Below are 60,948 nucleotides of genomic sequence, written 5' to 3'. Positions count from 1 at the left end.
CAACCAGAGGTATGGCACTATCCTCTCTGATAGCAAATCAAGAGCACAGTGCTGGCATCTGGTGAAGACCTTCTTGCTATGTCATTACATGGTGGAGCACATCACATGGCAAGAGCAAGAGCCTGTCAGCTCAGGTGTCTCTTCCTTTTACCAGTCCCATCATAGGGGTCCACCCTGATGACTTTATCTAATCCTCATTACCTCCCAAAGGCCCCCACCTTCAAACATATTTACATATGAATTTGGGGATTGAGTTTTTAATACACGAAATTTGGTTGACACATTCAAACCATAGCAGATACCAAAGGTGGACATGGGGGAGTCAAATTCCCAAAAGCTGACTGGTGCTGTCATTGGGTTCCAGGGCTGCAGTAGAGGTTAAGTAGGAAGGATTTTTGGGGGCTGCCAGGTTCTTCAAAGGGAAACAGCTGTTAACGTTGCAGGGAGAGACAGGAAGATAACAGATGGGGAAATGGGCATGGTATCCATGTTGATTTCATCAGAGTCAAAGGCAGGCTTGGATGCCAAGTCTGAAGAGGGTCTGCTTACTATAGTGGAGGTGACTGCAGAAGCAGTGGTAGGTGGGCCAGAAAAGACAGGGCATTGAAGAGGGTGGTTTCCTGTTGAGGCCTGTCTGGAACCCTAGATTTCAGGTGATAGGTGTTTCTTGGGTCAAAAGGCAATGTTGTAAATTCAGGTAGGGCTGTTGACCATAAAAGCAGGTGGGCTGGTGGAGACTGTGTTCTTTACAAGGGATATCTGCTCCATACTGGGATGGAACTGGTCAAATGGGAGGATACTCATCCTGGATCCTATGGGAGACCAGGAAATGAAAACCTGTGAAAAGGGATTGGTATCCATGCAGTTTATACCAAAGTACAAAGTAGGCTTGAGGTTGAGTCTGCAGGTTACTGGCTGTGATAGTGAAAATGCTTGAGGCACCAGTGATGGGCCGGTCTATGAAGATGGGCATACAGGTGGAAGAGTCTGTAAGAAAAAGGGAGAAAAATCCACAATGACTCAATTCTGATTAGATGACTAGATAGATTCTGATTAGATTACTAAACTGATAGATGACTCAATTCTGCAGGAGGTAGACTTGAAGCAAAGGCCAAGGGATTAGGAGATGTGGTGAGGTCAAAAGTAGAGATCTAGGCCAGGCGTGGTGGCTCACACCTGTAATCTCAGCACTTTGGGAGGCCGAAGCAGGCAGATAACGAGGTCAGGAGATAGAGACCATCCTGGCCAACATGGTGAAGCCTCGTCTCTACTAAAAATACAAAAATTAGCTGGGCATGGTGGCACATGCCTGTAGTCCCAGCTGCTCTGGAGGCTGAGGCAGGAGAATCACTTGAACCCGGGAGGTGGAGGTTGCAGTGAGCCAAGTTCGCACCACTGCACTCCAGCCTGGTGACAGTGCGAGACTCCGTCTCAAAAAAAAAAAAAAAAAAAGTAGAGATCTGGGCTGGGTATGGTGGCTTACATCTGTAATCCCAGCACTTTTGAGAGGCTGATGCAGAAGGATCACTCAAAAGCAGGAGTTCCAGACCAGCCTGGGCAACATAGCAAGACTCCATCTCTAGAAGAAAAAAATGCCTGTAGTCCTAGCTGCTCTGGAGGCCGAGGTGGGAGGATTGCTTGAGCCCAGGAGTTTTAGGCGGCAGTGAGCCATGATTGCACCACTACGTTACAACCTGGGTGACAGAGCAGGACCCTGCCCCACCACCCCCCAAAAAAATCTGCAGATGAGGGACTGAAATGGAAATGGCTTTTATTCCCATAAAGGGGAACTCCCAAAATGATATTGAACCTAAGGGGAGAAACAACAAGAATAGGAAAAAAAAAAAAAAAAGGAGAGTTAGGATATGGGCATTTCATTTAATGATCTGTATATGGGGTGAGGACTGGTACAGGGGCAGAAGGGACTGGGGGCCTGGAAGACAGGACAGCCAAGTCAGTGGCTGGTAACATGGTAGTATCAGCAAACTACAAGGTGAAAATGGCCAAGGGTGGGGTGCCTGCCATCTCTGCAACAAGCAGGAAGAAAGAAGGGGCAGGCTGAGGGGCACTGCACTGCTCTCTGAAGGGGCCTTGGCTTTATCTTCTAAGAACATGTGGTTAGACTGGGGCTCTGCTTTCTTCTTCAAGCCTACATCTTCTCCAACGACTATACAAAAAAGCTTAGGAGAATTTGGGCAGCTCACCTTGACCTCAAAAAATAGCAGCGTCAGTGGCAGCAGCGGGCGAGTTGGAACTTTGTTTACAGAGTCTACAACTGGCAGACGTGTGGGTTGAGAGTTCCTGTTTGAAACCCTTCCTCCCTGCATCTTCTCTGTCTTCAGAGAGAACTGGACCTCCAGAGAGGTAGGAATCCCCTAGCAGCACTGCCTGAGCTGGTGATGGCATGGCCTTTGATGAATGAGCTCATACAATACCTCTTCGCTTTCTCATCTAAGGCGTCTTCTAGGGGTTGGAGTGGAGGTTTCCCTTCAATGGCCCGGGTAGGATTTCGTTGTCTTGGGGGTAGATCTGAAGACTCACTCCCACTGCGATGGGTGGGGGTAAGGGAGCTTCTCTGATCGCGCTGCGGTCGCTATTTATACTCATCCTCCACCTTCGCTATCCCTGGCTGCTGTCTCCTAGGGTCCTCATCTCAGTCTTCCTGCGCAGGGATCTAGGCAGTATGGATGGGACCGACGTCACAGAGGAGACTGCCTACCTCAGATAGCAATAGAGGAGAGTCGGTTTGGGCCCTGGATGACAGATCGTAACTGTCCTGAGTGGCTGGACATCTTAGAGTGAACAGCAGACAGCACCGGCTTCATGTGAGAGTCCTGCCTGGACATTGAGGATGGATCCGAGAGAGAAGCGCAGAGCCTGACGGATCAGACACCACCGTGAGAAGCACTTGTCTAGCTAGGCCAAGGAGAGAGGCGCAGGGAGAGCGAGGTGATCCAGACCAGACAGGGAACCCTGCGGGGCGTGGCGGGGCCGGGGGTGAAGCTTGCAGAGGTAGTTGCCCGTGAAGAGCAGCTTGTGCGCTGTTGGATCCTTGGAGTGGAGTGGGAACTCCGAGGTGAAGCGCACCGTGTTCAGCCCGATGCCGGTGAGCGGCCGTTGGAACGCGTGGCAGAGAAAGCTTGCGCGAGCCCAGGGCGCGAAGAAGTACAACAAAGGGCCAACGGGGAGGTCCAACGGTCCGACCCCAGCCGGACTCGAGCTCACTCGGTTGCAGGCGTTAGGCTCCCAGCGGCTCTCAGCCGTTAAGTGGAGAATGTTCAGGACTGTGGAGGCGCGCTCCGCACCTGGCCTGAAAGCGGGAGATTTGGCAACCAGTGCGCGTGGGTGCGCCGGCCCTTGCCGCTGGGGACTCTGGAGGCAGACCTTGCCCAAAGCCAGAGGCGGGAACTCCCCAGATCCTCCCAGGGTAGGGAGCTGGCTCACAGGGAAGGTGCCTGGGGAGGGGCCGGGCGGTGCTGTCTCCTGACTCCGCCCAGGCAGCCCCGCCGCTGCAGCCGGCCTGGGCTAAGGTGGGGAGAAGACACCAGCACAGGCAGGGAGCAAGAGCCCCCAGCTGCTTCCTTTCAGGCAGCCGCCACAGAGGACCCAGTTTCCCTTCTCTCTTCTCTATGCAGGTAGCATGGGAGGATGCCGCCTCCTCCAGGAAGCTCTCTAGCGCTTTTCCGAGTCCTGGAGCCAGGCGGGACTTCTCTGTGGTCGCCTAGAAGGGTATGAACTTAGGGCATCCCCATCTGGGCTGTGAAGGTTTCTGACTTGGGGACCAGGTGCTCAGACCTTCCTGGATGCTGCTTTCCACAATAGCTCTACCAGGCAGGCAGGTTCTCTTCATTTTGCAAATTTGGTGAAACAGCATTTGTAAAACTTTAGAAGCTTCCTTGGCTCACACAGGTGGTAGTGGCCCTGTCAGGATTTGACCCAGGCTCTCGGATTCCAGAGTTCCTGAATTTAACCACCTGTACTGTGATGCCTCCTTATCATGTGTGCATCGTGCATTACTATTTTTTATAGCCTGTAGGGTACTGAGCACCATGCACACCTACAGTGATCACAGGCACTGCCTACTGGAAGGTCTTCTTTGGCTGGGTTCCAGTTTCCTCAGACGATGTAGGGCAGGGAGTTCCACTTGTTAGCATATCCCACAGGGCCTTTCTCTTCAAATGGACCCCAGCAGCCAACCACACAGCTGCCTCAGCAAGCGTAGGAGATGGCACATTAGGTGGGTGCAAGATTCACCCAGGCTTAAAATCCTTGTGCCCCAAGGGACCAGGATCTCCTGTAATAATTCCACAGAACAGATTTCAGAGTTTGGCCAAAATGGAAAACTTAGCAATATTAACTTTTCTAATCCATCTCACGGGATATATCTCCATATATTTTAATCTTTTACTTTTTTTTTCTCAGCAATGTTTTATACCAAGGGTCAGCAAATTTCAGCCCATGGGCCAAATGTGGCCTATAGTCTGTTTTATTTTTATTTTTGAGAGGGAGTCTCGCTCTGTCACCCAGGCTGGAGTGCAGTGGCACGATCTTGGCTCACTGCAACCTCCACCCACCCCCGGGTTCAAGCGATTCTCCTGTTTCAGCTTCCTGAGTAGCTGAGATTACAGGCGCCCACCACCATGCCCGGCTAATTTTTGTATAAAGCAGAGACGGGTTTCACCATGTTGGTCAGGCTGGTCTCGAACTCCTCACCTCAAATGATCCGCCTGCTTTGGCCTCCCAAAGTGCTGGGATTATGAGTGTGAGCCACCACGCCCCACTCATAGCCTGTTTTCATAAGGCCGGTTAGCTAAGAATGATGTTAACGTCTTTAAAAGATCTTTAAAAACAACAGAAAATTCCAGAGAATATGTGACAGAGATCATACGTGACCTATAAAACCTATATTATTTACTCCCTGACCCTTTACAGAGAAAGTTTGCAGCTACTCTTTTGTAGTTTTCTGTGTATAGGTCTTACTCGGCTTTTGCTAATTTATCCCTAAGTATGTTATGGGATTTGCAAATGTTATTTTCAAATAGTTCATTGGTAGAACACAGAAAATGCATTAAATATATATGTATATATAGTACTTGTATACACACATACATATATACACACACACCTTATATTATTGGGATCTTGCTAAATTCATTGTTTATTTTTGGTAGATTTTTTTTTTTTTTTGCAGATTCCTTTGGGTTTTCTACATGTATTTTCCATGCATCATGTATGAATAAAGTCAGTTTTACTTCTCTTTCCACCTGCATGCCTTTTATTTCTCTTTCTTACCTTCTATGTTTGCAGAGACCAACAATTGTCAGCACAGCAAAACTGGGCATTTCTTTTCTTACTGAGCTTTGCAGCTACCTACACAGTTGTGTGTGGCATCTCCTCCTGGGCGCAAGGACATGAGATGACATCAGGTGGGTGCAGGATCTATCCTGGCTTAAAAGCCTATGCCCCATGGACACCAATATCTCTGGTAATAATTTCATGGACAACTTTCAGGGTCCTGGTTGAAATGGATGACTTACCTTTCTTAAATGTCATCTTAAGTGGATGACTTAACTTTTTCCAGTCCACTATCATGGTATGCATTTTGTGTATATGTGTGTGTGTACATATAAATAGACATTTATATATATATATATATGCATGTATATATATGCACATACTCACATATATGTGTATATATACATGCACATATATATCTACGTCTATCTATCTGTCTATTGGTATGTAGTAGGATACAGCAAAAATAATTGCTTCTTTATATGGCACCTCAGTAAATTCCTTTCTTATCTCTTGTAGTTTCTTTGTATATCGGGTAGTGTTTTCTACATATACAATTATGTTCTCTATGCATATTCTTTTTAATCTGTATGATTTTATTTTTCTTACCTTTTACAGTTACTGTGATCTCCAGTAAAATGTTTAATACAAGTGGAGACAATAGATAACCTTTTCCAACTCCTGATCGGGGGGTGGAAAGTGCTCAGTGTGCTATTAACTTAAGGCTTTTATAGATGTGCTTTATCATGTAAAGGCTGTTCCCTCCAATTCTTTCTATACTGAGAAATTTTTTCAAAGATGTGTTAAATTTTTTCAACCCATGTCACAAATCTGCATATGTACTCCCCTAAACCTAAAATAAAAGTTGGAAAGAAAAATAAAACTATTACTTGAAACCCATGTTGTCACAGAAAAGATGTTTTTATAAATTAAGTAATGATTGCTTGTGAACTATTGTGTCTGGAGTCAAAGGTGTATTAAAATTAATCTCAGAACTCTTGCCATAACTACAAAAACAAATGTGCCAGGCCACAAAAAAATACATGTTAAAAAGTTTTGTGCATCAAAAGACACTATCTAACAGAGTGAAAAGACAACCCAGGCAATTGGAAAAAATACTTGTAAATCATATATTTGAGAAGGGATTGATATCCAGAATTAAAATTTTTTTCAATTACTTTGTCCAAAGCTGAGATAATCATATGACTTTTTGTTTGTTCTCTTAATATGGTGAATTACATTTTAAATTTTGAGTGTTAGACCAACCTTACATATCTGAGACAAACCCTACTTGGTCATGCTAGGTCATTCTTTTCTATTTGGTTGAATTTAATTCCCAGAGATGTTGTGAAAGAATTTTATGTCAGCAGGGCGTGGTGGCTCATGCCTGTAATCCCAGCACTTTGGGAGGCTGAGGCGGGTGGATCACCTGAGGTCAGGAGTTTGAGACCAGCCTGACCAACGTGGTGAAACACTGTCTCTACTAAAAATACAAAAATTAACCGGGCATGGTGGTGCATGCCTGTAGTTCCAGCTACTCGGGAGGCTGAGACAGGAGAATCGATTGAACCTCCCAGGCAGAGGTTGCAGTGAGCCAAGATTGTGCCACTGCACTTCAGCCTGGGTGACAGAACGAGAAGAAAAAAAAAAAAAAAGAATTTTATGTCTATGTTCATGAGGTTTATTAATCTATTGTGTCCCTTTCTTGCTAGGTTTTTATATTAGGGTAATGTCAGTTACACAGAATGAGTTAGGAAAAATTGCTTTCTTTATTCTCTGAAAGAGTATGTTTAATGCTGGTAAAACATCTTTCTTATATGTTTGATAGAATTCACCATTAAAATCATTCGGACCTGCAGTTTTCTTTTTGGAAAGATATTTTTAGTTCCTTTTTGTACTTTTAATAGTCTTTCAGATCTGCATTCGTGCCTCATTTTTATTCATTATATTGGTAATTTTTGTTTTGTTTTTACACTTTATTGAGATATAGTTCACATATTCATATAATTTACTCATTCAAAGTGTATAATTCAGTGTTTTGTAGTATATTTATAGATATGTACAACCATTACCAGAGTCCATTTTAGAACCTTTTATCATCTCAAGAAAACCCTCTACTTTTCAGCTACGAGCCTATATCCTTCAACCCTTGGAAGCCACTGATCTGCTTTCTGTTTCTATGGATCCCCTGTTCTGGACATTTCATATAAATGGAACTGTATGATATATGGTCTTTTGTGTCTGGCTTTTTTCACTTGGCATAATGTTTTCAAGATTCATCCATGTTGTAGCATGGGTGTTTTTATGGCTAAATAATATGTGTTTTTATGACCAAATAACATTCTATTATATGGATGTACCGCTTTTGTTTACCCATTAATCACCTGGGCATTTGGATTGTTTCTACCTTTTAGCCATTATGAATAATGCTGCAAACACTCATATACAAGTTTTTGTGTGGGCATGGGTTGCTTTCATTTATCTTGGGTACATGCATTGAAGTAGAATTACTAGGTAATACAGTAACTCTTTTTGATAGTTTGAGAAACTGACAGATTGTTTTCCAAAGTGGCTACACCGTTCAACATTCCCACCAACAGCGTTTGAGGTTCCAGGTTCCAATTTCCCCAGGTTTTTGCCAACACTTTTTGTTATCTGACTTTTTGATTCTAGCCATCCTAGTGGGTATGAAATGGCACATCATTGTGGTTTTGATTTGCATTTCTCTAATGACTAATGTTTCTAACCATCTTTTTGTTTGCAAATTGACCATTTTTATGTCTTCTTTGGAGAAATGTCTATTCGTATCCTTTGCTTATTTTTAAATAGGTTTTTATCTTTTATTATTGAGTTGTAAGAGTTATACATTATGAGTACAAGCCTCTTACCACGTATATGATTTGCAAATATTTTTTCCCATTCTATGGGTTTTACTTTCAATTTCTTGATGCTATCTTTTGAAGCACAGAAGTTATTCATTTTGGTGTAGCAAAACATTTATCTAGTTTATCTTTTGCTTGTTATTTGCTGCCACATCTAAGAAACCATTCCCAAAATCAATGTCATGAAGCTTTTTCTATATGTTTTCTTCTAAGAGTTTTATAGTTTTAACTCTTAATTTATGTAGTCAATTCACCTTGAGTTAATTTTTGTATATGGTGCAAGGCAATGGTCCAACTTTATTCTTTTGCATGTGACTATCCAGTTGCCCCAGCACTATTTGTTGAAAGATTACTTTTCCCCCATTGAATGGTCTTAGCACCTTTGTTAAAAAATCAGTTGACCAAAGATATATGGGTTTTGTACTGGTACTAGGTCCAAAATGGTAGAGTAGAAGCAAGCTGGCTTCACTCTCACCACAGAAACAGAAACTAATATCCAGCGCAAAGATAATCACCAGCAATATCCCAGAACTCAAATGAGAGGGTCTCCTGGGCAGAAACCCCTAGTCAGCCTTCCCACCCTGCCAGGGTAGCCCCTTTGGGACCTCCCTCATTCAGGATGGGCAAAGCTCAAAATGTTCACTAGAGCAAAGACACACCTGGGCTTAAGGTGCCACCTAGCACCATAAAGGAGAGAGTGACCTAGTGAAGAAGATACTCAACAGATAAACTGCAAAGAATCTCTAAGCAAACATATCTAAGAAAAACAAAAACAAACCAGACAGAGAAAGCTGGAATAACTAACACATCCTTCAATGCAAAGACATAGATGTAGATCCATAAGAAACAACAGCAGACAGGGAACCATGACCTCCCCAAACGGACAAAGTAAGGAGCCAGTGACCAACCCTAGCAAGATGACAATAGGCAAGCTCTATGATCAGGAATTCAAAACAGCAATTTTAAGGCAACACAGTGATTTCCAAGATAATACCGAAAAGCAATTCAGAAATTTATCAGAGAAATGTAACAAAATGATTGAAATAATTAAAAAAATCAAACAAGATTTATGGGTTTATTTCATGCAATTGTAGACAATTCTATTTTATTGATCTATATGTCTATCCTTGTGCCAATACCACACAGTCTTGATTACTATTGCATTGCAATAACTCTTGTTTTCTTTTGTTTTGTTTTTGTTGTTTTTGAGACAGGGTCTTGCTGTGTCATCCAGGCTGGAGTGCAGTGATATGAGCATGGCTCACTGCAGCCTCGACCTCCCAGCTTCAAGCAATGCTCCCACCTTGGCCTCCCAAAGTGCTGGGATTACAGGCATGAGCCACCATGCCTGGCCATTGCCATTGCAGTAAGTTTTGAAATCAGTAAGTGTGAGTTCTCCTACTTTGTTTTTTCTTTCTTTCTTTCTTTTCTTTCTTTCTTTTCTTTCTCTTTCTTTCTTTCCTTCTGCTTCCTTCCTTCCTTCCTTCTTTCTTTCTTTCTTTCTTGCTTTCTTTCTTCTTCTTTTTTATTTTTTATTTTTATTTGAGATGGAGTCTCACTCTGTCACCAGGCTGGAGTGCAGTGGCATGATCTTGGCTCACTGCAACCTCCGACTCCCTGGTTCAGGCAATTCTCCTGCCTCAGTCTCTCGAGTAGCTGGGATTATAGGCATGTGCCACCACACCTGCCTAATTTTTATATTTTTAATAGAGACGGGGTTTCACCATGTTAGCCAGGATGGTCTCGATCTCTTGATCTTGTGATCCGCCCGCCTTGGCCTCCCAAAGTGCTGGGATTACAGGCATGAGCCACCATACCTGGCCTAGTTTTTGTATTTTTAGTAGAGACGGGATTTCACCATGTTGGTCAGGCTGGTCTCGAACTCCTTACCTCAGGTGATCTGCCCGCCTTGGCCTCCCAAAGTGCTAGAATCACAGGCGTGAGCCACTGCGCCCGGCTGTTTTTCTTTTTCAAAATGTTTGGCTACTTAGGATTCCTTGCAATTCCATATGAATTTTACAATCACCTTATCACTTTCTACAAAGTGGTCAGCTGGGATTCTGCTAGAGACTGCTTTGAATCTGTAGATCAGTTTGGGGAATATTGTCATCTTAAACAATATCAAGCCTTCTTATTCGTGAATGTGCATTCTTTTTCTATTCTGTAGATATTTTTGACTCTCTTTAAACAATGTTTTGTAGTTTTCAGAGTATATGTTGAAAATGTTTTTGTTAAATTTATTCGTAAATGTTTTACTCTTTATGATGTTACTGTAAATGAAATTGTTTACTTAATTTTAGTTTTGGATGATTCATTGCAAGTGTATAGAAATACAATTGATTTTTGTATATTAATTTATATCTTATAATACTGCTGAACTAGTTTATTAGTTCTAATAGATTTTTCATTGGATTCTTTTGGACATTCCCCACAAAATAACTCTAATCTGCAAATTTCCCTAGCTAAAGACTCAAGTACAATAATAAATAAAAGTGATGAGAGTAGACATTATAATCTTGTTTTTTTGTTTTGTTTTGTTTGTTTGTTTTTTTGAGACAGAGTCTCACTTTGTCACCCAGGCTGGAATGCAGTGGCACGATTACAGCTTACCACAGCCTTGACCTCCTGGGTTCAGGTGATCCTCCCACCTCAGCCTCCCAAGTAGTTGGGACTACAGGTGCCCACCACCATGCCTGGCTAATTTTTTTGTAATTTTTGTAGAGACAGGGTTTCGCCATGTTACCTAGGCTGGTCTTGAACTCCTGGGCTCAAGCGATCTGCCTGCCTCAACCTCCCAAAGTGGTAGGATTACAGACATGAGCCACTATGCCCAGCCTATAATCTTGTTTGTAAACTTAGAGGGAAAGCATCCAACTTTAATCATTATGATGTTTGCCGTGGGTTTTTTGTACTTGCTCTTATCAGGTTGAGGAAGTTCATTTTTATACTACTTTGTTGAGTTTTTAAAAAATTATTATTATGGCCAGGCATGGTGGCTCACACCTGCAATCCTAGCATTTTGGAAGGCCAAGGCCAGCAGATTGCTTGAGTTCAGCAGTTTGAGAACAGCCTGGGCAACATGGCAAAACTCCATCTCTATATTAAAAAATAAAAATAATTTAAAAATTATTATTATGAAAAGATGTTGAATTTTGTCATATGTTTCTTCTGCATGTGTTGAAATGACCATATGATTTGTTTTTTGTTCTACTGATATTATGTATTACAATAGTTTATTTTTGGATGTTAAACCAACCTTGCATTGCTAGCATACATTCTTTTTATATATTGCTGGGTTTTGTTTACTAGTATTCTGCTGAGAGTTTTGCATCCATATTCATAAGAATCATATTGGCCTGTACTTTACTCTTCTTATGATGTCTTTGTCTTGTTTTGGTATCAAGGTAATACTGGCTTCATAAAATGAGTTAACTGTCTGTAAAATGAACAGTTCACAAAGAATTGGTATTAATTCTTTGTTAAATGTTTAGCAAAATTCAGCAGTAGAGCCATCTGGACCTGGAATTTTTTTTTTTTTTCAGATGGAGTCTTGCTCTGTTGCCCAGGCCGGAGTGCAGTGCAGTGGAGTGATCTTGGATCACTGCAGTCTCCGCATCCTGGGTTCAAGCAATTCTCCTGCCTCAGCCTCCTGAGTAGCTGGGACTACAGGCATGCACCACCACACCTGGCTAATTTTTTTGTTTTTGGATTTTTAGTAGAGATGGGTTTCACCATGCTGGCCAGGTTGGTCTTGAACTCCTGACCTCAAGTGATCTGGGTGGCTTGGCCTCCCACAGTGCTGGGATTACAGGGGTGAGCCACTCCTCCTGGCCTGGACCTGGAATTTTTTGTGGGTGGTTTTTTGATTATGAATTAATTACTCCTCACTTGTTGTATGCCTATTAGATTATCCTATTTCTTCTCAAGTTAGCTTTCATAGTTTCTGTGATTCTAGGGATTTGTTCATTTCACCTAAATTATATTATTTCTAGGTATAAAATTGTTCATAGTATTCCTTTATAGTTCTTTTAATTTCTATAATGTTAATAGTAATGTTTCCTCTTTCATTTCTGATTTTGGTAATTTGAATCTTTTCTCCTTTTATCTTGGTCAGTATAGCTAAATGTTTGCCAATTTTTTATCGAATGGACTGATATTTTATTATTGAGTTGTAGCAGTCCTTTGTTAGACACATATTTTGCAAATATTTTTTCTTGTTATAGTTTACCTTTTCATTTTTTGAATTCTGCCTTTTTTGAACAGTATTTTTTTTTTTTTTTTTTTTGAGATGGAGTCTCACTCTGTCGCCCAGGCTAGGGTGCAGTGGCACGATCTCCACTCACTGCAACCTCCCCCTCCTAGGTTCAAGCGATTCTCCTGCCTCAGCCTCCTGAGTAGCTGGGACTACAGGCACACACCACCATGCCCAGCTAATTTTTTTGTACTTTTAGTAGAGACAGGATTTCACCATGTTGGCCAGGATGGTCTCGATCTTTTCACCTCGTGATCTGCCCGCCTCGGCCTCCCAAAGTGCTGGGATTACAGGGGTGAGCCGTGCCCAGCCTGTTTTGTTTTGAGACAGAGTCTTGCCCTGTCTCCCAGGCTGGAGTGCAATGGCACAATCTCGGCTCACTGCAACCTCTGCCTCCTCCCGGGTTCAAACGATTCTCCTGCCTCAGCCTCCCGAGTAGCTGGGATTACAGGCGCCTGCCACCACACCCAGCTAATTTTTGTATTTTTAGTAGAGACAGTTTCACCATGTTGGCCAGGATGGTCTCAAACTCCTGACCCCATGGTCTGCCCACCTCGGCCTTCCAAAGTGCTGGAATTACAGGCATGAGCTACCACGCCCAGGCTGAGTTCTCAGGTTTCTTATGGATTCTTTAGAATTCTCTATATGTACGATCATGTCATCTGCAAACATGGACAATTTTACATCTTTCTTTCTAATTTGGATGCCTTTTATTTATTTCACTTCCTTAATTGCTCTGGCCAGGACTTCCAGTAGTAAGTTAAGTAGAAGTAGTAAGAGCAGGAATCCTTGCCTTGTTCTTAATTTTAGAGGAAAAGCTTTCAGTTTTTCACTGTTGACTGTATGTTAGCTATGGCCTTTTCCTATTGGCCTTTACTGTGTTGAGATACATTCCATGTAACCTAATTTGTTGAGATATTTTTCCTTATGAACGGGTGTCAAATTTCATCAAATGCCTTTTCTGCATATTCCAATTTCCAAAAGCTGAGTTGTGCTGCCATTGGGTTTCAGAGCCACATAAAATGATTTTTATCCTTCATTATGTTAATGCAGTAAATCACATTAATTGATTTTCATATATTGATCCCTCCTTGCATCTCAGGGATAAATCCCACTTGATTATGGTGTCTGATTATTTTAATGTGCTGTTAAATTCAATTTGCTAATACTTTGCTAAGGATTTTCGCATCTATGTTCATCAGGGATATTGGCCAATAGTTTCTTCTTGTGCTGTCTTTGGCATTGGTGTCAGGGTAATGCTGGCCTCATAAAATGAGTTTGGAAGTGTACTCTCCTCTTCAGTGTTCAATTTCCACATATTTGTGAATTTTCCAGTTTTCCTTCTGGTGTTGACTTCTAGTTTCATTCCACTTAGCTCAGAAAAGATACTTGATATGATCTTCTTAAATTTGTTATTTGATCTTTTTCCTTAGCTTCAGCTGGCTCTCCTAAACTGTGAATTATCTTAGAAAAGACTGTATTTTCCAGGAATTAAGTCTACTGGAGACATGGCAGGACTCTATAGCCAGCCAGATCTAGATAAAATTATAATTGATCTATACCCGAGAATATTTTATGTGGGCTTGAGAATAATGTGCATTCTGTTGCTATTGGGTGAGATGTTCTGTATATGCCTGTTAGGCCTATTTGGTCTTCAGTGTTGTTTAAGTCTTGATTTTACTAATTGATCTTCTGTCTGCATGTTCTATCCATACAGAAAGTTAGGAATTGAAGTCTCCTATTATTATTATAAAGTGTCTATTTCTCCCTTTATTCCTGCCAATGTTTGCTTTATATATTTAGGTGTTCTTATGTTTGGTTCATATATATTTATAATTGTTATATTTTCCTGATGAATTAACCCATGTATCATTATATAATGTCCTTCTCTGTCTCTTACGGTAGTTTTTGACTTAAAGTCTATTTTGTCTAATATAAGTGTAGCCACCTGACTCACTTCTGGTTACTATTTACATGGAATATCTTTTTCCATTCATTCACTTTCAAACAATGTATGTCCTTAAATCTAAAGTGAGTTTCCTGTAAACAGAATATAGTTGGGTAATTCTTTTTGTCCATCCAGCTACTCTGTGTCTTTTGATTGAGAAATTTAATCTATTTATATTTAAAGTAATTATTGATAGGGAAGGATTTACTATTTTTTTTGTTCATTGCTGTTAGTCTAGTTCTGTTAGTTTCTGAAGAAATGATATTCTTAGTTTTGTGTTCCTACTACTCCCATATCCCTACTAGTAACCCCTCCGATTTTACTTTTGATATATTCACCCATCACTCCTACTATATTGTAAATTCCTTTGAGGCAATAGATGCCTTTCAGCTATATGTCACTAGGCTCAAGCACAATGTCTAGTGTAGAATCAACTCTGAATAAGTATTTAGTAAAATAATATGTCTAAGCTAAGGGAAATGCTTACATTTTTCTTTTTCCCCCAGCTTCAGCTGGTTCTCCTGAACCTTGAATTATCTTAGGAAAGATTGTATTTTCAGGAATTAAGTCTATTGGAGACACAGCAGGACTCCACAGCCAGCTAGATTTGGATAAAATGGTAAGGACTGTAATTTGCTATTTTAGGGTTTTATACTACAGCCAGACCAATTACTTTTCCAAATAGACCTTATCTAGGTATTTTCTTGAAAAAATGATCTTTTCTGAATTTTCATGGAGCATGAAAACACTTCTATATAATATGTGACATCCTAGTCTTAAAATTTCCAATAATCACAAAGGAGCCATGAGCTTTTTCTTCCTTTTTTTCTTCTAGACATAAGGGCCTCTATACCATACCCATCCTCTCTGGTCGAGGTGTGAATATGTGGGGATGATTTTCTTAAGTCTAAATGAAAGAGAAAGACACAAATGAGACATTTAATTATTTTCAACCAAATTTGTTAATTTTGTTTCCCTAACACACATCGGGGGTGGTCTGGCCTACGACCAAATCAGAGTGATGGAAGAGGAGCACAGAGGGAAAAGGCAAGGGAGGGTCACCCATCCCTTCCTCCTTTGAGCTTCCCTTCCTCATGGCTGCTATCCTTTACATCAAAACACAGAGATGTCAGATGTCAGCCTGTGCAGTTGTAAAATGTGGCTATGCCACCTCCTATTTGCTGAGCCATAGAACTTTGAAAAGTTACATCTGCCTCAACACAGCACCACTTATAGAAAGAAGTCAATTCTTCTTCCACCATTGACTAAAATAGAAAAGACATGTGAGCAGAGAGGATCAATGAACAAAAGGAAGGCATTCTCTCTCTCTCTCTCTCTATATATATATACACACACGCGATGTATATATGTATATATATACACATACATATACATTATATGTGTGTGTATATATGTATATACACATATAACGTATATGTGTGTGTATATATATATGTGTGTGTGTGTTTATCAGTCTAGGAAAGAAAGAAAAGGGCCCATTGAGGCAAATGGGCTGGACCAAAGGAGGCAGCTACAGGCAGCAAGGGGTCCTGCCAGTGTAAGACGGCAGGAAAACTGGCCCATAGCTTGGTTCTACCAGACTGAGAAGTTGAAACTGGGTATGGTGTGGTGGATACTTACTGATCTTTTTCTTCTTTCCACAGTAGACCGCCTCAAGGCCAGTGTGTTGACTTCTGACCAGTCTCATCTGAACCCACACCCTTTAACATATATACAAAACACCCTGAAGGGTTGGGCTGCCAGCTTTCTTTAGGATGATAGAGGGCAGGTTAAGTTTGTTTGACATAACTAGAAGAGGTGGAGACTCTTCCTAATGGAGCAAGGTCCATTTATGGCGAATTGTGGTCCCCCACCACTATCAGCTACTTCTGGATAGCTTTTGCTTAAAGTTGATGAGATATTGTTTCTTTCACTAGAAGAAAATGAATGAGTTGGTGATCCCAAACTTTGGTCTCCAAAGGAAGCCTGGGCAGGTGACAAAGGTGTCCTAAGCGAGACTGCTGCTTCCATGCTCATGCTGGAGGTACATTTGCCCTGAAAGATGGAGCAAAAGTGCTGAAGCTTAGCACAGAGGATTAATGAATAAGAACAAGGCTATGTTATATCATATTTGTATAGCAATCTGGAAAAGAAAGAACGGGGCTTGTTAAGGCAAATGGGCAAGACAAAACGGGATATCTATAGGCAGCAAGGGGTCCTGCCAGTCTAAGACTAATGGAAAACTGGCCCATAGCCAGGTATTTTCTCAATGGTGTTCACTACACCAAGTCAGAGGGCTACTTTGTCTAGATAGAGCCCAGGTATTGTGAGTGAGTGCAGGAATAGAAGTGTCTCCTTAAAGGTGTATGTATGGTGTTCTCCTGGGAGACTGTAACAGATGTGCCCTGGGCAAGACCACGCCAGCAGCTGTGAATGATGCTGAGCATACAAATACCCTGGAGCCCAGGAATGGGGCTGCCTCCGCCCAGTGTATCACCTGTGCTCCAGACTGTGTACCCCAGGTCCTCTGCCAGTAGCATCTCCAATCACAGGTGAAATGCCAGCCCTTCAAACAGCACAGGTGGGCCCTAGGTGTCTGATGGAAGGAATGAACAGATATATCACGTGGCATGCATTTCTTCTCAGTGGTGCAGGTATCTCCAGCAGGTTTGCTCTGGCCAGGTGGGCCCCAGTACTTAGACCATATGCAGGAAGAGAAGACTCTCTAAAAATAGGTATGATGTTGGCCCCTTCCATTGCAACACATGTGCCTTGGACAGGTGGGATTCAGGTGTTCTGGCTATAGGTAGGAACATAAAGGCATCCGAGCATAGATGCAGTGCTGGTCCCTTAGACTGCAACAGGTGTACTTTAGTTAGGTGTGCCCCAGGTGGCTTGACTGGGACAGGAAGAGAAGGATCTCAGCACAGGTATGGTGCTGGTCCCTTCCACTGGAACACAAGTGCTCTGGCCAAACAGGTCCCAGGTGATCTGAACAAAAGGGGGAACAGCCGTGTCTTCTGAAACACTCCTTCTCAGTGATCACAAATCTTCCAGTAGTAGTAGGCGTGTTTTGGCTGGGCTGGCACCAGGTGCTCTAACTACTGGTGGGAAGGAAAGTGTTTCCCAGGGCAGATTTGATTTGCTCTCAGCAGTGCCGGCTTCTCCAATTGCAGCAGGGGTGCATCAGGGCTGACAGGACCCTGGTGCTCAGGTCTAAGCCTCCCCCATCATGAGCTGTGGTACTGGCTGTCCCCCAGCCATTTTGCTCCAAAGCTAAGCGATCTAGATGTGGTGGTAGACTCTGCGTGGTAGACCCAATGACCCCAAAGCTTTTGCTATCCATAAGGGCTTCAGATCCCACAAATACAAATTGGCTTGGATTGGCATCAGCAAGAAATGAGCAACAGTCCTCAGTGTTGTGCTTTCTGGTAGCATTTCATGGCAAGAGTAAGAGTGGCCACACCAATGGGTAAAACACCCGAGGCACCACCATGGGCTGGCTGAATGCTGACATTGATGCCAAAGTGGACACGGGAGTGTTTAGTTCCCAAAAGCCAACTGAGTTGTGCTGCCATTGGGTTCTAGGGCTGCAGTAGAGGTTAAGTGTGAAGGGTTTTCAGGGGCTGGCAGGTTTCTCAAAGGGAAACAGCTGTTAACATTGCAGGGAGAGACAGGATGATAACAGATGGGGACATGGGCATGGTACCCATGTTGATTTCCTTAGAGGCAAAGTCAGGTGGAGACACCAAGTCTGAAGACGGGTTGTATACTGGAGTGGAGGTGACTGCAGAATCAGTGGTAGGTGGGCCAGAAAAGACAGGGCATTGGGGGGAGTGGTTCTCTGGCAAGGCCCTGAAACAGGACCCCCAGATTTCAGCTGGTAAGTGTTTCCTGAATCAAAAGCAAGCTTAGAAGTTCAAGTAGGGCTGCTGACCATAAAAGCAGGTGGGCTGGTGGGGATGATGGCCTTTGCAGGGGATATCTGCTCCACACTGGGATGGGCCTGGTCCAATGGGAGGAAGCTCACCCCGGATCTTGAGGGAGACCTGAAGAAGAAAGCTTGGAAGGAAGAGTACTATCCACATCAATTATAACACAGTCCAGGCAGGCTGGGAAGTCCAGTCTGCAGACAGGCTGCCTGGCATGCTAGAAGTGACTGCAGAAGCAGTGATGGGTTGGCTGGTAAAGACAGGGGTACTGGTGCAAGCAACTTGAGGAGGGGTCTGTAAGAAAAGGGGAGGAGAATCCACCTGCACAGGTGTATATGACTCCATTCTGCAGAAGGTAAGCTTTAAGGAGAGGGAGAAAGTTCTAGGACGTGTGGGTTAGGCAGAAGTAGAGGATCCCGCAAGTATGACTGAGGGACTGGAATGCAGAGGGCCCCTGTTCTCATTATTAAGTGGAATAGCAAATATAGGTTGGAATCCAAAGTGAGAAATAGCAGGAAGAGCAAAAGGAGAGTCAGGAACTGTGCATCTCATTTCATGATCAGTATCTGATGTGTGTGTAGGTACAGGGGCAGAGAGTATGAGTGGCCTAACAGGCCAGCCAAGTCAGTGACTGCTAATTTGGTAGTTTCTGGAATCTGCAAGGAAAAGGTGACCAATGGCAAAGGATCTGTGGCCTCCACAGCAGGTAGGGAGAACAGGCAGGCTGAGCTGCTATGCTGTCTGAAGGGGCCTGAGAATTATTCTCCCACCCTGAGGTTCCCTTCGTGTTCAGGGTTCTCCAAGCTAAGGTCTTCTGCTGTAACTATGCAGGGAAGGTAGGAGATGGGGGCAGCTCTCCTCACTCTCACAACAGTGGCAATGGGGGCAGCAATGGCAGCAGCAGGGGCATTGACAATTTCTGTTTACAGAGCCTACAACTGGCAGATGTGAGTGGAGAATTTCTCATTGACAGAGTATCTGAAAGCTTTCCTCTGTGAGTTGTTGTCTTTGACTTCAATGTGGCTGGAGAGCTGAGTTGATAATGGCCTTCATCAAGCTCTTCCTTTCTCTGGCAGCAGGAAGGAGAATGTGGCTGGCCATACAGCGCTGCTGCACCTCCTTCACTGCCATGAAGAGGCAGGAAGCCTCTAGCAGGCAGGACTATCTGGGCTGGTGATGGCATGATCTTTTGTGAATGAACTCATAGAAGACATCTGTAAAATCTAACCTCAGCTGTCTTCTGAGTGATTGGAATAGAGGCTTATCTTCAGGGGTTCAGGACTGCTCCCAAATATGTGATGCTTCTGCTGGTTGCTAGGGACCTAGATGCTGATGGTACTCTCCCACTGCTATAGGGGCCCCTTTTCTCTAACTGTGTCTTCTCCCACACTGAGGATCTTCCTCCTTCAGTATCCATTTCCTTCATGCCCCTGGTATCTTCTTCTTGGTCTCCTTTAAGCAAGGATCTGGGGGGAGGTGTGAGTGGCTGTCCCAGGTCTTAGAGGTGACGAGGGAGGAGAGTCCATTTGTGCCTTGGAGGAGGGATCTTTGTCATTCTGGAGTGGCCACTTTGTGGTACAAGCAGACAGCAATGTCATTTTCAGAGAGTCCCCTTAGGATCGCCAGAGAGGAACACTGAGGTTTCCTGATGGGATACTGTCCTTTAGGGGTATATGACACCAGGATCCTGGTAGAACTACCAGGGAAAAAGCCAAAGTGGAGTGATCCCAGCCAGAAGGGGGAGCACGCTGGGTCAGGTTGAACGAGTGCATGATAGCATGGCCAGGCATGCGAGCAGGATGGGGGCAAACCTTGCTAAGCAAGTTGCCTGTGAAGGGCAGTTTGTGCGCTGCCGGGTCCTTGGAGGATATGACATTTGGAGAGGTCTCCTCACTACCTGCTACCTCCATGGCAAACCAGGTACTGTTCAGCTTGATGCATGTGACACATGGGACATGCGACAGAGAAAAAGTGCCCCAGCTAAGGGCATATTGCCAGCAAAATGCATGAGGAAAAGCACCGAAGGGCAAGAGGTCCAGAGGCTGAACCTCAGCAGGACTCTCTAGTACTTCTTGGCATTCCTATCCTGGGTTGCAGGTGTTTGGCACCAGACAGTCTCGGTGGCAAGGTGGGACTCTCCAAGACTGAACTCCAGGAGCCTACATAACTGTCACTTCCATGTCTGCAGGCACCTCAGTGCCACAGGGCGAATTTACCTCAGCCTGTTCCTTTCAGACAACTGCTGTAGATGACACCAGTTCACCCTCACCACCTATCCCCACTCCTCCAGGCTCGTAGGTCAAGGCTCCAACACCAGCTCCTCCAGGGGCCTCCCTAGCTCTTCTTCAGTTCCAGGAGCTGGGTGCACCTTTTCTGTGGCCACCCGGGACAGGCGAGTATCCCAAGCATCTCCAGGGGGCTGCTAGGCTTTCTGAGGTGGCAACAAGGATACCACAACACATTCTTTCCTGGCAGGCAGTTTATCTTCACTTATTTTTACAAATTTAGTAAGACAGCATTTAAGCCATAAAACCTTCCTTGTGTCACATGTGTACTAGTGGCCCACATTCCACACTGGGTGGAATTTGAACCCTGATTGTCTGATTCCAGAGCTCATACATTTAACCACCAGACTATGGTGGCTTCCCATCATGTAGACATCACATATTACCAGTTTTGACAGTCTGTAGGGTACTTAGTACAATTACACCTCCATAATGAACACAGGCACTGCCTATGGCTTTTCTCCTTTATTCTCTTAATATGGTGGATTACATTTATTTTTTAAATGTTAAACCAACCTTGCATTCTGGGAAAAACCCCAACCAAAAGTGGTCATGTTAGATCATACATATTTATAATTGTTATATCTTCTTGATAAGCTGACCCTTTTATCAGTATATAATGTCTCTCCTTTTAATAGTATTTTTTTTTTTCTTGAGACAGAGTCTCACTCTGTCACCAGGCCGGAGTACAACGGCGTGATCTCGGTTCACTGCAACCTCTGACTCCCTGGTTCAAGTGATTCTCCTGCCTCAGCCTCCCGAGTAGCTGGGATTACAGGCACATACCACCACGCCCAGCTAATTTTTGTATTTTTGGTGGAAACAGGGTTTCACCGTGTTGGCCAAGATGGTCTCGAACTCCTGACCTCATGATCCACTCGCCTCGGCCTCCCAAAGTGCTAGGATTACAGGCATGAGCCACCACGCCTGGCCCTTTTAATAGTTTTTAACTTTAAGTCCAATATTAGTGTAGCCACTTTAGCTCTTGTTTGGTCATTATTTTTATTGGATAATATTTCCCATCCTTTCACTTTCAACCTATATGTGTCTTTGGATCTAAACAAGTCTTGTTTAGACAGCATATCATTGGGTCTTGGTTTTCATATATTATGCCAATATCCACATGTTTATTGGAGAGTTTAATTCATTTACATTTTAAGTAATTACTGATAAGGTAGAACTTCAACCATTTTATTTGTTTTCTGTATATCTTATGCCTTTTTTATTCTTTTCCTCCATTACTGCCTTTTTTGTGTTTAACTGATATTTCATAATAAATGTTTTTGATTCCCTCTTTATGACCTTATGTATATTTTTAAAGATACTTCCTTGTGGTTTCCATGGGAATTATATTTAACATCCTATAACAATGTAGTTTGAAATTATTGCAAGTTAACTTAAGTGGCATATAAAGTATCTAATCCTATACAGCTCCTCCCCCTTTATCTTGTCACAGATTACCTCCTTATATATTGTGTGTCCAGTAATATACACTTATAATTTTTATGTACTCATCTCTTAAATTATGTAAGAAAAAGTGAATTTACAAGCCAAACGCACAGCAACACTGGCTCCTATATTTGCTTGTGTAGTTATCATTACCAGACATCTTTGTTTCTTCCTATGGCCTCGTGTTACTGTCTAATGCTCTTTCTCTTCAATTTGAAAGGCCCACTTTAGAGTCTCCTGTAGGGAACAAACTCCTTCAGATTTTGTTTACCTGGGAATATCTTAATTTCTGCCTCATTTTTGAAGGACTGTTTTGCCAGATATAGAATTCTTGGTTGACAGTTCATCTTTTTCTTTTAGCAACCTAATACCTCTGGCTTTTGTGGTTTCCAATAAGAAACTGGTTGTTGGGTGGGCATGGTGGCCCATGCCTGTAATCCCAGCACTTTGAGAGGCAAAGGCAGGAGGATTGCTTGAGCTCAGGAGTTCAAGACCAGCCTGGGCAGCATACTGAAACTCATCTCTGCAGAAATAATAATAATAATTTAAAAATTAGCCAGGCATGGTGGCATGCACCTGTAGTCCCAACTACTCAGGAGGCTGAGGTTGGAGGATTGCTTGAGCCCAGGAGGTCGAGGATACAGTGAGTCATGATCATGCCACTGCACTCCAGCCTGGGCAAAAGTGAGATCGAGTATCCTTTGTACATGATAAGTTGCTTCCCTCTTGTTGCTTTTAAGAGAATTTGTGCTTGTCTTTCAACAGTTTGATTGTAATGTATTTCAATGTGTATCTCTTTCAGTTTATTCTATGTGGAGTTTGTTGATTGGTATGTCCCCACCCAAATCTCTTCTTGAATTGTAATTCCTGTTATCCCCATGTGTCATGGGAGGAACCCAGTGGGAGGTAATTGAGTTATGGGGGCGGTTACCCCTATGCTGCTGTTCTTAAAATAGTGAGCAAGTTTTCACCAGATCTGATGGTTTTATAAGGGACTTTTTCCCCTTTGCTTGACACTTCTCTCTCCTGCTGCCTTGTGAATAAGTATGTGTTTGCTTCCCCTTCCGCCATGATTGTAAGTTTCCTGAGGCCTTCCCAGCCATGCAGAACTGTGAGTCAATTAAACCTCCATCCTTTATAAATTACTCAGTGTTGGGTATTTCTTCATAGCAGCGTTAGAATGGACTAACACATTGATCGTAGATTCATGTATTTCATCAAATTTGGGAAGCTTTCAGGCATTCTTTCTTCAAATGTTATTTCTTCCTCTTTTTCTCTCTTGCTTCTGGGAATCCCTTATTGCATATGTTAACGTGCCTAATGGTGTCCTGCAGGTCTTATGTTTTTTTTCACTTCATTTTTTTTTCCTGCTCCTCAGACTAGATACTTTTCATTGTTTTGTGTTCATGTTCACTGAATCTGTCTTCTGCCTGCTCAAATCTACTGTTGAACCCCAATAGTGAGTTTTTCACTGTAATTATTGTACTTGTCAGCTTCAGAATTTTTTGCTTCCTTTTTGTAATTTCTATCTCTTTATTGATATTCACAACTTACTCAAACATCATTTTTCTGATTTCCTTATTTCTTTGTCCATGTTTTTCTTTCACTCTTTGACCATATTTAAAATGGTTGTTTCAAAGTCTTTGTCTCGTAAGTCCAATATCTGAGCTTCCTGAGGAATAGTTTCTGTCAATTTATTTTTTCCCTTTGAATGGGCCATTTGAAAGTGACAGTATGATAATTCTGGAAATCATATTTTCACCTTACCCAGGGTTTGTTGATTTATTTTAATTATTGGGAGCTATAGTAGTTCAATTGTTTACTGACTTTCTGCAACTACTTTTGCATAGACTGTTTTTCTTGTTATGTGTCACAACTGATGTCTCTCTTCCTTAGCTTGTGTTCAGCTACTGTTTTGACCGAGTATTCCTTGAATGCCAGGGGCAAAAAAGAGAGAAAGATAAAGTGTATTAGGATTCTCCAGGGAGACAGAATAAATAGGATATATTGATAGAGATACAGACATATGAGAGGGGATTTATTAGGGGGATTGGCTCATGTAATTATAGAAGCTGAGAAGTCCTGAGACAGGACATCTGCAAGCTGGAGACCCGAGGATGCTTGTAGCATGGCCCAGTCCAAGTCTAAATGTCTCAGAACCAGGGAAGCTGATGGTGTAACTCTCAGTTTGAGGCCAAAGACCTGAGAACCCAGGAATCACTGGTGTAAGTCCTGGAGTCCAAAGGCTGGGGAGCCTAGAGTTGTTGTCCAGGGACAGCAGAGGAAGAGTGTATCCCAGTTCGCACAGATAGATTGACACATTCACCTTTTCTCTGGTTTTGTTCTCTCCAGACCCCAAGCAAATTGGATGGTGCCCACCCACATTGAGGATGAATCTTCCCCACCTAGTCCATTCAGACTCACATGGTAATCTCCTGTGGAAACACCCTCACAGACACACCCAAAATAATGCTTTACCCAATTTCTAGGTATTCCTCAATCCAGCCAGACTGACAGCTGGCTGTCAGAGAGAAAGGCATTGGGGCAGGGCAATAAACAAACAAACAAAGAAACAAAAAACAGATGAGGGAAGAAGAAGCTATCTCTTCCAGTATTTTCAGATGGCTCTGTGCTATGGCCTTCATCAACACTTAGCAAGGCTTTTATTGAGCCTAGGGACCAGCCCAAGGTGAAAGCTAAGGGTCTGTCTTTTCAGGTCTTTCTGAACATGTGTCTTGCCTTGAACATGCATGGAATTTTCTAAATTTAGCCATATTTAAGGGTGCTTTTAATGCCATAATTTCCCAGAGCAACTCTCTTCCTACTCTTCCTCTCTGGCTTAGGTGGTCTATTGTTTCTTTCAACCATAACTTTTGCCCTACACGACTTCAGGTTGTTTGCATTACAATATTTTCAAGCAATGTCTGTCGCTTTTCCAGCCTGTGTGACTTGAAGTTAGATTAATTGGAAATGAACACTTTGCATTGGTCCTTCATGTGTCCCCTAAGCAGGCTAGCACAGCAATACACGATAATTTGTGAGTAAGGTCTGCTCTGCTCCCTCTGGAACCAGGGAACAGGATCCTATGGTGGGAATGTGAACTGAAGTCTTCAGAACTGCCACTGAGCTGAAAAGTGTGTGGGGCAAAGGCCAGTAAGAATGCACAAAGCTTTCCTACCACTTTAACTTAGCTTTTTCTTGATTCAGCATCTTCTTGGTTGGTGTAAACCTTTGATGGTTTTCCAGAGTTCTAGCAAAGTTGTTCCTAACAATTTCTGCTGGTTTTTGTTTGTCTGTTTGTAGAGATGGGGTCCTGCTATGTTGCCCAGGCTGATCTCAAACGCTTGGCCTCAAGCAATCCTCCCAGCTCAGCCTCCCAAAGTACTGGGGTTACAAGCATGAGCCACCATGCCTGGCCCTGCTTTTTATTTATGTTTCCGTGGGAGGATGAAAGTTTGTAGCTGCCTACTCCACTATTTTGCTGATATCACTGTTAATTACATTTCATTTTCCTATTTTAGCTTGTTATTTTTAATAGAACAGATGATGTGCAAAACCACGATTATAACATATTTACTGATTTTGTTAAAATGAAGGCAAGAAAAATAAATTTTGTAGAGTAAATATAGACTAATAAAATAAATTTTTGGTAATGTCAACCCAAATGAGGGACTGAGACAGGGATCACAATCTAATGAGGTTTACTAACCTGGAGCTTGAGAGTGCACATTGGGGAAGCCAGGATTACAGCAGTCTGTAACTGAGTTCCAAAGTCAATTACATAAAGTGCAGTATTAACATATTTTTTTTTTAATGGGGGATACTGTGGTACAGAGGGTGGGCAGTGAAGTAACCATTACATTCCTGTGATTTGGATCGGTGTTTAGAGAGGTTATACGTAAAGTAAAGCAAATGTGTGGTTGAGTGGGTAGGAGATGGAGGCATCTTAGGGCCTGGTAGAAGGATAATTGATATTATCTTACCTTGTTTTACATCTGATAAACAAGTTTACAACCAGTACCCATCAATGAAATATTTAACAGACTCTAGGTACACAGGAAGTGGTCAACTTTAGTTTATAGGCCTTGGGATTGAAGCTGACACGTGTCTATCTATGGGAGGTTGCAACACATATCTTTGACTAGCATAGCTGCTCTTGCACATACACACATTCCTGAGCTAGTGTTAGTTTACAATAGGCCTGTGTTAGTTTCCCTTTTACTTATTTTCACAATAATGAACCCAAACTTCACCAGCCTATCAAGAGAACACATAGGCATGCATAATAACAATAATGAAATTTCCTCATCTTTGATTTTTTTTGGACAACTTCTAGTCCTATAAAATCCATGGATTTTCGAATTTGTTTCTATTTTGTCATTATGAAAAAATATTTATCAAGGTAGGAGGATAAGACATATTTCATTGAATTGTGTTTTTGTTCAATTTATTACTTTTACAATTTAGACCCAGGAATACAGTTCTCCAGTGTACTTTTACACTCCAGTGTACTTTTACACACAGGAACAGGCATGGCTAGGTCCCTGGCAAATGGAAAACCAGTTATTTTCTGAAAGATTAAGGATCATGGTCTCACAGTTTAAAAAATTACAAAACACATGAGGAAATAAATTATCATGATGGAAATACAACAGAAAACACACATGCCCAGACACACAAAATATACAATCTGACTAGCTGGACTGAACATGCTTGAATTATTGAATATAATAGAAAATGTACTTATCTAATAGGGTTAGTTTGGAAGTAAGGTATTAAGTTTATGAGATCAGAGGGTAGGTCAAGAAGTTCAATATACATCTATCAGACTTCCAGCAGGAGCTAACCTAAAGGTAAGGGAGTAATATAGTCATGTATGGGAATCTGACACATGACTGAGGAGGCAACACAGATTAGCTGAGAAAAGATGGCCCAATCAATAAAGCATGCTTGAATAATTGATTGGCTATGATACTGAAAAAAATGAAAACAAATCCCTAACTTCAGGTTATATTAAAAATTCAATTAGAATCACTTGAGGCCAGGAGTTCAAGACCAGCCTGGTCAACATGGTAAAACCCTGTCTCTACTAAAAATACAAAAATTAGCTGGGCATGGTGATGCACACCTGTAATCCCAGCTACTCAGGAGGCTGAGGAAGGAGAATTGCTTGAACTCGGGAGGCAGAGGTTGCAGTGAGCTAAGATCGCATCACTGCACTCCAGCCTGGGTGACACAGTGAGACTTTGTCTCAAAAAAAGGAAAAGAACAATTCAATTAAAAGAAAATATAGGAAAATAGTTTATGATTTCAAGGTAAAGAAGAATGTTTAAAGACAATGCAATAAGCGTAAGCCCCAAAGGAAAACACAGCTAAATTCAAGGACTTTGTTAATCAAAGATGTCACAAAGAGCATGAAACATACACCCCAACTGGAAGAAGATATCTGCATCATATATAACTGAAAAGGACTCATGTAAAGAACACTAATGATTCAATAAGAAAATTAAACATAGGCCAATAGAAATGTGGGGAAATATATGCTATTAGGCATTTCACAGAAAGGAAAACTCAAGTAGCCATTGTATTAGTCCATTTTCATACTGCTATGAAGAAATACTAGAGACTAGGTAATTTATAAAGAAAAAGAAGTTTAATGGACTCACAGTTCCAACATGGCTGGGGAGGCCTCACAATCATGGCAGAAGTTGAAGGAGGAGCAAAGGCACATCTTTACATTGCAGCAGGCAACAGAGCATGTGCAGGGGAACTGCCCTTTATAAAACCATGAGATCGCATGAGATTTATTCACTACCACAAGAGAAACATGGGGAAAACCCACCTTCATGATTCAATGACCTCCCACCAGGTCCCTCCCATGATATGTGGGGATTACAGGAGCTACAATTCAAGATGAGATTTGGGTCAGGCACAGCCAAACAACACCAGCCATTAAATATAAAAAAGATATCTAACTTTATTATTTAATGCAAGTCAAGCAAATTAAAACCATAATGAGCTGTTAGTTCATGTCCACCAGGTGGCAGAAATTTAAAAGCTGGATAATTCAATCATTTAACATTGCCTAATAAAGCTGAATATGCACATATTGTACAATGAGAAAATTTAACTTCTACAATTCTAAACCCTGGATAAACTGGGGGTCTCCACAATGAGATGCCATCTCACACCAGTCAAAATGGCTATTATTAAAAAGTCAAAAACTAACAGATGCTAGTGAGGTTGTAGAGAAAAAGGAACACTTATACACTGTTGGTGAGAGTGTAAATTAGTTCAACCATTTTGGAAGATGGTGTGGAGATTCCATTTGACTGAGCAGTCCCATTACTGGGTATATACCCAAAGGAATGTAAGTTGTCCTACTATAAAGAAAGACACATGCATGTGTATGTTCATTGCATCACTATTCACAATAGCAAAGACATGGAATCAACCCAAATGCCCATCAATGATAGACTGGATAAAGCATATGTGGTACATATATACCATGGAATACTATGCAGCTGTAAAAAGGAACAAGATCAAGTCCTTTGAAGGGACATAGTTGGAGCTGGAGGCCATATCTTTAGCAAACTAATGCAGAAACAGAAAACAAAATACTGATGTTCTCACCTGTAAATGGGAGCTAAATGGTGAGAACACATGGACACATAGAGTAGAACAACACACACTGGGGCCTATTGGAGCTTGGAGGGTGGGTGGAGGGAAAGGACCAGGAAAAATAACTATTGGGTATCACTTAATACCTGGGTGATAAAATAATCTTTACAACAAACCCCAAACTTGTACATTCTGTACATGTATCCCTGAACTTAAAAGTTAAAACATTTTTTAAACAAAATATATTAAAAGTTTTTAAAAATTGGGTGTGTCCAGCAAACAGTTCTGTTTATAATGTCAAGAACTTGGGAACAGTATAATGAATAAATAAATTGTAAATACAAAAAAATACTACACAGACATTAAAATGAATAAACTCCAAGTTGACAAATTGATGCATAATGTAGAGCAAAAGAAAAGGTTCCAGGTGAATATATACAGTATGATTCTGCTTATCTTTTTTTTTTTTTTTTTTGAGATGGAGTCTCGCTCTGTTGCCCAGGCTGGAGTGCAGTGGCCTGATCTCAGCTCACTGTAACCTCCACCTCCCAGGTTCAAGCGGTTCTCGTGCTTCAGACTCCTAAGTAGCTGGGATTACAGGTGGTGTGCCACCATGCCCGGCTAATTTTTGTATTTTTAGTAGAGACGTCATTTCACCATGTTGCCCAGGCTGGTCTTGAACTCCTGGACTCCAGTGATCCACCCGCCTCAGCCTCCCAAAGTGCTGGGAATACAGATGTGAGCCACCATGCCCTGCCTGATTCTGCTTTTCTAATGGTGAAAAGCAAATAAAAGTAAATTATAGGTGGAGCCATGCAATCATTATTAAACTATTTTGAAAAGCAAGGATGACTAATAAAAAGTGCAGAATAGAGGCAGGAGGGTGGACCAGGACTGCATGCAGGTGAGGAGGGATCCAGGGGGCTCTGCCCCGTGAGCTCACCTGCATGGTGGATTCACAGGTGTTCATTGTCTATTATTCCTTAAAGTGTTCATATACGTGAACGCCTTCTCTTCTTGCCTTATTTAGCAATAAAAACGTTTTTAAAATAGAGAGATATACTTCAGATATGAATAGATCTTTGTGGAAACCCAACCATAACACTGTTTTCATGTGAAAGGGGCTTGTGAATTTAAAAAAACCAGCAGCAGCTCCAGTGCAACAGTAAATTGAGACACACACACAGCCATACACATTCATATAAAAAAGGTCTATTGATAAGTCTTTAACGTCTGAAGCCCTTTTCTTTATTTTATTTTTGCCTGGTGGTAGGCATAAATAACCCAGTAAGGATATCTACCCAAAGGGATATAAATCATTCTACCATAAAGACACATGCACACATGTATTCATTGCAGCACTCCACAGTAGTAAAGAAATGGAATCAACCTAAATGTCCATCGATGGCACACTGGATAAATAAAATGTGATACATATGATGGAAAATATGGGATACCACGCAGTCATCAAAAAAGAATAAGATTGTGTCCTTTATGGGAACATGGATGGAGCTGGAGGCCATTATCCTTAGCAAACTAATGCAGGAACAGAAAACCAAATACCGCATGCTCTTACTTATAAGTGGTAGCTAAATGATGAGAACACACGGACACAAAGAGGGGAATAACACACACTGGAGCCTATTGGAAGGTGGAGGGTGGCAGGAGGGAGAGGATTAGAAAAAGTAACAATTGGGTACTAGGCTTGGTACCTGGGTGACAAAATAATCTGTACAACAGACCCACGTGACACGAGTTTACGTATGTAACAAACCTGCATATGTACCCATGAACCTAAAATAAAAGTAAAAAAAAAAATTACCTAGGAATTTTCATCTCATTTTTGTTTTGACATATGCTGTGTATTCCCTGAGAACCCTAAAGATGAAAGTATTAACTCGTAAAAAAAGGAAAACTTGCTGATCTGATAAAGAAGTCTCCACAAATACAAATGAATTCTATCTATAATCACTTTCAGGAGGAAACATAATTAGAAAATGAGGAAAACAAATTGTAAAAATTCTGGCAAGCTGGCATGGAGCCCAGGGGAAAGAGAGACATGCTCTCTCCAGAAGCCGTCAGAGTTGTGTATCTTCTCAAAGCTCCTGATTGTCCAGGACCTGTGAGGTTTAGTGTAAGGCAAAGAGTTTCCTCAGCACGCTGTGTCACAGTTCTGTGGAGACCAGGGGAAGCGCAAAGCACAAAATCCTATTGAATTAATTTGGTTTTTAAATTTTTTTTTTTTTTTTTTTTTTTTTTTTTTTTTTTTTGAGAGGGAGTCTTGCTCTGTCGCCTAGGCTGGAGTGCAGTGGCGCGATCTCGGCTCACTGCAAGCTCCGCCTCCCGGGTTCAAGCCATTCTCCTGCCTCAGCCTCCCGAGTAGCTGGGACTACAGGCAGGTTGCTCGCCACCACACCCGGCCATTTTTTTGTATTTTTAGTAGAGACGGGGTTTCACCGTGTCAGCCAGGATGGTTTCGATCTCCTGACCTTGTGATCCGCCCGCCTCGGCCTCCCAAAGTGCTGGGATTACAGGCGTGAGTCGCCGCGCCCGGCCTATTTGGTTTAAATTGTTAACTGTCATTTGTTCTTGTGCACCAAACCCAAGGACTGCCTTTTTCTCTTTCTTGTTCAGTATCTTACATACATTGTTATAATATGTCACTAGCAGAAGATTAAAACAGAAGAAAATATATCAGGACATTCTCACAGATGAACATTTGATTAGAATGGAATTCTAGTTAAATAAACCTGGTAATTAACCTCAAACAGAAAATGCCTGGTGTCTGCATAAAAATGGATTACTGATTTTTTTCCCTCCCACTGTCTTGCCAGTGGTGGTTTTTTCTCCCCGCCCCCTTTTTCTTTTCAAACTGTAAGAGTAACACAAGCTCAATTAAAAACTGAGAAAATACAAAAAGGTTGAAAAAAAAGGAAAACAACAATTTTCCAGAATCACACTACCATAGATGATCTCACAGTTTCATCTGTTTTATTTACCTTTGTCAATACATATGTATTCTAATTTTTAAATTAAAATAAATATTAAGTTTCATACTTTGTCTTTTACATTTTATGTTTATTTTACATTAGCATGTTTCACATCTTTAAATGGTCTTCAAAAGCATTATTTTCAATGACTACAAATACGTCCCACCATTCTTATTATTTCACTTTTAAGTAGGTTTCTTGTAATTTTGCTATGTTTATTTTCTTAGGATTTATTTATGAGATAATTTTTGAAATGATGTATTTATGAAATAACTATTTAATGATAAGGTAAAAACTTTCTTTTCTTTTTTCTTTTTTCTTTCTTTTTTTTTTTTTGAGACGGAGTCTTGCTCTGTCCCCCAGGCGGGAGTGCAGTGGGGCGATCTCGGCTCACTGCAAGCTCCGCCTCCCGGGTTCACGCCATTCTCCTGCTTCAGCCTCCCGAGTAGCTGGGACTACAGGCGCCCGCCACCGTGCCCAGCTTTTTTTTTTTTTTTTTTTTTTTTTTTGTATTTTTAGTAGAGATGGGGTTTCGCCATATTAGCCAGGATAGTCTCAATCTCCTGACCTCATGATCCGCCCGTCTTGGCCTCCCAAAGTGCTGGGATTACAGGCGTGAGCCAACATGTCCAGCCAAAACTTTCTTAAAGTTTAATATTCCTTTAAATGACGACATCTATTTTCATCCCCACAAGAGTATGTGAGTGTGGAGATATATGTACTCTTCTTTATGAAATTATGTGCTCAGAATATATTTTTATTTTTCAAATTTGACAGGTAAAAACTGTGTCGCTTGTTTCTTTAATATTTATTATACCTTATTAGGGTTGCCAAATAATAGATATTTTCATCTACTCCTGATTTCCTCATCATTCTGGATGCCTCCCTTTCTAATCCACGCAACCTTTGAATTCTTCCTCATGTAAATCCCAGACACTAAATTTTCTTGACAGATTTCAAGCATTTATTCTTTTGGATAAACTTGATTAATTTCCGTTGAAACAAAGATGAGCTGGGAAGAGTTAACATCCCTACAAGGTGGACTCATGCCATACAAGAGCACAATTTAGTTCTTCGTCTGTTCAGATTTCATGTTGTACTTCTCAGTAAAATGCTGTACCTTTCAGTATGATATGTACATCTAATGTTAAGTCTAGCAGAGTGCCCAGCACTTGGTAGATGTAAAATCAAGCTTTAAAATGAGTAAACAAATGAAGCACAATGCCTGGGTTTGTCCAGCAGGTCAGATGAGGGCCGGAACTCAAGCCTCAGGCCTCTTAGCCCCAAGTCCCAAGTTTAACTCTCTGCATGAGACCTAATTATGCCAGCAAGACTCAGACAATAGAGACATTACTTATTTTCCCACTTTTTTGTGGGCCATACTCACTGGAGCCTGGCACTGCTCTACTCTCTGTAAAAGTGCAGGTGAAACCTGGTTTCTGTTTTTCAGTCACACACAACTCACCTAACCTAGTCTCTACACCTTAGCCCCATGACTGGCCTGCTGGGAGATAAAGTGGCCCTGTTCGATGCATTCGGAAGTAGGCTCAGTGGCATCTTGTAATTTGCCCCAGGTGGCAAATCCTGCAAGTACCTGACACCAACACTCCCTCTACGTTAGCTTCTCCCTCCACTCTCTTTCTTCCTTCCTCCTGGGCCAAGACTAGGTGGGAGTCCTGGTCCCAGTAGTAGAATGCAGAAGCAACCGAAGCCTCTATGCTCAGCATCTATGGAGAGCGTCTTTGCAGAAATTTCAGCCTCCTCAGGAAAATAGCAGAAAATCACAGACGCTACGAAGAGATTAAATTAAAAGGGCTTGTGATGAGCTCATGCAGGTCATTTCTAGAGTCACTTTTCAACCACTGGAGTGGCCTTCCAGGGCCTGCAGACTCTGCAGCTCCAATAAAGGCAGAGCCAGAGAAAGGCTTTCTATGGCTGTTGATGTCATTATAACCTCCCAAGGCTGATGAATCCTGGGGTGACATGTATGTTATTTAACTGGATCCTCATTTTACAAATGAGGACAGAGCTTCAGAAAGATAAAACGGCTTACCTATGATCCTACAGCTAGTCAGCGGCAGGGCCTAGACCTATCCTGGCTCTGCCTAATTCCAGTCCACATGTTCTCAATGGCCTCACGTGTCACAACCCCTCACCATGTCCCAAGATCTCCTGCTGGGCCTCCCACACGCCACACACAGGACACCGTCCCTGGGCTCTGAGAGTTGAGCTGCAGTTGTTTTACTGGAATCAGCCTGGTGAAAACTAAATCAGAAAGTCTGACTAGGAGGACCAAAGGGCTCCTGCAAAAGTCCTGGGCCCACAGCAGGGTTCCCATTCCCCAGGATCACCCACTCCTCATCTGCAAGGATGAAATCTTCTCCTTGGTCATTCCGTGCAGACCTCAGTGAGAACCAGCCCAGTGTGGAGACGGGGCTAACGTCAGACAGATTAGGATGAGGATGGCTCCCTCATGACCCAGTAACAGGAGAATGAGCGCCTGCCCGGGCTGGGGCAGGAAGGAGATGCGAGGTGTTTGAGGGCATGCTGGGGCTGAACCCAGAGAGGGGCAGCATCTGAGTTTGGGTTTCTGTGAAGAAACCTCCTCGTCCTGTGAATTGTCTGTCAGCTCCATTTTAGAAACATTAAAATCGTTATGTTTTCCCAGCCCCAACTGTCACCTTTGCATCCTGGTCACACCCTTCTCCCACCTGTACTAACTTCCCATGCAAGACTCACCCAAAATGTGGAGCTAAAAGTCAGCGGGGAGGCAAGGACAGGTGTACACCACAACAGGCCGGTCAGAGAAAACTGGCTTTGGCCTTAGTTTGAGTCCTGGAGGAAAGTATGGGGGATGTGGGCCTGACCAGGGCCCCCTGAACATCTTACCAGCTGCATCCTCCGCATCAGGCCTCAAGGCCAGGTGGATGCTATCTTTTGGCCTCTGGGCCCATCACTGCCAGGGAAGTTCCAGGACTTGCAGCCATATTGGTTGACTCCAAGGCTGGTCATGCTCCATTCTACCTACCACAATTCAGTTGTCAAATTCTGCCAGCAACTTTCTGCTCACTCTTAAAGGAACAAATTCTTGGGAGTTCTTGATTCCTAGGGGAGCCAGTCACATCCCTTCTGGCAGTCTCGCCTTCTTCCATTGGTGAACATGACCCTAAGTGGGCTTGAGCTTTAGAGGCTGTCCAGAAATGCCAGCGAGCGGAGTGTGTGTGACTCACGACCTGCACCAGAGGCTCTGAGGGACCCCCTGTGATCAGCTGCCCTCCCCCGCCTCACTTCCCAGAGGTCACTACGGGACCTGAGGGCCTACAGACCAGAAACTTGGCTCTGTTGAAACTCTCTCAAGAGTGGAACTTTACCTTCTACCCTAGGAGAGGAGTGTGATGGCACAAACAAGATAGAATAATGGCTTCCAGCTTCATCCACGTCCCTGAAAACTCTGACAGGTGCGCTTGTAATCCTAGCAGTTTGGGAGGCCGAGGCAGGTGGATTGCTTGAGCCCAGGAGTTTGAGACCAGCCTGGGCAACATGGTGAAACCCCATATCTACAAAAAATACAAAAATTAGCTTGGCGTAGTGATGTGCCCCTGTAGTCCCAGCTACTTGAGAGGCTATGTGAGAGAATCACTTGAACCCAGGAGGCGGAGGTTGCAGTGAGCCAAGATCACGCCACTGTACTGCAGCCTGGGCAACAAAGTGAGACCCTGTCTCAAACAAAACAAAACAAAAATCCTCTGACAGAAAGAAATCTTCTTTGAAGAGCTCCTAATGGCCCAAGCTGGAAAGATATGCACACCAAAATAACCCAAAGTTATTGGATTAATACCCAAAGTTTAAAATAAGACACATAGGTCCATAACTATATAAATAAATAAATGAATAAGTAAACAAGAAAGAAAGGACAAATTTTTTTTTTTTTGAGACAGTCTCGCTCTGCCGCCCAGGCTGGAGTGCAGTGGCGCGATCTCAGCTCACTGCAAACTCCACCTCCTGGGTTCAAACTGTTCTCATGCCTCAGCTTCCTAAGTAGCTGGGATTACAGGTGCAAGCCACCACACCTGGCTAATTTTTGTATTTTTAGTAGAAATGGGATTTCACCATGTTGGCCAGGCTGGTCTTAAACTCCTGGACTCAAGTGATCCGCCTGCCTTAGCCTCCCAAAGTGTTGGATTTACAGGCATGAGCCACCACACTCAGCCAAGAAGAGACAAATATACCTTTTTAAAAATAATTATTTTATTTATTTTTTAAGTTCTGGGGTACATGTGCAGGATGTGGAGGTTTGTTACATAAATAAACGTGTGCCAGGGTGGTTTGTTGCACCTATCAACCCATCATCCAGGTATTAAGCCCAGCATGCATTAGCTCTTTTCCCTAATGCTCTCCCCTCACACCCTCCCCTGACAGGGCCCAGTGTGTGTTAATCCCCTCCCCCTGTCCATATGTTCTCGTTGTTCAGCTCCTACTTATAAGTGAGAACATACAGCGTTTGGTTTTCTGTTCCTGCCTTAGTTTGCCGAGAATAATGGCTTCCAGCTTCATCCATGTCCCTGCAAAGGACATGATCTAATTCCTTTCTATGGCTGCATAGTATTCCATGGTAGATATGTACCACATTTTCTTTATCCAGTCTATTATTGATGAGCATTTAGATTTATTCTATGTCTTTGCTACTGCAAATAGTGCTGCAAAGAACATATGTATGCATACATGTATCTTTACAGTAGAATGATTTATATTCCTTTGGGTATATACGCAGTAATGGCATTGCTGGGTCAAATGGTATTTCTGGTCCTAAATCTTAGAGGGATTGCCACACTGTCTTCCACAATGGTTGAACTAATTTACATTCCCACCAACAGAGTAAAAGCGTTCCTATTTCTCTGCAACCTCGCCAGCATTTGTTGTTTCTTGACTTTTTAATAATCGCCATTCTGACTGGCATGAGATGGTATCTCATTGTGGTTTTGATTTGCAATTCTCTAATGATAGTAATGTTGAGCTCTTTTTCCTATGTTTGTTGGCCACATGTATGTCTTTTTCTGAGAAGTGTATGTTCATATCCTTTGCCCACTTTTTAATGGGGTAGACAAACCTATCTTACAGACAAATTGCAAATAATACATATGGATGCTCCTTCTTCCGGGAGGTGGAGACTAAATATTCTCCCTCTTTAAGGGTGGGCTGATTGGTGACTCCTTTCCAAAGACTACAGTAGAGGGAGGAACACATAGCAACTTTACAGTGGATAAAAAACCATGAAAGACTACATTATTCAAATGATCAAGTTTTACATCACCAGAGAAAACAGATATTGATACCATGTACCCCCCCCAATGCAATGTGACAAGAAAGATACTTAACTTCTGAGGTGTCTTTCCAAAAACCTCAAAACTCCAAGACCCCAGTCTCATGGTAAGGAAGCACCAGACAAACTCAGACTGGGGGACATTCCACCTGGCCAGGCCTCTTGAAGACTACCAAGGCCGTGAAAAACACAGAAAGCATTAGTCCAAACCGCATTATTTTGTAAGTCCCCCACCATTTCACAGACCTTGGTCAAAGTGAAACATTCCACAGGGGTTCGGGCTGTGAGAAACATTCTGCCCAACCACCTGACTTTCTTTTTTTTTTTGAGACAGAGTCTCGCTCTGTCGCCCTGCTGCAGGATAATTAAGGAATTAGGCCGAGGGGTGGAGGAGGAATTATTTAGTTATTTAAGTGCACTGACCTAGTCGGATTAACATCCAAAGGACTGAGCCCTGAACAAAGAGTTAAGCTACCTTTTAAGCATTTCGTGGGGTGGGGGCAGATCTGTGCAGGGGGAAGCATATTACAGAAGCCAGAAACAAAGAGAGTTATTTAATTGGGACATGCATTACATTATTTCTTACTTTTCAAGGAACGACATGTTTTAAGACTTAAGATTATCTGTCTAGTGACCTTGCAGCTGCACAGCTAAACAGGGTCTTCACAATGTCTGGGAAAGGGAGAGATAAGGCTCACTAGCCACAGAAGGAAAAACAGGCAGTTAATTTTGAAGGACTCCAGCTCTTTCTCCTCCTCAGGGGGAGTTGGGTTTTTTTATATACAGCTGAGTTTTTGCTTACACATTCTTTAATTTCTTTTAATTCGTGTTCCAGCAATGGCTGGAGGGCAGTGGCGCCATCTCGGCTCACTGCAAGCTCTGCCTCCCGGGTTCACACCATTCTCTTGCCTCAGCCTCCTGAGTAGCTGAGACTACAGGCGCCCGCCACCACGCCTGGCTAATTTTTGTATTTTTAGTAGAGACGGGGTTTCACCAGGTTAGCCAGGATGGCCTCGATCTCCTGACCTGGTGATCCGCCCACCTCGGCCTCTCAAAGTGCTGGGATTACAGGCCTGAGCCACTGCACCCCGCCCTAACCACCTGAATTTCTTATCACATCTTGCTGGGAAAAAAGTCCAAGGGACCTCATTATCACATCCTGCCAGAAAAAGGGCCAAACCACCTCATTATGGGAACATCTTATCAATATCCTCCTGGGTAGTAAGCCATACCCCCCCAGACCCCTACCCAGGCGTATAATTGCACTAGCTGTAAGCAGCAGTGCGCCCTCGCATTAAGCTGGTCCCCCACCTCCAAATAAAACCTACATTGCAGTAGAGCCACCATCTCTCTCTCTCTCTGTGTCCTTCTCCTCCTTCCTTCCTTCCTTCCTTCCCTCCCTCCTTCCCTCTTTCTTTCTTTCTTTCTTTTTCTCTTTGTTTCTTTCTTTCTTTGTTTCTTACTTTCTTTGTTTCTTTCCTTCTTTCTTTCTTTCTTCCTTCCTTCCTTCCTTCCTTCCTTCCTTTCTTTCTTCCTTGAGACAGAGTCTCGCTCTGTTGCCAGGCTGGAGTGCAGTGGCACAATCTTGGCTCACTGCAACCTCCATCTCCCAGGTTCAAGCAATTCTCCTGCCTCAGCCTCCTGAGTAGCTGGAACTACAGGCGCGTGCCACCATGTCCTGATAATTTTTGTATTTTTAGTAGAGACAGGGTTTCACCATATTGGTCAGGCTGGTCTTGAACTCCTGACCTCGTGATCTGCTCACCTCGGCCTCCCAAAGTGCTGGGATTACAGGCGTGAGCCAGCGCACCCAGCCTCTCCGTCTTTCTTTAACTCTTTCCTTCCCTTCAAAACCTAACAGAAAGATGGACAAACTGTTTGTCCTGATTTGTCCAAAAGAAAGCAAGACCAGAAAATGCTGGATTTCAGATACCTCCCATGTAGGATTTCAGGCCTTTGCTGAAGGACAATGAACAAATTTTTTAAGAGGCAAGTTTTTGTAATAATTTGAATTGATTCTTATTTGCATCTAGAAATATATATTTTTTCAGTTTTTAAAGAGCTGGCAAGTCCTTATAAGTTACTAAATTGATCAATGGAGGTGGCATGGAGTCCATCAGTGGGTGGGGGGAGAGTGAGAGAGACCCGCTTTGCCCCTGGTGGACAGCTGGCAATATTTTGGGATAAACAAGAACTTCAGTGCCAGGAAAGAGGGTTTTATTTGGCATCACGTTCTTCTGCACACTAAACGGCCTTTCAGCTTTTACAAGGACTCTAACAAGAGGAAGTAATTTGGTTTAGAGCTGAAGACCTTTGTGCATCAGTTTGGCCAAGGGCAGAGGCAGGCCCTTGTGTGACTGTCACAGGAGGCAGGAGACTGTGTCCAGGAGGCTCTTCCTTGTTCTGGAATAGATCTCATCTCTGATTCCTTATATGCCAGGTTGGGCTGAGACCACACACTGCATCCACCCTGAAGGAAGCTGGGAATGCACATTAAAAAGCTCAAGGTGGTGGCAACTCAGGAACTTGAGCCTGAGTCCAGAAGTCAGGTCTGCCTAAATGTGTTTCTTCACTTTGGGAGGCTGAGGCGGGCAGATCACAAAGTCAAGAAATCGAGACCATCCTGGCCAACATGGCGAAACCCCATCTCTACTAAAAGTACAAAAATTAGCTGGGCGTGGTGGCACGCACCTGTAGTCCCAGCTACTCGGGAGGGAGGCTGAGGCAGGAGAATCACCTGAACCCAGGAGGCAGAGGTTGCAGTGAGCCAAGATCGCGCCACTGCACTCCAGCTTGGCAACAGAGCGAGACTCCATCTCAAAAAAAAAAAAAGTGTGTTTCTTATTTGTGTGAATGTGTGTGTTTGGTGTTGGTGGGAGACTAGAGGATGGGATCGTATTAGGCCTGCCTAAATTTGGGGGTGGTATGAGGCCTCAGAATTTTTTTTCTCAATCAGATAGGAAAAGGAGGCAGAGTTACATGCTTCCTGTGAAAACTGCTTTTATGATACTGTTTGGATGTGTGTTCCCTCCAAATCCATGTTGCAATGTGGCCCCCAGTGTTGGAACTGGGCCTAGTGGGAGGGTTTAGGTCATGGGGGCGAATCTTTTATGAATGGCTTGGTGCCCTCCCCATGACAAAAAATGAGTTCTCACTCGTAGTTCACATGAGAGAGAGCTGGTTGTTTATAAGAGCCTGGGTCCTCCCCCTTCACTCTCTCACTCCTTCTCTTGCCATGTGACACACCTGCTCCCCTTCTGCCTTCCACCATGATTGGAAGCTTCTTGAAACCTCACCAGAAGCAGAGCAGATTCTGGTGCCATGCTTGCACAGCCTGCAGAATCATGAGCCAAGTAAACGTTTTCTTTGTAAAGTACCCAGCCTCAGGTATTTCTTTATAACAATGCAAATGGACTAACCCAATTTACGACACCACACTAGGAGGAGGGGTCAGGCTGCTGGGACATCGCTCCTCTCTGAGCCATTTCTGGATGCCTCACTGATTGGATTTGCATTACACAGTCATTCTGTGCCAAGATCACAAATCTACTCTTCTTTATGTTTTTATTTTTTAGACCAGAGTGTCACTCTGGTGCTCAGGCTGGAGTGCAGTGGCGCAGTCTCGGCTCACTGCAATGTCTGCCTCCCAGGCTCAAGCAATTCTTCAGCCTCAGCCTCCTAAGTAGCTGGGATTACAGGTGCCCGCCATCAAACCCAGCCAATTTTTGTATTTTTAGTAAAGACAGCGTTTTGCCGTGTTGGCCACGCTGGTCTCAAACTCCTGACCTCAGGTGATCCACCCACCTTGACCTCCCAAAGTGCTGGAATTACAAGCGTGAGTCACTGCACCCAGCCTACTCTTCTTTATTAAGGGGCCTGATTCCTTGCTCTGGAAAAGATCTCATCACAGATCCCTCATCTGTCAGGACAGGCAGAGACCACTCACCTCCTCCATCCTGAAGAGTGTTTTAGGAGAACACAGTGAGAAGCTCAAGGGGGTGAAACTCAAAAACGTGTGCATGAGCTGTGGAATAAGGCCTGGCTAAATATGTGTATAGGGTGGTGGTTGTGGTAGGGGGGTGGTGCTGGGGCCTCCTAAATTTGAGGAGATGATGAGAGGCATTAGCAATTTTTTATAACCAGACGAAAATAGGTGGAGTCATACTCTTTATTGTAAAGCTGATTTTAAATCAGGGTAGCATGCCAGGAGGAAGATTCGGGCTGACTGGCAATCACCCCCTCTCTGGTCTCTTTCTGGAAGCTTCCCTCATCAGTTCACATTTCCTCATTGTTATTTACCAAGACCACAAATCTCTTGCAGTTTATCATGGTGCACAAACCCACCAGGTATTCATCCAACGTATACTCCATCGACTTTTTAATCCCACATGTACTCAAGGGAGAGTGGGTTTGTGGTTAAGCAGGTACTTGTTTAAGTGGCTTTCGTCATGCCACAGGGCCTCGATGTGGTTGGCTTGGTCAATCATCATCACCTGGTGACAGGCCATGATCAGCCTGTAAACCTCCAGCACTGACCCACCAAATAAGACCCCTATATAATAAAAGTCCCCTTCACCCTCAGGAAAATGGGCTTGGGACTGAGGCTGGCATTCATAGGCAAAGGTGTCCCGATGGAACCCACAGAAGCCAGGATGGATAGTGGCAAACAGGGAAGAGAGGATCTCCACACCCACACGGTTGTTGAACTTCATGTCGACATCTGCACACACAAGGTAATCCACCTCCCCGAGGAAGTGCTGCTGGGAAAAGTTGCTGATCACCTCCATGCGGTGCCTGGTGATGTCCTGCCAGTGGGCATAGCTCTGGACCTGGAGGATGACCATCTGCCGTCCCTCTCAGAGCTTGATGTGTGGAATGTGTCCTGGCTGGTTGGTGAAGTGTAGTAGTTCACCCTATGTCCCCCCATGAAGTGTGTTGTTGTGGGAAGTCAGGGACCCCGAATGGAGGGACTGGCTGGAACTGCAGCAGAGGAACATAAATTGTGAAGATTTCATGGACATTTATCAGTTCCCAAAATTAATACTTTTATAATTTCTTACACCTTTTTTTTTTGTTATTATACTTTAAGTTTTAGGGTACATGTGCACAACGTGCAGGTTTGTTACATATGTATACATGTGCCATGTTGCTGTGCTGCACCCATTAACTCGTCATTTAGAATTAGGTATACCTCCTAATGCTATCCCTCCCCTCTCCCCCCACACCACAACGTCCCCGGAGTGTGATGTTCCCCTTCCTGTGTCCATGTGTTCTCGTTGTTCAATTCCCACCTGTGAGTGAGAACATGCAGTGTTTGGCTTTTTGTCCTTGCGATAGTTTGCTGAGAATGATGGTTTCCAGTTTCATCCATGTCCCTACAAAGGACATGAACTCATCATTTTTAATGGCTGCATAGTATTCCATTGTGTATATGTGCCACATTTTCTTAATCCAGTCTATCATTGTTGGACATTTGGGTTGGTTCCAAGTCTTTGCTATTGTGAATAGTGCCGCAATAAACATATATGTGCATGTGTCTTTATAGCAGCATGATTTATAGTCCTTTGGGTATATATCCAGTAATGGGATGGCTGGGTCAAATGGTATTTCTAGTTCTAGATCCCTGAGGAATCGCCACACTGACTTCCACAATGGTTGAACTAATTTACAGTCCCACCAACAGTGTAAAAGTGTTCCTATTTCTCCACATCCTCTCCAGCACCTGTTGTTTCCTGACTTTTTAATGATTGCCATTCTAACTGGTGTGAGATGGTATCTCATTGTGGTTTTGATTTGCATTTCTCTGATGGCCAGTGATGATGAGCATATTTTCATGTGTTTTTTGGCTGCATAAATGTCTTCTTTTGAGAAGTGTCTGTTCATGTCCTTTGCCCACTTTTTGATGGTGTTGTTTGTTTTTTTCTTGTAAATTTGTTTGAGTTCATTGTAGATTCTGGATATTAGCCCTTTGTCAGATGAGTAGGTTGCGAAAATTTTCTCCCATTTTGTAGGTTGCCTGTTCACTCTGATGGTAGTTTCTTTTGCTGTGCAGAAGCTCTTTAGTTTAATTAGATCCCATTTGTCAATTTTGGCTTTTGTTGCCATTGCTTTTGGTGTTTTAGACATGAAGTCCTTGCCCATGCCTATGTCCTGAATGGTAATGCCTAGGTTTTCTTCTAGGGTTTTTATGGTTTTAGGTCTAACGTTTAAGTCTTTATTCCATCTTGAATTGATTTTTGTATAAGGTGTAAGGAAGGGATCCAGTTTCAGCTTTCTACATATGGCTAGCCAGTTTTCCCAGCACCATTTATTAAATAGGGAATCCTTTCCCCATTGCTTGTTTTTCTCAGGTTTGTCAAAGATCAGATAGTTGTAGATATGCGGCGTTATTTCTGAGGGCTCTGTTCTGTTCCATTGATCTATAGCTCTGTTTTGGTACCAGTACCATGCTGTTTTGGTTACTGTAGCCTTGTAGTATAGTTTGAAGTCAGGTAGTGTGATGCCTCCAGCTTTGTTCTTTTGGCTTAGGATCGACTTGGCGATGCGGGCTCTTTTTTGGTTCCATATGAACTTTAAAGTAGTTTTTTCCAATTCTGTGAAGAAAGTCATTGGTAGCTTGATGGGGATGGCATTGAATCTGTAAATTACCTCGGGCAATATGGCCATTTTCACGATATTGATTCTTCCTACCCATGAGCATGGAATGTTGTTCCATTTGTTTGTATCCTCTTTTATTTCCTTGAGCAGTGGTTTGTAGTTCTCCTTGAAGAGGTCCTTCACATCCCTTGTAAGTTGGATTCCTAGGTATTTTATTCTCTTTGAAGCAATAGTGAATGGGAGTTCACTCATGATTTGGCTCTCTGTTTGTCTGTTGTTGGTGTGTAAGAATGCTTGTGATTTTTGTACATTGATTTTGTATCCTGAGACTTTGCTGAAGTTGCTTATCAGCTTAAGGAGATTTTGGGCTGAGACAATGGGGTTTTCTAGATATACAATCATGTCGTCTGCAAACAGGGACAATTTGACTTCCTCTTTTCCTAATTGAATACCCTTTATTTCCTTCTCCTGCCTAATTGCCCTGGCCAGAACTTCCAACACTATGTTGAATAGGAGTGGTGAGAGAGGGCATCCCTGTCTTGTGCCAGTTTTCAAAGGGAATGCTTCCAGTTTTTGCCCATTCAGTATGATATTGGCTGTGGGTTTGTCATAGATAGCTCTTATTATTTTGAAATACGTCCCATCAATACCTAATTTATTGAGAGTTTTTAGCATGAAGGGTTGTTGAATTTTGTCAAAGGCTTTTTCTGCATCTATTGAGATAATCATGTGGTTTTTGTCTTTGGCTCTGTTTATATGCTGGATTATATTTTTTGATTTGCGTATGTTGAACCAGCCTTGCATCCCAGGGATGAAGCCCACTTGATCATGGTGGATAAGCTTTTTGATGTGCTGCTGGATTCGTTTTGCCAGTATTTTATTGAGGATTTTTGCATCAATGTTCATCAAGGATATTGGTCTGAAATTCTCTTTTTTGGTTGTGTCTCTGCCAGGCTTTGGTATTAGAATGATACTGGCCTCATAAAATGAGTTAGGGAGGATTCCCTCTTTTTCTATTGATTGGAATAGTTTCAGAAGGAATGGTACCAGTTCCTCCTTGTACCTCTGGTAGAATTCGGCTGTGACTGCCCCGTCCGGGAGGGAGGTGGGGGGGTCAGCCCCCCGCCCGGCCAGCCGCCCCGTCCGGGAGGGAGGTGGGGGGGTCAGCCCCCCACCCGGCCAGCCGCCCCGTCCGGGAGGGAGGTGGGGGGGTCAGCCCCCCGCCCGGCCAGCCGCCCTGTCCGGGAGGTGAGGGGTGCCTCTGCCCGGCCGCCCCTACCAGGAAGTGAGGAGCCCCTCTGCCCGGCCAGCCGCCCCGTCCGGGAGGGAGGTGGGGGGGTCAGCCCCCCGCCGGGCCAGCCGCCCCGTCGGGGAAGTGAGGGGCGCCTCTGCCCGGCCGCCCCTACTGGGAAGTGAGGAGCCCCTCTGCCCGGCCAGCCGCCCCGTCCGGGAGGGAGGTGGGGGGTCAGCCCCCCGCCCGGCCAGCTGCCCCGTCCGGGAGGTGAGGGGCGCTTCTGCCCGGCCGCCCCTACTGGGAAGTGAGGAGCTCCTCTGCCCGGCCCCCACCCCATCTGGGAGGTGTACTCAACAGCTCATTGAGAACGGGCCATGAAGACAATGGCGGTTTTGTGGAATAGAAAGGGGGGAAAGGTGGGGAAAAGATTGAGAAATCGGATGGTTGCCGTGTCTGTGTAGAAAGAGGTAGACATGGGAGACTTTTCATTTTGTTCTGTACTAAGAAAAATTCTTCTGCCTTGGGATCCTGTTGATCTGTGACCTTACCCCCAACCCTGTGCTCTTTGAAACATGTGCTGTATCCACTCAGGGTTGAATGGATTAAGGGCGGTACAAGATGTGCTTTGTTAAACAGATGCTTGAAGGCAGCATGTTCGTTAAGAGTCATCACCACTCCCTAATCTCAAGTACCCAGGGACACAAACACTGCGGAAGGCCGCAGGGTCCTCTGCCTAGGAAAACCAGAGAACTTTGTTCACTTGTTTATCTGCTGACCTTCCCTCCACTATTGTCCTGTGACCCTGCCAAATCCCCCTCTGCGAGAAACACCCAAGAATGTTCAATAAAAAAGAAAAAAAAAAAAAAAGAATTCGGCTGTGAATCCATCTGGTCCTGGACTCTTTTTGGTTGGTAAGCTATTGATTATTGCCACAATTTCAGCTCCTGTTATTGGTCTATTCAGAGATTCAACTTCTTCCTGGTTTAGTCTTGGGAGAGTGTATGTGTCGAGGAATTTATCCATTTCTTCTAGATTTTCTAGTTTATTTGCGTAGAGGTGTTTGTAGTATTCTCTGATGGTAGTTTGTATTTCTGTGGGATCGGTGGTGATATCCCCTTTATCATTTTTTATTGCATCTATTTGATTCATCTCTCTTTTTTTCTTTATTAGTCTTGCTAGTGGTCTGTCAATTTTGTTCATCCTTTCAAAAAACCAGCTCCTGGATTCATTAATTTTTTGAAGGGTTTTTTGTGTCTCTATTTCCTTCAGTTCTGCTCTGATTTTAGTTATTTCTTGCCTTCTGCTAGCTTTTGAATGTGTTGGCTCTTGCTTTTCTAGTTCTTTTAATTGTGATGTTAGGGTGTCAATTTTGGATCTTTCCTGCTTTCTCTTGTGGGCATTTAGTGCTATAAATTTCCCTCTACACACTGCTTTGAATGCATCCCAGAGATTCTGGTATGTTGTGTCTTTGCTCTCGTTGGTTTCAAAGAACATCTTTATCTCTGCCTTCATTTCATTATGTACCCAGTAGTCATTCAGGAGCAGGTTGTTCAGTTTCCATGTAGTTGAGCGGTTTTGAGTGAGATTCTTAATCCTGAGTTCTAGTTTGATTGCACTGTGGTCTGAGAGATAGTTTGTTATAATTTCTGTTCTTTTACATTTGCTGAGGAGAGCTTTACTTCCCAGTATGTGGTCAATTTTGGAATAGGTGTGGTGTGGTGCTGAAAAAAATGTATATTCTGTTGATTTGGGGTGGAGAGTTCTGTAGATGTCTATTAGGTCCACTTGGTGCAGAGCTGAGTTCAATTCCTGGGTATCCTTCTTGACTTTCTGTCTCATTGATCTGTCTAATGTTGACAGTGGGGTGTTAAAGTCTCCCATTATTAATGTGTGGGAGTCTAAGTCTCTTTGTAGGTCACTCAGGACTTGCTTTATGAATCTTGGTGCTCCTGTATTGGGTGCATATATATTTAGGTTAGTTAGCTCTTCTTGTTGAATTGATCCCTTTACCATTATGTAATGGCCTTGTCTCTTTTGAATTTTGTTGGTTTAAAGTCTGTTTTATCAGAGACTAGGATTGCAACCCCTGCCTTTTTTGTTTTCCATTGGCTTGGTAGATCTTCCTCCATCCTTTTATTTTGAGCCTATGTGTGTCTCTGCACGTGAGATGGGTTTCCTGAATACAGCACACTGATGGGTCTTGACTCTTTATCCAATTTGCCAGTCTGTGTCTTTTAATTGGAGCATTTAGTACATTGACATTTAAAGTTAATATTGTTATGTGTGAATTTGATCCTGTCATTATGATGTTAGCTGGTTATTTTGCTCGTTAGTTGATGCAGTTTCTTCCTAGTCTCGATGGTCTTTACATTTTGGCATGATTTTGCAGCGGCTGGTACCGGTTGTTCCTTTCCATGTTTAGTGCTTCCTTCAGGAGCTCTTGTGAGGCAGGCCTGGTGGTGACAAAATCTCTCAGCATTTGCGTGTCTGTAAAGTATTTTATTTCTCCTTCACTTATGAAGCTTAGTTTGGCTGGATATGAAATTCTGGGTTGAAAATTCTTTTAAGAATGTTGAATATTGACCCCCACTCTCTTCTGGCTTGTAGGGTTTCTGCCGAGAGATCCTCTGTTAGTCTGATGGGCTTCCCTTTGAGGGTAACCCGACCTTTCTCTCTGGCTGCCCTTAACATTTTTTCCTTCATTTCAACTTTGGTGAATCTGACAATTATGTGTCTTGGAGTTGCTCTTCTCGAGGAGTATCTTTGTGGTGTTCTCTGTATTTCCTGAATCTGAACGTTGGCCTGCCTTGCTAGATTGGGGAAGTTCTCCTGGATAATATCCTGCAGAGTGTTTTCCAACTTGGTTTCATTCTCCCCATCACTTTCAGGTACACCAATCAGACGTAGATTTGGTCTTTTCACATAGTCCCATATTTCTTGGAGGCTTTGCTCATTTCTTTTTATTCTTTTTTCTCTAAACTTCCCTTCTCGCTTCATTTCATTCATTTCATCTTCCATTGCTGATACCCTTTCTTCCAGTTGATCGCATCGGCTCCTGAGGCTTCTGCATTCTTCACGTAGTTCTCGAGCCTTGGTTTTCAGCTCCATCAGCTCCTTTAAGCACTTCTCTGTATTAGTTATTCTAGTTATACATTCTTCTAAATTTTTTTCAAAGTTTTCAACTTCTTTGCCTTTGGTTTGAATGTCTTCCCCTAGCTCAGAGTAATTTGATCGTCTGACGCCTTCTTCTCTGAGCTTGTCAAAGTCATTCTCCATCCAGCTTTGTTCCGTTGCTGGTGAGGAACTGCGTTCCTTTGGAAGAGGAGAGGCGTTCTGCTTTTTAGAGTTTCCAGTTTTTCTGTTCTGTTTTTTCCCCATCTTTGTGGTTTTATCTACTTTTGGTCTTTGATGATGGTGATGTACAGATGGGTTTTTGGTGTGGATGTCCTTTCTGTTTGTTAGTTTTCCTTCTAACAGAGAGGACCCTCAGCTGCAGGTCTGTTGGAATACCCTGCCGTGTGAGATGTCAGTGTGCCCCCTGCTGGGGGGTGCCTCCCAGTTAGGCTGCTTGGGGGTCAGGGGTCAGGGACCCACTTGAGGAGGCAGTCTGCCCGTTCTCAGATCTCCAGCTGCGTGCTGGGAGAACCACTGCTCTCTTCAAAGCTGTCAGACAGGGACATTTAAGTCTGCAGAGGTTACTGCTGTCTTTTAGTTTGTCTGTGCCCTGCCCCCAGAGGTGGAGCCTACTGAGGCAGGCAGGCCTCCTTGAGCTGTGCTGGGCTCCACCCAGTTCGAGCTTCCCTGCTGCTTTGTTTACCTAATGAAGCCTGGGCAATGGCGGGCGCCCCTCCCCCAGCCTCGCTGCCGCCTTGCAGTTTGATCTCAGACTGCTGTGCTAGCAATCAGCGAGATTCCGTGGGCGTAGGACCCTCCGAGCCAGGTGCGGGATATATTCTCGTGGTGCGCCGTTTTTTAAGCCCGTCGGAAAAGCGCAGTATTCGGGTAGGAGTGACCTGATTTTCCAGGTGCCATCTGTCACCCCTTTCTTTGACTCGGAAAGGGAACTCCCTGACCCCTTGCGCTTCCCAAGTGAGGCAATGCCTCGCCCTGCTTCGGCTCGCGCACGGTGCGCGCACCCACTGACCTGCGCCCACTGTCTGGCACTCCCTAGTGAGATGAACCCGGTACCTCAGATGGAAATGCAGAAATCACCCGTCTTCTGCGTCGCTCACGCTGGGAGCTGTAGACCGGAGCTGTAGACAGGAGCTGTTCCTATTCGGCCATCTTGGCTCCTCCTTGAGTGAGTATCTTAATCCTGAGTTCTAGTTTGATTGCACTGTGTTCTGAGAGACAGTTTGTTATAATTTCTGTTCTTTTACATTTGCTGAGGAGTGCTTCACTTCCAACTGTGTGGTCAATTTTGGAATAGGTGTGGTGTGGTGCTGAGAAGAATGTATATCATTGATTTGGGGTGGAGAGTTCTGTAGACGTCTGTTAGGTCCGCATGGTGCAGAGCTGAATTCAATTCCTGGACATCCTTTTAACTTTCCGTCTCATTGATCTGTCTAATGTTGACAGTGGGGTGTTAAAGTCTCCCATTATTATTGTGTGGGAGTCTAAGTCTCTTTGTAGGTCTCTAAGGACTTGCTTTGTGAATCTGGGTGCTCCTGTATTGGGTGCATATATATATTTAGGATAGTTAGCTCTTCTTGTTGAATTGATCCCTTTACCATTATGTAATGGCCTTCTTTGTCTCTTTTGATCTTTGTTGGTTTAAAGTCTGTTTTATCAGAGACTAGAATTGCAGCCCCTGCTTTTTTTTTTGTTTTCCATTTGCTTGGTAGATCTTCCTCCATCCCTTTATTTTGAGCCTATGTGTGTCTCTGCACCTGAGATGGGTCTCCTGAATACAGCACACTGATGGGTCTTGACTCTTTATCCAATTTGCCATTCTGTCTGTAGCCATTTACATTTAAGGTTAATATTGTTATGTGTGAATTTTATCCTGTCATTATGATGTTAGCTGGTTATTTTGCTCGTTAGTTGATGCAGTTTCTTCCTAGCATCAATGGTCTTACAATTTGGCATGTTTTCACAGTGGCTGATATCAGTTGTTCCTTTCCATGTTTAGTGCTTCCTTCAGGAGCTCTTGTAGGGCAGGCCTGGTGGTGACAAAATCTCTCAGCATTTGCTTGTCTGTAAAGGATTTTATTTCTCCTTCACTTATGAAGCTTAGTTTGGCTGGATATGAAATTCTGGGTTGAAAATTCTTTTCTTTAAGAATGTCAAATATTGGTCCCCACTCTCTTCTGGCTTGTAGAGTTTCTGCCAAGAGATCTGCTGTTAATCTGATGGGCTTCCCTTTGTGAGTAACCCGACCTTTCTCTCCGGCTGACCTTAACATTTTTTCCTTCATTTCATCTTTGGTGAATCTGATAATTATGTATCTTGGAGTTGCTCTTCTCGAGGAGTATCTTTGTGGTGTTCTCTGTATTTCCTGAATTTGAATGTTGGCCTGCCTTGCTAGGTTGGGGAAGTTCTCCTTGATAATATCCTGAAGATATTATCCTGAAGATTTTCCACTTGATTCCATTCTCCCCATCACTTTCAGGTACACCAATCAGACGTAGATTTGGTCGTTTCACATAGTCCTATATTTCTTGGAGGCTTTGTTCATTTCTTTTTACTCTATTTTCTCTAAACTTCTCTTCTCGCTTCATTTCATTCATTTGATCTTCAATCACTGACACCCTTTCTTCCAGTTGATCAAATCAGCTACTGAAGCTTGTGCATGCATCACGTAGTTCTCGTGCCATGGTTTTCAGCTCCATCAGGTCATTTAAGGTCTTCTCTACGCTGTTTATCCTAGTTAGCCATTCATCTAATCTTTTTTCAAGGTTTTTAGCTTCTTTGCCATGGGTTCAAACTTCCTCCTTTAGCTCGGAGGAGTTTGTTATTACCGCTTGTCTGAAGCCTTCTTCTCTCAACTAGTCAAAGTCATTCTCCATCCAGCTTCATTCCATTGCTGACGAGGAGCTGCATTCCTTTGAAGGAGAGGAAGCGCTCTGATTTTTAGAATTTTTGGCTTTTCTGCTCTGGTTTCTCCCCATCTTTGTGGTTTTATCTATCTTTGGTCTTTGATGATGGTGACGTTCAGATGGGGTTTTGGTGTGGATGTCCTTTCTGTTTGTTAGTTTTCCTTCTAACAGTCAGGACCTCAGCTGCAGGTCTGTTGGAGTTTGCTGCAGGTCCACCAGTGGAGGCTGCAGAACAGCAAATATTGCAGAACGGCAAATGTTGCTGTCTGATCGTTCCTCTGGAAGCTTCATCTCAGAGGGGCACTGGGCCATATGAGGTGTCAGTCAGCCCCTACTGGGAGGTGCCTCCCAGTTAGGCTACTCGGGGGTCAAGGACCCATTTGAGGAGGCAGTCTGTCCATTCTGACATCTCAAACTCCGTACTGGGAGAACCACTACTCTCTTCAAAGCTCAGTTGGAAATGCAGAAATCACCCGTCTTCTGCATCGCTCACCCTGGGAGCTGTAGACTGGAGCTGTTCCTATTCGGCCATCTTGGAACCCCTCCCAGGTATCCCTTTTATACAGTGATTTCCATTTCTTTAGACAAATATCTAGTAGTGGGATACCTGGATCATATAGTAATTCTATTTTTATTTTTTTTTAGAAACCTCCATACTGTATTAGTAAATGGCTGTACTAATTTACATTCCACCAACAGTGTATAAGAGTTTCCTTTTCTCTGGCTGGGCATGGTGGCTCACTCCTGTAATTCCAGCACTTTGGGAGGCCGACTAGGGCAGGTCACTTGAGGTCAGGAGTTCAAGACCAGCCTGGCCAACATGGTGAAACCCCATCTCTACTAAAATACACACACACAAAAATAGCTGGGTGTGGTGGCAGACACCTGTAATCCCAGCTACTCAGGAGGCTGAGGCAGGATAATCACTTGAACCCAGGAGGCAGGGGTTGCTGTGAGCTGAGTTCACATCATTGTACTCCACCCTGGGCAATAGAGTGAGACTCCGTCTCAAAAAACAAAAAAAAAGATTTCCCTTTTCTCTGCAGCGTCACCAGCATTTATTTTTTTCTTTCCTTCAGCCATTCTAACCAGGGTGAGATGACATTTCATTGTGCTTTTGATTTTCATTTCCCTGATGATTAGTGATATTGAGCATTTTTCATATACCTGTTGGTCATTTGTATATCTTCTTTTCAGAAATATCTATTCAATTTATAGACCACCTTTTAGTTGGATGATTTGAGTTTTTGCTGTTGAGTTGTTTGTGTTCCTTGTATACTCTGGATATGTCTCTTGTCAGATGAATAGTTTGCAAAGATTTTCTCCTATTCTACAGGCTGTCTCCTCACTCTGCTGATTGTTTACTTTTCTGGGCAGGAACTTTTCGGTTTAATATATTGCCACTTGTCTATATGTTTGTTGCCTGTGCTTTTGAAGTCTTAGCCATGAAATCTTTGCCTAAACTAATGTCCTAAAGCATTTCTCCTATGTTTTCTTTTAGTGGTTTTCTAGTTTGGGTCTTACAGTCTTTAATCCATTTTTAGTTGATTTTTTGTGTGGTGAGAAATAGGCATCTGGTTTTATTCTTCTGCATATGGATATTCAGTTTTCCCAGCACCATTTATTGAGGACATTTTCCTTTCCCCAATGTATGTTCTTGGCACCTTTGTCAAAAATCAGTTGGTTGTAAATATACGGATTTATGTCTGGGTTCTCTATTGTGTTCCATTAGTCTATGTTTCCCCTTTCATACCAATGCCACTCTGTTTTGGTTTCTATAGCTTTGTTGTATATTTTGAAGTTAGGAAATGTGATGCCTCTACATTTGTCATTTTTGCTCAGCATTGCTTTGGCTATTTGGGATATTTTGGTTCTATATGAATTTTAGAATTCTTTTTCTGTTTCTGTGAAAAATGTCATTGATATTTTGATAGGGATTGCATTGATTCTATAGATTGCTTTGGGTAGTATGCTAATTTTAACATTATTAATTATTCCAATACATGAGCATGGGATGTCTTGACACTTGTTTGTTTCCTTTTCAATTTCTTTCATTGCCTTTTTTTTTTTTTTTAAGAGATAGGGTCTTGCTATGTTGCCCAGGCTGGATTCAAACTCCTGGGCTCAAGTGATCCTTTCACCTCTGTATCTGGGACTACAGGTGCACCACCACACCAGGCTCATTGCAAGAGATATGGAGAAATATTTCCCTAGGACCTGAGTATTGTTAGATAAGACTGCAGGTTTTTTAGATTACAAATTGCTCCCTGTCAACACTGAGAACCAGATGACAAGTGACAGAGGTACCCATGTGTCCTTAAAAAATTCTTTTGTGGGTATAGATGTAATATATGGGGCCACTACCAACTCAGTACTACTTTACACAAAATGATTGATATGGAATTGTTTGGATAATATGATGTCTTAACTCCAGAAGGTAGAGACTTTGGTTAAGAATTTCAAGGGAGAGATTTCTTTCCTTTTAATTTTTTCCACCAAGATCCAAAGCCTCCACAGATATGCCTTTTCATCATTCTTGCCAGGCAGGTTTTAGTTTTCCTAATTTACTCAATGAATGTGGTGTCTTTCGGAAATCTCCACTTTGTGTAAGAATTGTCAAGCTAATTAAGCCTGTGTGCTTGGTTAGCACCCCTATCTTTATTGAAGCACTTATCACAATAGCTAAGATATGGAATCAATCCTAAATGTCCACCAACAGATAATGGATAAAGAAAATGCATTATGTATACACAATGGAATACTATTCAGTCGTTAAAAAAATAAAACCATGTCATTTGTGGCAAATGGATGAGCCTGGAGAACATTGTGTTAAGCGAAATAAGTCAGGCACAGAAAGATAAATACTACATGTTCTCCCTCAGATGTGGGAACTAAAAGAAATTAACAAAATGGGCAAAGAAATGAACACAATCTTACATCTTTTAGCAAACTAGGAATTAGAGGATATGTCTTTTGAGTGATTAAGTGCATATGCCACAAACTTTGACTCAATTCCATGTTGAATACTTTTCCCCTAAGATCAGGGACTGTCAAACTATGTCTACATCTCTACTTTTTCTCAACATTTTACTGGAGGTTGTAGCAAATATAAGGGTAAGAAATAAAAATAAAAGGCATACAGGATAAAAAGGAAGAAGCAAAACTCTCTTTGTTCATAGAAAACATGACTGTGAACATAGAATATCCTAAGGAATTTACAAAGAAACTATTAAAAGTAAAGAGTGAATTTAGCAAAGTTCTAGCATACAAGGTGAATATATAAAAATCGACTGTATTTTCCAGTAGTGAATACTGAAAACTAAAATGTAAAAGATACCATTTACAATAGCATACAAAAAACTTATAAAACACATAAGGATAAATTAGTAAATACTGTACAAGACTTATACACTGAAAATCACAAAAGAGGCAAATTTTTCTGTAAAGGACCAGATAGTAAATATTATAGGCTCTGCAGATTGCATGTGGTCTCTGTTACATATTTTCCTCTGTTTTTCTTCCTTTTTTCCTTTCCTCTTTTCTACAAACTTTGAAAACTCTTATCACCATTCTAAGGTTATTGGCATTACAGAAACAGACTGGAAAGAATTCAGCTCATGAATTTGTCATTCCCAACCACAAAATAGTCTCTGAGAGAAAATTAAAGCGTTCTAAAGGCCGGGTGCGGTGGCTCACGCTTTTGGGAAGCCGAGGTAGGTGGATCACCTGAGGTCAGGAGTTCGAGACCAGCCTGACCAACGTGGTGAAACCCAGTGTCTACTAAAAATACAAAATTAGCTGGGCATAGTGGTGCATGCCTGTAGTCCCAGCTACTCGAGAGGCTGAGGCAGGATAATCACTTGAACCCGGGAGGTGGAGGCTATAGGGAGCTGAGATTGCACTATTGCACTCCAGCCTGGGCAACAAGAGTGAAACTCTGTCCAAAAAAAAAAAAGAGTTCTAAATATAAGGAACTATTTACCATCCTGATAGAGTACACTATTTGATATCAGTAAATTGCCAATTTCAGCCAGGATCCTAAAAAGTAGGTCTATGGAATTGTCACAAGAGATGTTGGTGTCCTTGGAGCATAAGGCTCTTAAGACAGAGTGTATCTTGCACCTAAGTGGTCTCCTGTCCTGTACCTGGGAGAAGACAGTTCACAGACAGCTGTGTGGTTTGTGCAAGACTCATTTAGCAGAGAAATGCCCAATATGGTTGTGCTGACAGTTGGTGCTCTCCACCCGGCATCTTCTGATGCAGGCAGTGAACACTCTCATGATAGGTGTACATGGTGCTAAGTACCCTAAGGACTATTTAAAAATGTAAATACGTGACACACATGATGAGGCACCACCACTGTCAGGTGGTCAATGGATAAACTCTGGAATCAGACAGTCTGAGTTCAAATCCTGACTCTCCCTTACGCCCACATGGGTGACCTGAGGAAGGCGCAAAGTCCTAAATGCTGTTTGCAATTTGAAAAATTTGTTAAAAGAGGGAAGATCTGCTTGCCTGGAAGGGATGGTATGGGGTGCAGGACCTGGGAAAATTGGGGTGCCAAGTACCCATCTCAGAAACCTTCACAGCCCAGCTGGACTCACATCTCATGCCCATGGACCCACACCTTCCTGGGTGGCCACAGAGAAGATATGCCTGCTCCAAGACTTGAGAGGCCCTAGAGGGATCCCTGGAGGAAACAGTGTGTGGTAACCCTGAGCTACCACATGGGAAGGGGACATTGTGGGGGTAAACTAGTGTCCTCTGCAGAGGTTGCCTGAAAGGAAGAGGTCAGGGCAAATCACGCCCCACACGGCTTGGTCTCTCCTCCCCATCAGAGCACATGTCTTGCAGCTGCAGCCCTGCTGGGCCACCTGGGTGCACCAGTAATGACATAAGACAGAGTTGATCCCTGCTGGCCACACCCCCACCTCTCCTACCCTGACCTCCTGCGAGCCAGGGCCCCTTCCTGGCAGGATCCAGGGCGCTCTGACCTCTGACCTCCAATAACCCCAGAGAAAAGGGCTAGGAGACTCACAGTCACTAGTTGCTGCCCCTAGGTTAGATGCTGAGGAGCCTGCAGACCTGGCAATCTGGGGGTGACAGTTATGTGGGGTCCTATAATACACAGTCCTGGATGCTTTTCCATGTCATCGGGCACACCTGGTGCCAAGCACCTGCAAAGAGCATGAGCTGTCTCAAGCTCTCAAAAGTCCTGCTGGGATTCCCCTTTGTCCTTTGGTGCCTTGTCTTCCCTCTCTGCTTTAGCACACCCTTTCTCTGGTGTGTGTTCCAATGACATGTCACAAACATCCAGCATGGTTTGCCTTGGAGGAACATGCAGCTAGGAGACCTCTCCAAATTTCTTACTAGACTCTCAGTGTCAGACAGCACACAAACTGCTCTTCACGGACAACTTCCTCAGTAAGCCTCACCCCGCCTGGCCCCCAGGCCACCATCCTCCTTTTTCTCCCTGCCCTCTCTGTTCCTGCTTCTGGCAGGAATCCTCCTGCTGCACCTGTGCATCTTCTGAAAACAGTTCCTGGGAGCAACACGGTCACCTTTACCCCCTCGGTTTATATCACCCCTGAGAGGCCTTATGCAACCCAGCAAGCTCAGTGTTTACATCAGAAGGGGGCCTCCCCTTGGTGTCACGCCAGGGCTCTCAGAAAGACAGCACTGTATGCTTGCACCTCAAAGAAGTGCAGCCACTTAGGAAAAGTACTGATCCTACCTGCAGGGGGAAACTGACTTCTCTTCCTGTCGCTATCTGAGCGACATCTGCACTCCTTCAATAGCAGGAGCGCTATATGGGCCATCTGATTACTCCCCTGATCCTTGCTTAGAAGAGACTGAGGGCCGGGCATGGTGTCTCACACCTGTAATCCCAGCACTTTGGGAGGCCGAGGCGTGCAGATCACCTGAGGTCAGGAGTTCAAGACCAGCCTGGCCAACATGGTGAAACCCCATCTCTACTAAAAATACAAAAATTAGCTGGGCGTGGTTGCGCACACCTGTAGTCCCAGCTACTCGGGAGGCTGAGGCAGGAGAATCACTTGGATCCAGGAGACGGAGGTTTGCTTGAACCCAGGAGGCAGAGGCGGAGGCAGGAGAATCGCTTGAACCTGAGAGGTGGAGGCCTGAGGCAGGAGAATGGCATGAACCCTGGAGGCGGAGCTTGCAGTGAGCCAAGATCGCGCCACTGCACTCCAGCCTGGGCGACAGAGCGAAACTCCGTCTCAAAAAAAAAGGGGATCAAGAGAAAGGGCCACTGCAGCAGTGCCATGCACCATCAATATCTAAGCCCCTTTGGGTGGTGGCAGGTTTGCAGTCATTGTGTCTGTCCCAAACCCTGGCTCCTTGTCAGGGGTCATTGAAATCTGCAGAAGGGCTGACAACACTCAGAACCACAACTTATTCTAGGAGGGGCTTAGACCTGAGCACCAGGTCCTGCCTGCCTATAGCATCCCTGTTGCAATGAGGGAAGATCAGCTCTACGGAGCAGAAATCTGTTTTGGGAGCCCTTTCCTTCCTGGCTACAGAGTGACTGAGGCCCACCCAGCCAAAGCATACCTGTTACTATTGAAGGAGATAACATCCTAAGAAGGAGCATGTATCAGAATAAACTTCTGTTCCTCCTTGTGTTCGGATCACCCGGGTCCCATCCTGCTAGAGCGCATCAGTTGGACGGGTATCTCTATAACGGTGCTGGAGATAATTCTGTTGCTGTCTATAGTCAGACCACCTGGGACACACCTGGCCAGAATGCATCGGTAGCCTTGAGGGTTCCAACACCACACCTGTGCTTAGAGGCCCTCTTGTGTCCGCCTACATGCAAAGCACCTGGGCTCCACTTGTTCAGAGCACATGTGTTGCAATGGGAGGGCACAGCACAACTGTGACAGAGTCCTCTTTCTGCACCTCGTCAGAGCATTTGGGGCCCACCTGGCTAATAAACACATGTTCCCACTTTCTATCAGGCACCCACGGGAGCACATGTGCTACTGTTGGAGGGGCTGATACCACACTTGTGGTTGGAGATGCTACTGTTTATGAATCCAGTTCAGAGCACCACGGACCTTCCAGCCCTGGGCATAGATTGGTACAGTGGGAGGGGACACCACCATACCTGTGTTTGGGAACATTTCCATACCCACCATCATTCAGAGAACCTGGGATGCTTATGGCCAGAGCACTGTTGTAGCCAGAGGAGGGCAACATCATAAACTTAGAGGAAGACACTTTTAGTGTCCCTTTCAGTCCAAACTCCTGGAGCGTAAGCCAGGGAGCCTACCCCTTTTGACTTTGTAGGAGCCAACATCACTGAGAAAATACTTGTGCTTCAGGTGGAGTAAATGTCCCTCTGTGGTGGGCACAGCAAATGGCAGCCTTGTTTTTGGTCCTTGCCCCCAAGCCCCCAAGCCCCCGTCGCCTGCCCAGGTCTTCACAGAAGATGGAAGTACTGGATTGCCAACCTACTCATTTTTCTCTAGTGAAAGAACCAGGAACTCAGTGCCTAAGAAGCAAAATCTTCTTGTAGAAATGGCAGTGGGTGGCCACTGTCCACCATGAAAGAACCTTACTCTGCTGGAAAGGCTCAACCCATTCTAATTATGTCAAACTCAACCTGCTCTTCCTCCTCCTCTAGCAAGCTTGAAGGTGAGCACCTCGAAGGGCTTCTTTTTATGTTGAAAGGCACGGGTTTGGATGGCGGTTCATCAGAGGTCAATACCCCAGTTTGAGAAAGTCCACTGTGGGGAGGAAAGAGAGACTTGTAAGTACCAACTGTGCTCCACTCTGGTTTTGTCTGTAAGCCTGGAAGACTCAAGCTCTGGGACAGTTTCCTTCTAGTCTTGGGACTGGTAGCACCTCCAGCAACTCCCACCCCGCTGCGGGCAAGCTGTTCCTTTTCTTTTAACCTATTTGTCTCCATGGTCCTTTTACTTGCTTTTCTGGATTAAATATCTAAAGCCTCCTTCATGTTCATGAGTCTCTGCTCTGGGGTCTTCACTTTTAGGCCAGTCTAGAAGGAAGGATGCCTTCTATGAATGGTGACAGGTTGAGCCAGACTTGACATTTCAAAGTTTTCTGTGGCTCAGCTAATGTGATATGGAAGGAGCACACTCTAGGACTGTTTGTGCTGACTTCTGACGTCTCTGATGAGAGTGTGAGGATATCAGCCCAGGAGGAGGCGAGGTCCAGAGGAAAAGAGACCAGGACATGCCCTTGCCACCTCCCTCTGTGCTTCCCCTACACCATCTGACCTCCCCAAAAGTCAGATCCTCCCTGCTGTGTGAACCACACTTTACTGTTTTCGTCTTTTAAAAATGTTTGAATATCTTTTCTGTGTGTTTTTTTTTAAAAATTAGATTGGGGCCAGGCATTCCACTGTGAAATACAAATAAAACCCTGAGGCCGGTTGAGGTGGCTCACGCTTGTAATCCCAGCACTTTGGGAGGCCGAGGTGGGGTGGATCACCTGAGGTCAGGAGTTCAAGACCAGTCTGGCCAACATGGTGAAACCCCATCTCTACAAAAATACAAAAATTAGCCGGGCATGGTGCCATGTGCCTATAATCCCAGCTACTCGTGAGGCTGAGGCAGAATTGCTTGAACCCTGGAGGTGGAGGTTGCAGTGAGCCAAGATCGTGCCACTGCACTCCAGCCTGGGTGACAGAGCGAGACTCCGTCTCAGAAAAATAAACAAACAAATAAATAATAAAACCCTGAGCCCTCTGACTGACTGAACAGACCCCTCTTGGCCAAGGTGACCCCCAAAAAACTAAAAACTAAGTTTCCCGGCCATAAGGAGATGGGAAATTGCGCCTCCGTATACCCCTTCCTCACTGTTACCAGGGTTTTTGTTTGTTTGTTTCCTAAATTAAACAGAAACAAGCCCTGGAAAAACAAAGAATGGAACACCCTTCCACTGACTTCAACCAACTGCCTGCTGATGCGGCCTGACTCCCAGCCCTTTTTGCAGTTTTGAAGTGACAAACTGACTAGGCTACAAAGTATTCAACCATGGGCCGGTTCTGGCTGGTTCACCGAGGCTGTGTACAAAGTGTCTTTGTGTCCTGTGTTTCACCTTTTAACATACAGAGCCTAATTTTACTGCACTTTAATGTTAATTCTCCACTCGAAGGTGAACATGGGATGTGTGTAACACATATGTTTGCTTATCAAGCACACATATGACCCCCTTTCATGAATATTCATAGTTCCCCCTGTGACCTGTTGAATATGTCTGTTTAGCAAACCTGTTTGGCATAAAACTCCTATCCCACCCTATCTCCCTCAAAGTACCTGTTTGTGGTCTCAGCTGGAGGTGCCACTTCCCAGCCTGCAGTTTGCAACCCTTCTCAAGAAATAAAGTCTTCCTTTCCAAGTTTACGGGTCTCATATTTTTAGTTGACACCCCCAAGTTGGTGCTTCACATGGAGAGGATAGGTTTGGCATCCAGCCTCTTGGGCCTGCAAGAACAATGAAAGAAAGAGCTCATGCCACTGGGTAATTACTGAAACATTTTAAGTCTAGGATAAAATATATGACTCAAAAGTTGTTATCATACTCCTTTAAAAAGTCCTGCAAAAAATTATTTTCAGGCCGGGCGCAGTAGCTCATGCCTGTAATCCCAGCACTTTGGGAGGCCAAGGAGGGTGGATCACCTGAGGTCAGGAGTTTGAGACCAGCCTGGCCAACATGGTGAAACCCCATCTCTACTAAAAATACAAAAAATTAGCTGGGTGTGGTGGTGGGTGACTGTAATCCCACCTACTCAGGAGTCTGAGGCAGGAGAATTGCTTGAACCCGGGAGGCAGAGGTTGCAGAGAGCCGAGATCGCACCACCGCACTACAGTCTGGGCAACAAGAGCGAAACTCCCTCTCAAAAAGGAAAAAAATGAAAGAAAAATAAATTATTTTCAAGTAAGTACCTGGATTGGGCCTATGTGGGAAAAGATACAGTTTGTCCCTGTTTAAACCACTAAAATCTCAAGTTGCAAAAGTTGACACTCCACCCAACCCATGGCTGATCATAGAGTCAGGCTGATTCTAAACTAGACTTCATTGTTGAAAATTCTATAATTCCTAAGGCATTTTATAAC

At 43.6% G+C, this 60,948-nt stretch overlaps 1 protein-coding gene and 1 long non-coding RNA gene across 9 annotated transcripts; one reads left to right on the top strand and one right to left on the bottom strand.

Annotated features, from left to right (window-relative positions):
* Positions 1-241: 241 nt before the first annotated feature.
* LOC104003349 (uncharacterized) lies at positions 242-3,128 on the bottom strand. Its single transcript, XR_675909.2, has 2 exons — positions 2,205-3,128; positions 242-987 (listed from the first exon to the last, which is right to left on the bottom strand). It is a non-coding gene; the product is annotated as an uncharacterized LOC104003349 (long non-coding RNA).
* Positions 2,863-17,780, top strand: LOC112206368 (uncharacterized). 8 transcript variants are annotated; one of them, XR_002940600.3, is made up of 6 exons: positions 2,863-2,949; positions 3,636-3,729; positions 5,308-5,426; positions 9,392-9,543; positions 14,884-14,996; positions 16,042-17,780. XR_002940600.3 is itself a non-coding variant. In XM_063800668.1 (6 exons), exons 1-2 carry the CDS (start codon positions 3,101-3,103, stop codon positions 3,723-3,725), a joined length of 417 nt encoding a protein of 138 aa, XP_063656738.1. In that variant the 5' UTR covers positions 3,076-3,100; the 3' UTR covers positions 3,726-3,729; positions 5,308-5,426; positions 9,392-9,543; positions 14,884-14,996; positions 16,042-17,780. The 8 variants fall into 8 exon arrangements, 7 of the variants coding, with proteins under 7 accessions (XP_063656738.1, XP_063656739.1, XP_063656740.1 ...); XM_063800668.1 differs by lacking the exon at positions 2,863-2,949 and adding an exon at positions 3,076-3,427; XM_063800669.1 differs by lacking the exon at positions 2,863-2,949 and adding an exon at positions 3,076-3,427 and having other exon boundaries at positions 9,392-9,559.
* Positions 17,781-60,948: the final 43,168 nt, after the last annotated feature.

Source organism: Pan troglodytes, chromosome 20 (genome assembly GCF_028858775.2).
Source record: "Pan troglodytes isolate AG18354 chromosome 20, NHGRI_mPanTro3-v2.0_pri, whole genome shotgun sequence".
In the NCBI taxonomy this organism is placed as follows: domain Eukaryota; kingdom Metazoa; phylum Chordata; class Mammalia; order Primates; family Hominidae; genus Pan; species Pan troglodytes.
This window is presented reverse-complemented; position numbering and strand designations above follow the sequence as displayed.

What these genes read in the sequence shown, in the direction of transcription:
- LOC112206368 (XM_063800664.1), top strand. Translation starts at nt 3,101, where the DNA reads ATGCCGGTGAGCGGCCGTTGGAACGCGTGGCAGAGAAAGCTTGCGCGA. An exon ending in ACTCCCCAGATCCTCCCAGG is followed by an intron (nt 3,428 to 5,307) that starts GTAGGGAGCTGG and finishes CTATGTTTGCAG; the next exon opens with AGACCAACAATTGTCAGCAC.